This window comes from Henckelia pumila, chromosome 4, assembly GCF_033568475.1.
Source record: "Henckelia pumila isolate YLH828 chromosome 4, ASM3356847v2, whole genome shotgun sequence".
Classification (NCBI taxonomy): domain Eukaryota; kingdom Viridiplantae; phylum Streptophyta; class Magnoliopsida; order Lamiales; family Gesneriaceae; genus Henckelia; species Henckelia pumila.
This window is the reverse complement of record NC_133123.1, coordinates 23,425,952-23,498,040: the sequence shown is the minus strand read 5'-3', so window position 1 is coordinate 23,498,040 and position 72,089 is coordinate 23,425,952. Positions and strand designations below refer to the sequence as shown.

Sequence of the window (72,089 nt, the reverse complement as noted above, 5' to 3'; positions counted from 1 at the left end):
TATGGAAATTAATTGGTTTTGATCGCGTAGACGGGACCGTGGACGGACGAGATACCAAAATATTTAGCCAAAAATATTTTATGAGTTTTATGAGCCTTAAAATAATATTTTAAGGTATTTTGTCAAGAAAATTTTAGTATTTAGTTATATATTTATTTAAGGGGCTATTTTTAGCCAAAAATTAGTCTCTTTATTGACTTTTATTAATTTTTAAAATTTGCCTATTTAATAATTTCGAGATTAGGAGATATTTTATCAGATTTTTATTATTATTAGAGAGTTTTAAATTATATTTTTCTATGGTATATTATCTATATTATTTAGTTAATATTTATTATACAAAAAAAATTATCCTAAACCAAACCCTACACTCTAAACTCACGTCTAAGCCGCCTCCATCCTCTCCCTCACCTTCTCCTTCATCGGCTTCAACAGAAACAACAGCCCCATAGCCGAAAGCTTCGAGTTCTTTGAGTTATTTTGGAGGTTCGTCGTCCCGGAGTCCCGTAAACGCATCGTTCGTTGTCAAATAATTACGAAAGACATGTTTAATTCTTTTCTCAACACCATATAAGCTATTATTTTGGTTTTTACAGCAGAAAGTTTGTGGTATATATGTTTGTTGTTCAGAAGTATATGCAGATGGTATTTTCCTTTCCTTTTTCTCACGTTTTGCTTGATTTTTCATGAGTATGATCACGTTTTTTATGCATGGTAAAGGTCCAGGCGGCTAATCCACATCTGAGGGCATGTCTTAGGGTCCTTGTGGTCGTGTGGTCCTGTTGGTTTTGTCCATGGTTGGTCTGAAACGAAGCACTTCTCCTCTAGTGCACCAGATCGCGCAGATTTGTGTTCTGAGGGAGAAGGCTTCGTTCTCCCTCCTCAGGCCACTATTTTGGGTGAGGTTTGTTGGGTTGGAACCTACTAGATGTTGGCTGAGTTTTGCAATTGGTTTCGCGATTTTAGGTGGTCGGAATCTCGAGAACGAAGCAAAACGCCACAGCTGCTCCTGTCTGCGCGCGAGCTGCGGGTAGGCAGTTTTGCAGAGCTTCGTTCTCCCTCTATACTTGATGGTTTGGGCTGGTTCTTACATGGTTGGAAACTTCTTGAAGAGGGCTAGAGGTAGGTGGTGGTGCTCCGGCCAGTGGACGGCCGGAGCACGGCGGCAACTGCCCCGGAAGGCTGTTGCTCGCGCAGCCGAGGGCAAGGAGAGGGGGCGTCGGGTAAGGGGGGTTCTGGGTGGTTCCGGGTCGGGTCAGGGTAGTGGGTCGGGTCAGTAGGGTCTAGGGTCGGGTCAGGCAGGTCCGGGTCCGGGCTAGGTGGGCCGGGCTCGAGTATTTTAATTTTAAAATGTTTAATGCTTTAATTGGATTTTTGGGCCATTTAATTAGAAATAAAATTATTTGGGCTTCCAAATAATTTTATTTGGGCTTTTTAAATTTATTTTAAGTTAACCCAATAATTTTATGGGCCCGTGGGCCCATCGGAATTTTTGGGCTAGTCAGTGATTTTATTGGGCCAGTCTAGGAATTTTTATGAATTAATTAGTTATTGGGCCTAAATATTTTTATTTAAGCCCAATAACATTTAAGTATTTTATTTTAGTAAAAATTATAATTTTTAAAATTAATTATTTAATTATGGGCTTTAAGTTAGTTAACAGGCTTTAAGTCAGTTAAGGGGTTAGTAGAGAGACCAGCAGTCTGGACCAATCCATGAAAATAAACTAAGTCCGGAATATATATTTAATTATTTTTATGCATGAAGTCTATTTTAAGTAAAAGTATATTTATTATTAAAATTAATTAAATATATATTACGGACATATTTTAAGTGCATGCATACATGAAATATTTTATGATGTGTTTATGATTAAGATTTGAGCATGAAAAATATTTTTATGGAAATTGAAGTGATGTGACAGCATAGAAGTGGGTTTTACCACTGACACAGAGGTAGTTCTACTACCGGCATAGAAGTGGGTTTTACCACTGGCACAGAGGTAGTTTACTACCAGCATAGAGGTGGATTTATCCACCGCCACGTACGATGGTTCTTTAGACTGATCAGTCGGCACAGTTATCAGTCACATTCATGGATATGACCATACACAGTTTTTATGTTTATGACATGCTCAATTATGTTATGTATGATGAAGAAAGTTATGTTATGTATAAGATTTATGATTAAGCATTTATGTTATGAAAAATGTTTCCACGCATGCTCATGTACATGTATATGTATTAGTATTTACGTGATGCATTATTTTTAACCTTGTTATAAAGGATTAGACATGTTGAGCCTCTAGGCTCACTACGCTTATATGGTGCAGGTGAGTATGATGTAGCTCCTACCGGTGGCGAGGACGTATGAGCGAGCATGGCAGTGGTCCCGTGACCGTCTCGCTAGAATTTTATTTATGCATGAGTTATTTATTCAGGATATTTTTATGTTTTCAGTGGTTATGATTACTTATTGATTTTTCATGATTTTAGTAGACATAAGTTATAAATTTTCATTATAGACATTATTTTATCTATTGCATGACTCAAGATTTTATCAAATAAATGTTTATGATTTTATTAAGCGAGTTATTATTTGTAATATTATTTTTAAAGTTTATACATATATGTATGGGCGTATATGTATATAGTATAGTATAAAAAAAAAAAAAAAAGTTTTTCCGCATTTTATTAGTAGTAGGCGTTTCAACAGGGCCGGCTAAGGGCCCGAATCAGCAGCAGAGGCCGCAGCAGTAGAGGGGCGGGGCCCCTAATGCCATAGCTTATCCCACTTGCCCGAAGTATCAGAAGATGCATTCGGGACCTTGTGTATTGGGAGCAGGAGTTTGCTACCACTGTAGGGAGCCAGGGCATCAGATAGCTAACTGCCCGAGGAAGAAGAACACCGCTGGTAGGGTGTTTGTGATGCAGGCCGAGGAGGTAGATCCAGACACCTCCTTGATCACCGGTATATCTTACCCCTAACTTTTAATAATTTTCCTTTGGTTAAAAATTTAGTCTTTAATTTGAAATTATTGTTATTTGGGTTATTTAATTGCATGTTAGAATAGGAAGCATGTTTTACTTATGATTAGAATTAAGAATTAGTAGTGACTTGTTGGGGAAAATTTAGTAGTGGTATGAAACTGTTGGGAATTTTCTGCGTGCAGGGAGAATTCTAGTTGGAGGCAACTCCACGTTTGCGTTGCTAGATTCAGGGGCTACGCATTCGTTTATCTCCCTGGAGTTTATCAGGCGGGTAGGCATCACGCCTGAGAGTATTGACAGTGGGTATGATGTTACTATGCCGTCAGGGAAGATTATTTCTACCTCGAAGGTTATTCGAGGACTGGAGTTGGAGCTGCAGGGACACTCCATTCGAGCAGATGTGGTGGTTTTGTCATTGAGTGGATTCGATTTGATTTTGGGCATGGACTGGTTGACAGTCAATGGAGCTTCGATTGATTTTCGTCGGAGATCAGTGTCAGTGAGACCTACAGTAGGCGACCCGTTCACTTTTCATGCATCTCAGAGCAGTGATAAGCCTCAGGTGATATCTCATATTCAGGCGAAGAAGTTATTGAGACGGGGTTGCCAGGGGGTTTCTAGCGAGTATTGTCACGACTTCAGAGCCATCTAGCAGATCATTATCAGAGATAGAGGTGGTTCGTGACTTTCCGGATGTCTTTCCGGAGGATGTTGCAGGAATTCCACAAGTGAGAGATATGGAGTTCAACATCGACTTAGTGCCAGACACCGTGCCTATCTCTAAGGCACCGTACAGACTTGCTCCTACCGAGATGAAAGAGTTGAAGGAGCAGATTCAGGAGTTGTTAGAGAAAGTCTTTGTTCGTCCTAGCTTTTTTCCGTGGGGAGCTCCGGTGTTATTTGTGAAGAAGAAGGATGGCAGTATGAGACTGTGCATCGATTACCGAGAGCTCAATAGGGTCACAGTGAAGAACAAGTATCCATTGCCGAGGATAGAGGATTTATTTGACCAGTTGCAGGGAGCTTCGGTGTTCTCCAAGATCGACCTGCGATCTGGTTATCATCAGTTGCGTGTTAGAGATGCAGATGTGTCCAAGACTGCTTTCAGGACACGATATGGGCATTACGAGTTCTTAGTGATGCCATTTGGGATGACCAATGCTCCAACGGTTTTCATGGATCTCATGAACCGAGTCTTTCAGCCGTATTTAGATCAGTTCATCATAGTCTTTATTGATGATATTTTGATCTATTCTAGGAGCATCGAGGAGCATAGACAGCATCTTCAGACAGCCTTGCAGACTTTGAGGGAGCATCGGTTGTATGCCAAGTTCAGCAAGTGCGAGTTTTGGCTTGAGCAGGTGGCATTTCTTGGCCACATTATTTCGAGAGATGGGATTGCAGTTGATCAGTCTAAGGTTGAGGCAGTGCAGAATTGGGGTATTCCGAAGAATGCTTCAGAGATTCGCAGTTTCTTGGGTTTGGCAGGATATTATAGGAAGTTCATCAAGGGTTTTTCCTCTATTGCAGTACCCTTGACTTCCTTGAACAAGAAGAATGCGAAGTTTATCTGGAGTTCAGACTGTCAGAGGAGCTTCGATCAGCTGAAGGAAGCACTCACTACTGCACCAGTGTTAGCGATGACAGTACCACACGAGGAGTTAGTGATGTACACCGATGCGTCTAAACTGGGTTTAGGCGCAGTACTTATGCAGTGTGGTAAGGTTATTGCGTATGCGTCGAGGCAGCCAAAGATTCATGAGCAAAACTACCCGACGCATGACTTGGAGTTGGCAGCAGTGGTCTTCACTTTGAAAATCTGGAGGCACTATCTGTATGGAGAGAAGTGCAAGATTTTCACAGACCACAAGAGTCTCAAGTACTTCTTCACACAGAAGGAGTTGAACATGAGACAGCGCAGATGGTTGGAGTTGGTGAAGGACTATGACTGTGACATTAGCTACCATCCGGGTAAAGCTAATGTAGTGGCCGATGCTTTGAGTCGAAAGTCGTCAGTGGTATCATGTTTGACCGTACAGTTACCACTACAGAGCGAGATTCAGAGATTTGGCTTGGAGTGTTATCCGAGTGGCCATGCACCGATCTTGTCAGTGTTGACGGTGCAGCCAGTACTGCGAGATCGGATTAGGGAGGGACAGTCTACTGATGAGGAGTTGCAGCGATGGAGACAGAGAGATGAGGCTAGAGGTAACCTCTTGTATACAGTGGAGGATGGTATCGTTCAGTACCGTGGTAGGATGTGGGTACCGAACGTCGATCAGTTGAGAGTTGAGATTTTAGCAGAGGCTCACACATCTCCGTACTCCATTCACCCCGGAAGTACGAAGATGTACAAAGATTTGCAGCTATTGTATTGGTGGCCCGGGATGAAGAGTGACATCGGGAGAGTGGTGTCAGAGTGCTTGACTTGTCAGCAAGTCAAGGCAGAGCATCAGCGTCCAGCAGGACTTCTTAGACCTCTTCCTATTCCGGAATGGAAATGGGAGAATATTACGATGGACTTTGTGGTTGGCTTACCGAGGAGTGCCAGAGGTTGCACAGCGATTTGGGTGATTGTGGATAGACTCACCAAGTCAGCTCATTTCTTGCCGGTGAAGACTACTTATTCTTTGACACAGTATGCAGAGCTTTACATCAGAGAGATTGTTAGACTGCATGGCATACCAGTGTCTATTGTGTCAGACAGAGATCCGAGATTCACATCTGCATTTTGGAAGAGTCTGCACACAGCTTTGGGGACTAGGCTTTTGTTCAGTACAACATTTCATCCCCAGACAGATGGTCAGTCTGAGAGGGTGATCCAGGTTCTCGAGGATCTTCTGAGAGCTTGTGTCATTGATTTTCGGGGCTCTTGGGAGACTAGACTGCCATTAGTGGAGTTTACCTATAACAACAGTTTTCAGTCATCTATAGGTATGGCTCCTTATGCAGCATTGTATGAGAGGAGATGCAGATCTCCTGTGCATTGGGATGAGGTTGGTGAGCGGATTTTACTGGGTCCTGAGATTGTGCAGCAGACAGCTGACATTGTGACTCAGATTCGAGATCGGATGAGGACTTCTCAGAGCCGGCAGAAGAGTTATGCAGATGCCAGACGACGAGATTTGGAGTTCGCTGTAGGTGATCACGTATTCCTGAAGGTGTCACCTATGAAGGGAGTAGTGTGTTTTGGCCGGAGAGGCAAGCTTAATCTGAGGTATATAGGGCCATTCGAGATCTTGGAGAGAGTTGGCACGTTGGCCTACCGTTTAGCTCTACCACCAGGGCTAGCGGCAGTGCACAACGTTTTTCATGTATCCATGCTTCGGAGATATGTCTCCAACCCGTCGCATGTGTTGGATTTCGAGCCCTTACAGTTACCACCAGATCTAGTGTATGAGGAGAGGCCAGTGCGGATCTTGGCAAGGGAGGAGCGGAGGCTTAGGACGCGGGTCATACCGATGGTCAGAGTCCAGTGGCTGAATCACTCAGAGGAGGAAGCTACTTGAGAGACCGAGGCAGACATGAGGACTCGCTACCCGGAGTTGTTCGGGTAAGTACTTTAATTTCGAGGACGAAATTCAATTTAAGGGGGGGAGAATTGTAACACCCGGTATTTTTAAATACGTAAATCCGCATGCATAATTAGGATATTTAATTATGTAAATTTTAGATTTATGGGTTAAATAATTATGTGAATTATTTGTGCATGATTTAAATTTATTTTTAAGCATTTAACCCATAATTAGTGATTTTTATGATTTTTAGTATTTTAATTATTTTATCGCGTAGACGGGACCGTGGACGGGCGAGATGACAACTTTCTAGCCAATTAATTTCATGAGCCTTTTTAGAGCCCTAAAATATTATTTTGAGTTTTATTATCTCAAAATTTTTAGTATTTAATTTTATATAATTTTAAGAGTCCATTTTTATTCAAAATAAGCCAAAATATTGACTTTTTAGTATTTTTAAAATTCCCTTAATTATGTATTTCGGGATTGTTAAATTTATTATCAGATTTTAATTGTTAGTTAGAGTTTTAAGTTATATATTTTGAATTTAAAAACCCTTATTTATATATTTTAATTATCCTAAAAACCTATTTTTATTAAAATAAAAACTCTAACCTAATCTACCCCAAACCCTTAACCGATTACCCCTCTTAGCCGCCTCCCTCCCCTCCATTCATCATCTTCATCGGCTTCCCACAAGAAAGAACACCATAGCCTCGGTTTTTGAAGGTCCAAGTCGGTTGTCATCGCCCCCGTCGTCCCGGAATCGTCTCACGCTCGTTTTCTCTTCGTTTTTACGGTGAAAGGCATGATCCCTTCTTTATTTCTTTGTATTATATCAGTGTATAACGGTGTGTGTGTGTGAATGCATTGGATTCTTTCAAGAATTTTCAGAAGAACAAGTGTGTTATGGTTTGAGGAGTTCGAATTTTCCCATTCTTATTTCATGTTCACTTCTTTTGGGCATGGATCGGTCAAGGGCTGTTGGCTGATGGTTCTTAGGTCTGGTAGGGTCCATAGGGTCGAGCCATGGCTGGGCTAGCGGCTGGATTGGGCTCGGCCGAACAGGTGAGGGCTGGAAGGGCAGATAGAGGCGCAGCTAGGGTTTCGAGGAAGAGGGCCACGGCTCGGTGCGTGGGACTGCATGGGGGCTGGGGCTGGGTCAGGTCAGGTCAGGTCCGCCCAGACGTGGGCTACGTTTGGGCGGTGGCGCTCCGGCCAGGGGCGGCCGGAGCAGGCCGGCAGCCGAGAAGAGACAAGGGGGATCGGGTTTAGGGTTTTAGGTGTGGTCCGGGTCGGGTCAGTGTGGTAGTGGGTTGGGTTAAGTGGGTTCGGGTCCGGGTTTGGTGGGCCGGGCTCGAGTCTTTTTAATTTTAAAGTATTTTATGATTTAATGGGTTTTTGGGCCAATTAATTAGAAATAAAATTATTTGGACTTCCAAATAATTTTATTTGGGTTTTTAAAATTTTAATTAAATTAGTCCATTAATTTTATGGGCTTTTGAGCCCATAAAAGTTATTGGGTCAGTCTTTGGGCTTTTGGGCCCATTGGGCCAGTTTAAGTTGTTATTGGGCCTAGAATGCTTTAATGAGATTTAATTATTTAATTGGGTTTAGAATAATTTTTATTGGGCTTAAGTATGTTATTGGGCCAGTCTCAGTGTTTATGAGCCATATTTAAGTAAATGGGCTTGAGTGTTAGGGCCTGCAGTCCAGGACCATCCATGAGAAAATTGCATGTGCCCTGATTATATATTTAATTATTTTTATGCATTGAAGTTATTTTAATATTTATATGTTAGTAAGAAATTTAAATTAAATATATATGAAGGACACACATTTTAATTAAGTACATGCATTCATGAAATAATTTTATGCATAATTAAATGTTTAAGGTTGAACAATAATAAAATATTTTATGTTGGAAGTTGAAGTAGTGTGACAATTTAAGGGGGATTCGTCCCCATATGTGAACTATTGAAGGGCAGTTTACTGCCAATTTAAGAGGTGATTCGTCACCGCCACGTACGTTGGTTTCCACGCTGATCAGTATTTAATGTATGATTTAAGGTTACACTACGGATACAACCATGCGATGTTAGAAAATAAATTGCTCAACAATGTTTATGTATTATGTTATTTAAGTTAAGTTATGTTATGTTATGAAATTTTCAAGCATGCTCATTCATGTATATGTATGTATTAGTATTTAATTGTTTTAAATTATTTTAAACCCTTGTTATGTTAGCATGTTGGGCCTCTAGGCTCACTACACTGGTATGGTGCAGGTGAGTATGTTGAGGATGAGGTTGTACCCACCGGAGGCGAGGATGTATGAGCGGGCATGCAGTGACCCCGTGACCGCGATAGATGTCTGAGTCACATGCATGTTTTTGATTATGTCAGCACATTACACATTTTATATTATTTTTCAGTGGTTGTGAGTTTTGAATATTTTATTGAATATTGTCAGTGCATGAAAAATTTTAATCATTTTATTTATGCAGTATTTTTAATTAAATGTTTGACTCAGATATTTATTTTATTTTAAAGAATGCATTTTTATTTAAGTATTTAATTAATTATTTATTTATTTATTTTTTTAAATCTTTTTATTCTGTGCATATATGTATGGGCATATATGTACATATTTTATTTAGTAAGTATAAAAAAAAAATTTTCCGCATATTTATTTATTAATTATAGAGTTAGGGTCGTTTCAGTATGACTCATTTGAAATGAATAGATATGACTCATATGAACAATGAAAAGTAATACTTTAAAATAAAAATATTTATTTGTTCATGGAATTGAATAAGATAAATATTTCATACAACTAATACGCGATACAGTCTCATGAGTGTTTTTGAGCATAACTTAATACATAAATTCTTTTAAATATAAATATATCTAATTTTAAATGAAATCTAAATGCATTTTTATGATAAAATTCATCGAAAGTGACTCAAATCTAACTGAGATGTATCAATATATAGGTTATTTGTGTAGTATTTTCAAAAGCAATTAAAACAAAATATTGCAAACATTATCTTAATCCAACTCTCACATATATATTTTTTTGAGTCAGTCTTTTGTGAAGCGGTTTCATAGATTTATATACAAAAATAGATCTAATCCATATTTGTAGTGAAAGTAATACTTTTAACATAAAAATTAATATGTTTTTAAGAGTTGAGTTAAATCAGAGGTTTGTCTCACCTAATTGATTTGAGAAATTGTCTGATAGAAGTTTTGTTGGTTGTTCTTATAGCATTAAGCAAACCAAATCTAATAAATCAAGATTTTTTTCATAAAGATGACAACGAGACGTAATGTTTGCATAAAGATCTTTTTCATAATGGATATGATAATTGAGATTTGATTTGATTTTATTAAGATAGTTCGAGATTTGAGATAAAGTAGAGATAAGTTTGAGAGAGATGCTAAAATTTACAAATGAACCCATAATGTTAAAGTTACGTAACAATATCATGAATGGATAAAATTGTAAATAAACATTGGCCATTGTCGCATTGATGAGACATACCAAGTTTTTTAGTACTAGGTGCTCAAGTATTATAAAATACTAGCAAAAAAAGCACACACGTTTGTGTGTGAAAAAGACATAAAATAAAATAATTGAAAAAAAAATTTAAGTGAAAAAAAGATAAAAAAAAACATGAAATGTTTTATGTTTTTATAATAGTGATGATGAACGTGAGAAAGATGTTGAGAAAATGGGATAGTGATAATGAAATATTATTTTTTTTATCCTTTTTGTTTTCGTTTTTTTTTACATTTCAATTAGTATAATTAGGGATATTTTAGGATATTTACATTAAAATATCAAATACAGTTACTATGAGCCCCTCTTCCTTTATTAAATAGTAAAAGATAGTAAGAGATATATATAATAATATATAATATATAGTAAAGATAATACTAATGTTCCTTAGCACACGATGTGCGCTGCATATTAATTTTTTTTGTGTTTAATAATTTGTGTGTAAAAAAATATTTTATTTTACTAGGATATGATCCTTATAGATCAAATACGAATTTATTGAGATATTTTGAATTTTGAGATATGCTAAACAAAAGTGGGATAAAAAACAGGAAAAAGGGTATGCACTGGAGAGTTGGGAATGGAGCTCAGATTCGGACATTTCATGACCGCTGGATTTTGGGATCCAAATCACTGGCTCAGAACCGATTTGGTCATGACAATCTTGAGACAGTGAATGTTAGGAAGCCAATTCGAGATGGCCGGTCTCCTAGAGAAGAACAGAGAAGATAAAGAGAGAATTTAAAGAAGAATGAGAAGTTTATTCATATTCATCTTGTAAATGAGTTACATTGGTATACTTGTATTTATACATTTTTTCTACCCACTTTACTAACTACTAAACTAACTACTAACTCCATCTAACTTCTTTCTAACTTCCACAATCGTCTAGTTATATTTGGTTTCTCTTCTTGTATGCCGGTTTCTCTTCTTTTATGTATCTTCTCTATTTCTTGTTGTATCATTACCCACCCCGTCAAGAAACACCTTGTCCTCAAGGTGGAAGTCGAGCTTCTTCTTGTCCTTTTTTTCATATCCTCATAACAATGTTTCATGGCATCCACATAACATTGTGTCCATTATATGAGCAATATGCGACTTCATAAATACATTGATATCTTCAAAATAACTTCCAATAATTTATTTTTCAATAAATCTAATCTGCAAAATCTCACTTTAAATGGTTAGTAACAATTAACCGAGTTTTGTAATCATCAAAACATAATATTATGAGACTTGTTAATGCATTAAAAACATTAATCTCATAACACGAGATTTGTATGCGTTTAAGGCGTAACAATATATTTAATATATATATATATATATGTATGTATATTTTTATAAATAAGTATGATTTTTGAAAAATAAGTTAAATACATATTTACGGGCAATATTTTAAGGAAAATGATATTTTTATAAGTTCATGATTCATGCATTTATTTCATGAAAGATTAAGGGCATGTAAAGAAAGTATTTTTGGGAAATTGATGTGATTGTGTCAACTCAAGGGATTGGAAGCCGGGATACCGGGCCCAATGAACTCTCCACTCAATTTCAAGGCCTATGGATCCCCAAAGGTTGGGTGAAGTGGCATAGGAGGTGTAGGGAATCCCCAAAGGTTCTGTGAACCTCGCCGTCACGTACGTAAGTTTTATAGATTCGACTAAATTCAATGGCATCAGCTGAAACAAGAAAAACTTGTCCCAGTAATGGTACACCACAATCTGACTCTGGAAATGCTGTAGGAGTTGCACATTTTTTGAACTGGTTGATTGCTTTATGATTAGTGGAATCTGTATTCTCGAAAAACATTTCAACAGCCACAAGCATTGCAATATTGTCAAAACTCTCTGCAACAATAGGAGAAAACGGTGCAAGCAACATTGGAAGGGACAACATGCGTGAATTTCTCATCGCTTCGTCCCCTTTCGGCGCTTCGGCCATCACCTCATTGAGCAAGAATCCTTGTTTCTCGTCACCATTAACATTTTTTGGTTTTCTAATAGGACTGCCCAACATATTTTCTTGTTTCCCTTCAATGACATGCACTTGCTCGTCGACACATTTCTCATTATCTTCATACTCAAGAATTTCAATCACCTTCTTGGACAAGAACCCTCGTGTGTCATCACCCTTATTATTGTCCTGTTGGCCTATAGAACTTCCAAAAAAACTTTCTTGTCGATCGGGTATCGAGAAGGTCCGAAACAAAAGTTCCTTCACTTAATTTGGAACCAATTGCAGGCAAAGAATGTCCCTTTTGTTCCTCGGTGTCTTCATGACATTCCAATTCATAAATCTCTCCTTTTAATTCAATATCTGGAACATCCTAGAATTCTTTTCCTTCTTTCACTCGCTCAAAATCTTGACAGCCTTGTGCAGCAACTGTTTCTTTAGGTGACTGAAATTTCGAAGGAAATGAATGGAATTGTGGTGCAAGGGCAGAGAGGTTGAGGTGCCCTGGCTCCTCATCAATAATCTTGTCAGATAATTGATCAAACACATAGTGGGATTCTAATGAACCAGCTGCCGAAAAGTTACTTGATTGTTCAAAAACTTCCTCAATTTCTCTATGACCAAATCGTGTCTCAATGGCCAAACAAAATTCATTCCAACTAAAAAATAATCGCTTGTCGTGCATCCCTTCGTACCAATCTAATGCATTTCCATCCAAATAAAATGAGAAAATTATCAACCGTTGATGATCCGGGGTATCATAATATGTGAAATACCTGTGCATTTGTGAAATCCATACCGAAGGATTGTCGCTCGAGAATCGTTGTGCTTCTGGTCGCCTTGATTCGAGTGATTTGAGAGAAATCGATGGATTGGAAGGAAGCTTGATTTTCAATCTCGCTTGATTTTCTTGTAGTGCCGTGAGTTTGACAAGAATTTCATCCAATTTTGCAAGACCCATGTCTGCTTCCATAGGATTGAATGATGGAATCAACGCCTCACTATTGAGAAATCCCCACCAAAAACAGCACAATTGCAAAAATGGATGGATGAAAAATCAACGAGAGCACCAATGTTAGGAAGTCAATTCGAGATGGCTGGTCTCCTAGAGAAGTAGAGAAGAACAGAGAAGATAAAGAGAGAATTTAGAGAAGAATGAGAAGTTTATTCATATTCATCTTGTAAATGAGTTACATTGGTATACTTGTATTTATACATTTTCTCTATCCACTTTCCTAACTACTAAACTAATTACTAACTCCATCTAACTTCTTTCTAACTTCCACAATCGTCTAGTTATATTTGGTTTCTCTTCTTGTATGCCGGTTTCTCTTCTTTTATGTATCTTCTCTATTTCTTGTCGTATTAGTGAACGGGTTGATTACTGATGGAAACTAGAACAGCTCTCTTGTGCGATCACAGTTTGCAACTTTGCACCTCATTTGGCAGAAAAAATATTAGTTATTCCTCTCCATTCTGTGCCGCAAGAAGATACCAGGTTTGGGTATTTGGATCCAAAAGACAAATACTCAGTCCGGTATGGATATGGAATGGAAATATGATGTTATGAACCACCAGATAACTGCTAAGAGACATACATAACTAGGTGGTGGAACTACGAGCCCGTTTGAATTTGATAGATATTTTTTTAAAAAAAGTGTTTTTTTAAGCTACAATTTTTAGCTTTTGAAAAAGCTCTAATTGACTTAAAAAAGTGTTTTTTAAGCACTTAAATGGCCACCCAAACACCATGTTAACCAAAAAGCACTTTTTTTAAAAAATAAAAGTGCGTTTTTGATCATGCTTTTGAAACCAAACGGGGCCGTAACATCTGAAATTTATCTGTGCCTCCGAAAGTTTGAATTTTTCCGTGGAGAGTGCTGAATAATATTATTCAATTTGATTTATATTCAAATAAGAATAATATCATAGTTGTAAAAATTATTGAGAGACTAAACTGTAATTTGAAATATCAAAATAAAAAAAATGTAATATTTATATCACATAAAGATAATTTTGATAAAAAAAAAAAACGATGTCCAAAGGACATATTTTTATATAGAGAGAAAGATTTAGTGTCTATATATTAAAATTTTCGTATGATTATGTCTAGGGAACGTAGAGAGAAAGATTTAGTGTCTATATATTAAAATCTTCGTATGATTATGTCTAGGGAACGTTGGCAACAAGTGGCATTGCTGATCAGTTGATATATATATATATATATATATATATATATATATATATATATATATATATGAGTTTTGTTATTCTGCCCACCTCCGATGTCCACCTCCATGCTCACCTATTAGGTGTCAATCATCCAATGGATGAGATAAATCATATACAAATGGTTCATCCAATGGATGAGTGTCACCTCATAGGTGGGCATGGAGGTGGGCAACATAGCAAAACTCTATATATATATATATATATATATAACAATTTTCAGCTGACCAACCATGTTTCCCCACTTTGTCCGCGACCACTAAAATCCGGTAGTGAGTTTTAGTGATGCGAAAAAAAAAACAAAAACCACTAAAACCCACTACCGGATTTTAGTGATCGCGGACCAAGTGGGGAAACATGGTTGTGCAGCTGAAAATTGCTCTCTCTATATATATATATATGTATATGTATATATATAAATCTTCACCTTTGTACGAAAGACACGCGAGCAACAAGCGACATTGCTCACTATATGCTTTGATGAAATGCCTTCAAGAGAAGTTGATCGACTTGCTTCTTAATTAGAAGCTCTTCAATATACTGCCTAAACGTTCAAATTTCACAACTTGAAGAAAAAAATTATCTCTCAAATTAAAGTATTCCGTTTGATAAGCAACCAATTAATGTTGGACGTGCAAGATTGCCTTTTTAATGACTTTTGATTTGTGTTTATTTAATTATTTGGTCTATTTTGCAAGTATGATCGCCTCAATTTTATAGTGAAACATGGATTTCTTGGTATTTCCTATCAATATTATGTATCATAGTATCAGCTTCAAAACCTAGACCGTGCAAATGAACAATGCTACTACACTCCGGAAATAAATTTGGATAAGGTGTGCAAAAAGGTGGTTAATTATATATCTCTTTAAAAAAAAAAATCAGTATCAACTTTCTAGGACCATTAATCAAGGCGTCCGTATAGAGTATTTTGTAACACAGATGACTTCTATAAAGCTCGCACCTCTACGTTAGCTGCGTTCATTTCCTGAACCGGAGGCGGGCTCAACATGATCATCGGTATATCGGCATCACCTGCTGCTAAGCGAGCCTTCAACTCTCTGTGCTCCTGGCAGATGGCACACCAATGCGCATAGCTATGCACCACGCAAGCGTCGCAAGGCCATCTCTGCAACACAACACATAAGTTAATTAAATGAGCCATGCATATTCATTAATTATATATATATATAGAAACAAGAAGTTTCATGAGTGTTTGGCAGCAAATTAAATAGACTATAAACAAAAACCAAAAGTCATGAGTTTCACCTCGAGAAGGTATCTTTCCTCTAACGAATCTCTTACGGTGCTTGTGCATAGTCCAGACATCATCCAACCAAAAACCAAGACCTCCAAAATGCAGCCGGAAGTCCGCGGGGCAAGGACACTTTGTAGACCGGCTAAGAATGCTGCAGCAAGTGCTACGCCACCCTCCACATACACCGCGTGAAAAATGCAGGGCGCGATCCACGTACAGTTGTCCCTCACTTGTGCAACGTTGCGACCGAACAAAACACAGGGACAAAATAGTCCCATCATGCCTAATATTGCATTCATCAAGATATATGTAGTTAGCATCGGAAAAGTCTATGCTAAAATTGAACAGTACTTGAAACATTAGCAATAGCTGAAGAACTACAATTCGTTTTGAGATGAGAAGAATACAACTTACAACTTTCTGTATCTTGAGCACATTCAAAGATCCCAGTGGTCCAAGGTTCGCCTTCAGGATCTGGAAACCTTTCTGGTGAAGGCTGTCGATACATTCATTGCAGGCAAATGATTTAATTTGATTATAACAAGTTAAGCACAAAACACAAAAAAATTTAATGAAACTAAATCCACATATTGGAAAGTAGTGATATTTAAAACGATTCAAGAACTAAATACTAGCACATTGGTTCCGTTTGGACATGTACTTATAAAACCTTTTTATAAAAGTAATTTTTAAAAACTTTTTATAAAATGTTTTTAAAATTGTTTTAAGAATAAATATATGTTTGGACAACTATTCTATAAAAAAATATTTAACATTTCAAAAGTCATGTTGTTTATCTTTGTCTTCCATTGTTTCATGCTAAAAACATTTAAAAATACCTTTCAAATGTTATTCAAAACTATATTTGAAGAACATTTTTTAAAAAATAGTTTCAAAAACATTTTACAAAACTTTTATCCAAAAACATATTTTAAATTTTTTTTTTCACTTATATAACACTAAAAATATTTTTAAAGTATATGTACAAACGGATAATCTTCAATGAAATATTATAAGAGCTTATATATATGTGGCATATATATCCTTGACTTAAACTTATATGTATAGAGAAACTAGAATTAAATTAAACAATACGCAGGAAAACACCAATAGCTTTGAGAAATTTAAAGAATCGAGACAAGAACTCGGAATATAATAACTAGGATGACTCATTGCGACGTGAGTGTTTATTCTTTCATGTGGGGTCTATGATATATATATATATATATATATATATATATATATATATATATATATATATATATATATATAGTATAAATTGCTCAAAAATCCCCAATGCAAACATGTTTTGCTCTATACTTTCTAGCCACTTTTTTGTACCATGTTTTTTGTTAATTTGTACCACATCTTGTATGATTTTGTACCACATATTGTATTATTTTGTACCATATTTTATGACTAGGGACCCCAAAACAAAATATGTTTGTATTTGGAAATTTTTGAGCAAATTGTCCACATATATATATATATATATATTTTGACCCATATATTTTTATGAAAATTGACATATGTCTTGATGATCCAATGATTGATATTTGACCACATCATTGGGGGAGAAGTACTCCAGATGTAGCATAGAATAATCCGTCAACCCCCGGCCCAAAAATAACAATCCGAAAAACGAAAACATCATACACAAATCTATTTATATACATACCTGAGGAACGTCTACAGACTGATAACGCTCACCGGGAGCAGTAATCTTTTCAAGAGGCGCTTGATTTTCCTTCAACTTCACATACTTCACTCCATCCGCCATTTTTCGCTCTTCGAGAACTGATGAACTAAAAAAAAAAAAATCCTTTAAAAATGAAAACCCACAGTATTTGTACTATTTATTTGATGAAAATCCCATAGAGGTATGAATGCTTTGCATGCATGTATATATATATTTGTGTTTTCACTACATAGAAACGATATATATATAAATCGCAGACGCAGTCACCATATATATGATTTATAGTAACATATTGGGACTGAATTCCATTCACGATGACAAACAAATTTGTAAAGAGATCCTATGAAACCCAAACAAAAAAAATAACAAAAGGTGCTATGTACGTACGTAGTGTTGGAGGAAAAATTGTTAGGATATATCCTCTGAAATATTGTTCAAAACTTGTAAAACCTGTGGAATAAAATTTTGGGACGAGGAAGAAATTGAGCGAGTTTGCGGCTGAGAGGGAGGGCTACATAGACTTAAACACTTGGAAACGTACGACTTTTAAAAAGATAGAACAGTTGTACGAGGAAACAAAATTAACCTCGTGATAAGATTTTTTTTTAAAAAAAAATAAACCGAATTTGTGTTCGGTTATTGATATAAAAATATGTGACAACCGAGATTAACATATTTGTTCCAATCTTATCTAAATTTATTTGCAAGAGTAATTTGTTCCAATCTTATCTAGTTTAAATTATTAACCTAGATTTTTAAAATAATAACTATATAACACAAAAATATCTTACTTTCTTATTAAGGGGCACCATACATTATTAGAGAATTCTGGTGATATATGTAATTTTTTTTGAAATGAAAGTTGTGAAATTTTTTTCTATTAATTACTTTATATACATAAGAATTTTTAGGGAAAACTGCAAATTTGGTCTTGTATATTTGTCACTTTGCGATTTTGGTCTTCTATGTTTTTATATTTCAGTTTTAGTCCTGCATGTTTTGATTTTTGACAATTTCTGTCCTTTTTATTCAAAAATGCTTACGTGGCAATGTACACGTCAGCTCCACATCAGCACTGAATTGGTGCCACGTCAGCGCCACGTCAGAAAATGACTAAAATTGCCAAAAAGACTGAAATCGCAAAGTAACAAACATACAGGACCAAAAACGCAATTTTTCCTAATTTTCATGTGTAATAAGATTAATAAAGAGTGGATTTTATAATTTTGCAACCCAAATTGCAGTGTTTAAATTTTGAAATTAATATATGTATCTTTATATTTTACTTTATCATAAGGTGCTTTTGCACACGTCACAAGTTTATCCAGCCGAAATATTTTTGAAACATGATGGCTTTAAAATATAGATAAAAACATGATTGAATTTTAAAATATAAATAAAATTATGTCTGAAATTTAAAAAGAAAGATTATTTTAGGAAAATAAAAAAAATATTTTCATCAATAAAATTATATAATGAGACATGATTGTAATTTGTACGTTTTAAATAAAACTTCACTCAGAGGCCTTAATTTTAATTACGACATGGTTTTACAATATCACGATAATATTTTTTTTTATATTTTATTTATTTTTCCTCCGTAAGTCCTATCGTTTCAATTTTGAAACACACGAATTCTATGTGCCAACAATTCGCTAGTTATTTTTTCCTCCGTAAGTCCTATCATTTTTTTTATATCTTATTGTTTTTTTTTTAAAACAAACAAAACTTATAATTTTATTAATATATATCGTTCATTACAAATGTTACAAGCCAACTAAAAAAATTCCCGGACACCCATAAGAAAGGTGCAGGGAAAGAACAAGTGTTAAAAGCCTGTATTGTTAATAATAAGAATAAATAAATAACAATAGATAAATCGAGTTTTTTAAGAGTTATGTTATATGTAAAAACTGGGCAAAATCCCGGTTCAATCCTAAATGTTTGGACACATTCCCGGTTCAGTCCTAAATATTTGGACGTTCCCGGTTTGGTCCTAAATGTTTCTCAAAAGTTCCCGGTTCAGTCCTAAATGTTTATACGTTCCCGGTTTGGTCCTAAATATTTCTCAAAAGTTCCCGGTTCAGTCCTAAAAATTTTTACATTGCCGATTTCATGCCAAAGATTTCTCAAAAGTTTTCGGTTTGATCATTCCATCTACTTGTGTGTTAAAACTAACACCGCGTAGTGTTATATAATTTATGATTGAGTTTTATATTATTTATTATATATTTAACATTAAACAAGTTATAAATAAAATACAAATTTATTAGAGTTTTTATCCAAATTTAAATCAATTTTACACAATATTCAAAATAAAAATATTAAATTCATGATGCTAAAAAATAAAAACTTAAATAAAATAAACAAAACTTGAGAAATTAAAATTTAATGATGTTATTTCACATTTTTATTAATTTTGTTATATTCTCTTCATGATGGTTGCACATTTAAAAAAAAAAAATTGGAGGTTGGAAAAAGATATACATCTTTTTAAAACTCTTTTTATAATTTAAAAAATTAGTATATGAGAAAAATTTACTATTAAATAAAGGGCAAATTATTTTAAAATCCCCAAACCCAAACATTTCTTTCTCTTAACTCCCTACACTCCAATTTCTTTGTTTCAACTCCCTAGTGGTCCCCAAATTTGTTTTAATAAAGTGTTTAACATTTAATCCTTTGTACGTGGCATTGTTTTACCTATCGAACCAGTTCAGGCTAATCCGAACTATCGGTTACGCAAGGTTTCCAGCCGATATACTCTGGATTAGGGTCCAACATGCTTCCGTAAGATGAATTAAATTCAAAAACCTCTTTGACCATAGTGTCGTCGGGTCATACCTGCCGAGTTTTACGAAGCGCTCCTCACACTCCAACCACGCAGTCGCAACAGATGGTTTCTGCACAAGCTCCTTCAACGACACCCAGCACAGCCTTAATTCGTTTTCTACCTTAAGGCGTATGATATATGAATTTAATTATAAAATATGAGCATGAAAGAACAAGAGACTTTAGAAAAATTATTCAGACATAATATTATTACATAAATCAACTCCTTTGAAGAGGAGAAGACAACTTGTTTAGCTACTTATAGTAGCCTTGTTCTTGAAATACATAAACGAAAACTTATATCAATAGAAAGAGAAATATTACAATAATTTATTTGTAAGAAAACTGAAGGGAATGATCGATATCTTCAGCTTCCTTGAACGCTTGTATTTATAGCTGAGGTTCCACTCGTTTCACCGAGAAACTTCAGGGAATCTTACAGCTGTTTGTCTTGTCCTTTTATGCCATTATTAATGGCATCTTTAGCTAGTGGATGAGTCACCTGTTATTCACTTTGTCCTGTTATGCCATTATTGATGGCATCGTTTGTTGGTGGAGGAGTCACATGTCATCCTTTTTCTTTTGGATTTATGCTCCTCACATGTCTTCTTTATTGTTGTCGGGGTATCTTCTGCTTTTGCAGTGGTCCCCTGAAAAAATGCATCTTTGGTGGTCCCTGTCCACCTTTGCTTGTCTCGAAAAAATCTTTTCGATCCGTTCGGGGTTTGAATGTTTTTCCGAACTCTTACTCCTTCTGATCAGGACATTCTGGGCAGATAACCTCAGACCATCTTCTATGTGAGCCATGTTACAAAATTTTCGACGAGTTTCTTTACTCCCCGGCAGCTTGTTGTTCCACAAAAAGTTTCTCTTCTTTTCGAAGTGTTCTTCCGTGAAAGCTGTAGTTTTTCCTGTCATTGTATTTAACAGGAACGATCCATTTACAGAATTCTGGTAGAATTTGAACGGAAATTTGACTTTGTCCATCTCAGTGAGACAGACCCAAATACCCCATGCCCTTCTGGTTGAGATTTCATTTTCTCCAAAATTGGACACCAAAGGTATTTCTTCAGCTTTAGGATCCTTGATAAATTTATGGCCTGTCATATCAGGTCTCCTTAGCTTGATGAAATGAAAGGGTTCATGTGATCCTTTCCCTGTTGGCTCTGGAGCTGCACTGAAAAAATATAGTTCTAGCACATCTCCTCTGGACAAATGATCATTATTTGTCCATGTTTCTTGGACTGCTTCCTGGATCCATTTTGGTTACTGTGATATTTCCGAGAAGCTTGGTGACGTTGTATAAACTGAGGCCAAAACCCCAAATTCATACCAGAGTTTTACATCCTTAGGATTGACATTGTTTTTTAGCCAAACCCTTGGATATATTCCTGCAACATCAACCCTACAAGTGTTTGGGTTGATTTCACTCATTGTCTTTAATTTCTCCCACTTCTGTTGATAAACCTGGAATGGAGAAATAATAGCTGGATTAGTATCAATCTTAGATTTACTCTTGTCAGTGTTGGGCCTAAGATTGATCTCTTCCTCTTTTACCCCAAAGGCGGAGGGTTGACTTGATGAATTATTCTCATCAATTGTTGCTTCATCCAATTCATCAAAAGCTGATGATAGATTAGCACTTGTTTTTCTTGGGTTTTGGAATCTTCAACCCTTTGTTCTACAACCAGTGGCTGTGTTTTTTCTTCTTGTAAAACCAATGATTTTAACTTTTCCTGTTTATGAGAAACCAATGATTTCTCTATAGCCTTAACAATTGGCCCTTGAATAGCAGCCCATAGTTGAGTTTGAGCTTGCATACATCCAGTAATTCGATTAGATACTTTGATCCGACCAGCTTGTTGTAACCTGCCAGCCATTTTAGCATTAATGACTAACTGGTTGAACTCGGTTTGAAGCAACCCAAGGTGTTCCCTGAGATGCCTCTGCATTTTCATGATGGAATGCACGTCACTGCCTTCCATCTCTTGTTAAGAAATCTGCAAGAATATTTTCATGAGATTTAATAATAACAATATCAAAAATATAATTTTGACATAATGTTTGCCATCTTAATAACCTAGCTTTCTCAGGTTTAGATTATATCTTATTTCTTAAGAAAGCTTTTACCTGGGTGTTATCAACCTTCAGCGTGAATTTTTTAGCAAGTAAAAATAATGACCATTTTTCAAAAGCCCTTTTAACTGCATAAAATTCCTTCTCGTTGATATGTCATCTGATGGCCTCTGATTCTGAAAAAAGACCGCTACAGTATCTGCATGGTATTTCTCTATCTGGAGTGATCTTGGTAAGGACAGCTGCCCACCAATCATCACTGGCATCTGTGAATAATATCAGATCATCTTCATCTACGGGTATAACCATTTTTGGGATATTCTTACATATCTCCTTTAATTGGTTTACCCCTTTAGTATGGTCATCTGTCCATATAAACCTGGCATCCTTTTTTAACAAAGGACTGAACACCTTTCTGTACATTGCTAGGTTGTTTATGAACATCCCTGCAAAATTAACTACTCCTAGAAAACTCTGGAGTTGTTTTACATCTTTGAGTTTATCTGAAAAATTCTTTACCTTTTCCACAATATGGGGTTGTAAAATTATTCCAGTTTCATCAATCTCAATACCAAGGAATTCAATTTTCCTTGTTGCTATGACTGCTTTCTTTTCAGATAAAACCAGTCCTTCTTTTTTACAAATCTTAGAGAAAATCTCTAAGTGTTTAACATGTTCGTCTATGTTTTTTGATGCTATAAGAATATCATCAATATAAACAAAAATAAAGTTGAAATAATCTTTAAAAAGATTATCCATCTTTCTTTGAAATATTTGGGGTGCATTGGCCAATCTCATAAGCATAACTTCCCAAATATAGTGTCCTTGTGGAGTAGAGAAGGCTGTGAATTTCTTACTGCCTTCTTCCATTCTTATCTGGTAGAATCCAGACTTACAATCAAATTTTGAGAACACTCTAGCATTTCGTACACAACTAATTAGATGTTCTCTACTGGGTATGAAGTACCCATCAAACTCCAGGATTTTATTAATACCTTGGTAATTAATAACTAACCTGGGTTTTCCTCTTTTTATTTTACCATGATTTCTGACCAGAAATCCTGGGCTGCTATATGGTGAAACTCCTTCTTTGATTAGACCAAGGTCCAAATGTTCCTTGATAATCATTCTCATATCCCTTTGATCTGTTATGTTCATCGGGATAGACTTATATCTGACGAATTCATACTCTTTGCCTTCCTTTAGAGTAAGACTGGCTTTGAGTTGATTTCTATCCCACCATGCCAAAGGGTGCTCGTTGTAACTTTCTTTGAGCCTCTTTTTGACATCTTCAAGGGATACCTTATTTTCTAACTCTATATCTCTGTGATGTAGAGTTACCTTGAGAAACTCCATATCCTCTGTTTAGAGTTCTTGTTCTGTTGTTATTTTCAACATGGTGTCTCCAAACCTCCTTGGATCTTTCATTTTTGGGTGAAAAAGTTGTCCTTTATCACCACGCTGGCTGCGAAATATTATCGGCAATTGTCGATAAAAAGCAACTTTGAGTCTTTGAACGATAATTTTATGATCACAAATTGTAGTGAACATAAGTCTTCTTGACTTATTGTCTTGTGTGTACTTCTTAAACATTTGTAAGAAGTTATTTCCTAACAGGATATCAGCTCATGTATCATGGAAATAGATTGGTGGTGTCTTTACCTTGTACCAAGGTGTCTGCCCTGCTCCTCCCATAAGGATCTCTACTTTTTTTATTCCTTTGCAAAGAATTAAAATTCTTCGAGAGAAATCTCGTCCAGTAATTTTTGGCAAATCTTCTTCACATTCTTCAGGGAAGACTCCTCTTTTTGCTGTACAAATTTCTGCTCCCGAATCGATATAAGCTGCAAAGTATTCAGCCTTATATTGTTCATAAAACATCCCTATCGGAATGTATATGGAGAAAAGACTTGTTGTCATTTTTTAAAGGGATTACTAAATGGCCCTGTCATTTTTAACAGACTATGCTGTAACTCAGTAATTCGATTAAGACTATTCACCTCTAGTCTTCCTAAGGCTTCAGAAGGTAGAGTATGGTTACTCCTTTCTACCTCTTCAATGCGTTCTAGTAAATCATGTTCATGACTTACTAATTTCAACAGTTGCTTACTAATTTCAACAGTTGCTTCTTCCTCTGTTTGTAAACAGAGTTCTCGAATCTGATCAAGGGATTGTCCCTTATCCAATTCTCTTGGTTTTCCATTTCGTAGAATTCTTATTGAATCCTCCAAGTCTTTTCTTTTGCCATGAACTCTATTCCTTTTTCAAGGCGTTTCCATGGTTTATGGTCCTCCAGAAACTCTAGGCCAAGAATGAGCTGATCCACTACTTTTCCTGGAATTCCACAGATTTGAACTTCCAATTCTCCAATATTTATCAATCCTTGGTAAGTTCATTTTTCATGTTGTTCCAAATAGTAAATCGAGTTACAAGGGAACTGGTTCCGATGACTTGTAATATCGAATACTATTTTCATTTCTTTCCATCCTTATGGAGATCTAAGTTTTCCTATTATAGAAAACTCTTTTTCTTCTGGTGGAATTTCTTGAATAGGAGATTTGTCCCATCTCCTACTTGTCATTCGGTTTCCTTGAAAAGATAACCTTCGAGGTTCTATTTTAAGGTCTCTGTATAGAACCGGTCTGTCTTGAATTTGAATGTCTGTTTCCTGAATTAAAGGAAACTCGATTCTTTCTGGGTATATTGCATGAGCAACTTTCCCAAAGATCTCTGGAATTTCAATGAACTCATTTCTAATAAATAATTCAGAATGATGAGTATTAGAAAGAGCATATGAAATTTGATATGTAATAGAATATGGTCTATTACCTTCCTTCATCAGTCTCTTTTCTTTGAAGTTTTGATGCAATGTCAAGGCTCGACTAAAGTCCCTGTCAGCTAAATTGTAGGCTATTATTGGATAGATAACTCCTACAATTTTTCCTGCACAAAGATTTCCTGAGATAGTATCCAGGACAGCATCTTGAATATTCCCCATTCTTTTATCGCATACTACTATATCTATGGGTGAATCTATTCCTTCTTTAAAAGTTGCCTTGATCATTATTTGGATTGCTCCAATATGAATCCAAGACATCGTCCTTGCTACCTCACCTTTCAACTTTTGCAATTCCTCTCTTATTTCTTCAAAAGGAATTAACTGCATCTCTATTTGATTACTTGTTAACTCCATGGGGATTGCCATTTCCCTTCTGGATACTTTGTAAATTAAATTATGTCTTCTTTTTCTAAGCCCTAGATTGCCTAAGACTCTTTCTACTTGTCCTGCCGAAAATCCCTGGTACTTTTGTAACGTTGGATTTTCTCTCATAATCCTTTGGATCATATTATGAGATATCGTGGTTTGGTTAAAGAATCCAGCCAAACTTTCATGTGTTTCATGCCGAAACACTTCTTCTTTATTCTGATTCTGATTCTGATCCATCCTCAAAATCTTCTTGCCTAAACAATATCTCTTCTTCGTATATGCTTTCATCTGAGGGGATATCCTCAAATTGATATACTTGGACTAGAGCATGAAAAAAGACCGCATCATCCATATCTGGTGTTGCTTCAAAGAGTTTAACTCCTTTTTTCTCGTTTTCTGGACAATTTGTAGATATATGTCCTCTTGCTCCACATGTCCAGCAGTTGCAATCCTTGAAACTTTCACTTGCTCTTGTATGAGTTCTTCTAAAAGTTCTTCTTGATGGTGTTCTTCCCCTGCTTTGTGATGAGCTTGTTACTGGGGATGTTCTTGTAGGTCCACTTCTTTTTCCTGACCTATAAGATCTGGCCTTTTGTTTGGACCAAATTGTTCTTGGTTTCCAAGAACTTCTCATTCTTTTATTGTAGGGATTACTTCTGAATTTCTTCCTTTTAAATCCCTGTGATCTGTTTCCAATGATCGTTGGAAGATCATTATCTTTACAACATAAAGGTACGTTTATTTATACCCCTTATTTTCTTGTAGTTCTTCTGTAATGCTGCCATATGGCACCATTCTGCCAATTTTCCTTTCAAAAAGGACGCGCGTCTTGACAAAGTGTCAAGATGACCTGGAACGTATTCTTTAATCAGCATTTCTCTCCAGGGACTTGGCATTTTTGCGAAAAATAGCTGAATAGCTACATTTTCCTCGACTCCTGAATTCCATCTGTATTTAGTGAATAACATAATGTATTCATCAACTAAACAGATATCATGTAACTCGAGGCTATACAGAGCTTGAGTATATCTTCTCTTTTTCTCTGTATCTTGATTGTTGAAATAGTCTACCCCTATGAATTGTGCTTTAAATAGGGTGGCCATTCTTTCTCCAATTTCGCTGAGGGATTCTCCTGCTAAGATTGATTCCTTCGTATTTGGCATAGTCATCTCCCAAGCAATCTTGACAGATCCCATTAGACTCATTTCTAGAAGTTTAATGAATCCTTCTTTATTGAGATCTAATGTCCCTGCTGCAATTCTCATAGCTGACGTCCAATCATCTATAAGATCTTCTCTGTTTTTGAAGTCCAAAACATCAAGGTTTAACATAACACCGTAAGGATGTATTTGATCTAAAACAGTTTTTTCGTAAGGAGTTTGATGGAGTGGGATTTTACTCCTTCTTGATCTGGTTCCTGCTGGATGTGAATTTTCTCCAACCTGAAACTCACTATGTGGTTCTTCTGTTTTAACCACATATCTTGGGGGATTCCCTATGGGTTGTTCACCCTCAGGGGAGTTCATTTTTAGATCTACTACTTTGAGATTCGCAAAAGAATCCGCGAGATCTTGTAGATCCTCGAGATTTAATCTCTCTAAAGTAGTCATCAGATAGTGTTTTTCTCTGATACTGCTTTTATAAGATTAATCATCCTTTCATCATCAGTTAAATGTTTTTGAACCATTTTGGTTTTACCTTTCTGATGTAACAACGGTTCGGTACCAAACGAGAGTGGTAACCTTCCTCCTGTATTTCCTTTTCTAGAACCTGAAGTTTGTTCTAGATTTGTGATTTTAGTTTGAAGATCCTTTAGGGTTACAAGAATTTCTTCTTGTTTCTTAAGGATTCCTTCAATCTTTTTAGGTATTTCATACAGCTGATTGCTGTAATATTGTACCGTCTATTGAATTTCTCTAAGATCTCTGGAGAATTTAGAGGAATCTGGGGTAATTTCTAAAAATTGAGAGTTAGAAATCATCTTTCTGTCGTAAGTAATCTATTGTGAACATATTAACTTGTTTATAGAATTTCATATAAATAAAATCCTCTTGATTCAAACCTTCGTTTGAAGTCATCTTTTGTAAAAAATCTTCTCCTCAACAAAGAAAAGTATGAGTTAACGAATAATATTAAGTCTGAATATTTAACCTAAAGCTCTGATACCATTTTTGCGGATGATTCAAGTACCATAATTGAGCACAAACATTACATAAATGGAGTACATAAATGCATAAATTGGGTACAAGAATTAAACATTGGATTTGACCAAGTTTGGTGGTCCTAGGGAGTTTTAAGAAAGAATTTTTATTGTAGGGATTTATAAAAAAGTTAGGTTTGAGTTTAGGAATTTATTCACAATTGACTCTTAAATAAAACTTAATTTCATATCACTACTTCAACGGTGGTCAAATAATTTATTATATTTTCTCAATTGTTAAGCATAAATATTCTTCTCTTGAAAAATTTGTTGAAATTTTCAAATATTTTGTGAAATAAGTAATACTAGTTATTTGCTAAAATATTTGTTTATTTGTTTGTGATTGATAATGTTTTTAACTATAAAATTGCACGGTTCAATTATTTTTTTATTCTATAATTTTATTTTATATAATTTATATTATATTTTCATTTGAAAGAAATTTTTGTTCATTTATTATTATTATTATTATTATTATTATTATTATTATTATTATCTTTTATTTTATTTAACTTTGTCTTTTGTTTGTAAGTATTTTTTTATTACGCTTTATTTGTAGATGAAAGGACCAAATCGAGAACTTTTGGAAAATATTTAGGACGAAATCTTGAACGTAAAACATTTAGGATTGAACTTGTAACTTTTTAAAATATTTGGGACCAAATCGGGAACATAAAAACATTTAGGACTGAACCGGAAATTTTTGGAAAACATTTGGGACCAAACCGAGAACATTGAAATATTTAGAACTGAACCGGGAATGTGTCCAAACATTTAGGACTGAACCGGAATTTTTTCCGTAAAATCTATTTTAAATATTTTTTAATTGAAATAATTCTTTTAAAAATGTATTCGTGTTTCTATAAAAAAAAATAAAAAAAATTCGGTTAATTGAACATGAATCCGTTGAGTTTCCATTTCAGAATCTCAGTTCAGAAAATTTATTATTTATGTATATAATAAAGACAAAAACTCCTATGAGACGGTCTCAAGGATCATTTTTATGAGACGAATTTCTTGTATGAGTTATCCATTAAAAAATATTACAATTTATGCCAAAAATATTACTTATTATTATAAATATGGGTAAGGTTTGTTACTCCATAATAAATGGATCCGAATCTGTATTCAAGATTTCTAATTCCCCCTTTGAATCCCTTTGATCCCTCAACTTCTTATCTTCCATCTAAATACGTTTCATTTTCTTCCGATTTTCCCATCTCTGTTCCCAAATTAAATTGTGTATTTCCATCTTGTTGATGTTAATTACGAGAATGTGGGTCAGTGGGTATACATTTTTGGTGAAATTTGAACAGCTGGTGTAGGTTTGGATGAGCTTTCCAATATATTGTGTATGGCTGATTGATAAATGATGCTTCTATGGAATATAATTTCATGTGATTTGAGAAGAAAATATCTATTACTGAAATAATTGATCGGCTGAATGTAAAGGTTAGAATTTCTACTTTGATTCGATTACTTGTTGTTTGATACAATGGAAAATGCTCATATTTTATTATTAATTATTGTTTGCATTACTTTTCCTCATTATCTTTGCTGAATTTGTTGGTTTTCTCCTTTCAAAATCATGTCTTTTTGCATATATTAATTGTTAGATAGTGAAAAACATATGTTAAAATACAGAATCATCAATATACACATTTATTTAGTCTATGTTATAAAACAGTCCTTTTTTGTATGATACAGTATTTATGAATTATTATTGAAGTATCATTGTAACTAAATATATATCATTCACCTGATTATTTATTGTTAGCTGAAATGTCTCAATGAATAATCTGGTTAAATAAATGATAGAAACATTTGAGTCGACTACAAATGCAACTCTGGTTTTCATTACCCACATTTTAATTGTAACGTGGTCAAAGAAGAGGGGGATAACTACCCAGCTTAGTTTTCTTGTCTGAAAGTAAAAATAGTTTTCTCTCTATTACAATTTCCTCATGTCAGTTCTTGATACTATAATAAGCCAGATTGTCATAATTATCCAGATTAATTGAGAAAAGAAGAGTTGTGACCCTTTGAGGGATTTATGTTATGTTTGGAAACTTCTTATGCTTAACCATACAATTTCTTGACCATATAATTTCTTGACGCTGTTCCAAAAGTCAGACCCATAGATAGATTTTGGTGTGAGTGATCTTTTTTGGTTTTCACTCAGAAAAACTAATTTCTCATATGCACTGCTAACTTACATTGAGTTCTGCTTAGCCCATGTCAACGTTTCTCAGATCTTCCTTGCTTTATGTTTCTCGAAACTTGCTTACTTTGATACAAAGGCATGATAAACTTTTTACTGAAGTTATGTTGATTGTGTCTGCCTATTTGAATTCCTTGAAATTTTTAAATTTGAGATTGGTATTTATTACATATAAACAGTTTTATTACCCTGCACACTTCGTGTGTGTGCAAGCTAACATTGGTGCAAGCCGAGTTGGCGCCCAACTTGCAGCGCTTGTTTTTTTTTTTTTTTTAAAAAAAATTAAAAAATTAGCTGAACATCTCAAAGATGTTCACCTCAACATCTTAAAGCATTAAATGCTGATAAGACATGGATGTGACATTCAACGAGATGTTTAGCTAAACATCTTAATATTTTTTTTTTCAAAAAAATAAAAATAAACAAACGTTGCAAGTAGCTAGCACCCATGTCAGGTTAACAAAACTATATATATGTGGGTGTATGTATGTATGTATTTCACATTAAAATTTTATCGTTCTTCAAGATTTAGTTGAAAAGAAAATAAAATCGAAAGAACTGGTGTACCTCTTAATAATGTTTAAACCAATGCATATGGACTATGGTCTCATTTTTTTTGGGTTAGTTATAGTTTGGCTATTTCTCCTATTTCAAAATTTGAGGTCAATATTCTCAAGTTTTACATCTTTGGTTAGGTTTCAAATGTGAAATGCCAACACATGTAAGAAAATAGGTTGCCCTTTTCATGATGGTATATTGAAAATCAAATTTGTTGTTCTTTTAAGCTATTCATCTTTCAGATTAACATGACGTAATGCATTAACTTTCTGTGAGTGGTTTTTTTAGAATAACTTTCTTTGGTTTCTGTCTTTTTGACTTTAGTAAATGTTAGAACTTAAGAAATGTGCCTGAAATCTTTCAAGTTCACTACAGGTTTCATATGTGTCCTAAAAATTATTTAATTGCTCCATTGAATTTAAAAATTATTTAATTGTTCAATTGAATTGTAGCGCACAGATTTAAAGAAACACTTAAAGATGCTCAATACTTGAAAATATAATTAAAGGAGATAGAGATTACTAATAGATGCGAAACAACTATTTCTACAATTTCAACAGGTATAATAATGTTGTTGGTTTCCAAACTTTGTAGGGATAGAGATCTTGATGGATCATACCAATTGGTGTTGGAAATTGGTAAGCCACATGGATCTTTGTTGTTTATTTGGGTTAAAGATAGTTGGTAAAGCTATGTATTTTCCAACAAACTATGAGTAAAATAATCGAAAAGACACTCAAGGTTGAATCCCTCCTATTCCAACTTTCTTTTTCTTTCCTTCTATGGCACCTAGGTTCGAATCCCTCCTATTCTCTTCTATGATTCCCAGTTTGAATCCCACTCATCCAATCTTTTGTCCGTCTTTTGTAAGCATCCCCGGAGCCAAAATCCTAAATCCGCCCCTGGCCCTAAGGTGATGGGAATAGTACAGGACTAATCATCAATAAATATTTATTATTGTTATTGTATTACCTTCAGATCCATCAAAACTGGAAAATGCATCAATTTGCAATTCAAATGTTATAAATCCCCATCAATTACATGGAAATTAGAGGAATTTCAGGATTACACTTGATTTTTGGGGAGAATGGAGCTTATTTTTGCAGTTGAGGTAAGATTTTTTATTTTTTTTTGTTTACATTGTTGCCATGGACTTGTTTTATTTATTTATTTATTTTTAATGGAATGATGTGGATTTCGAATCTTGTTGTTGTGTAATCTTAACAATATATTCTATGTTTCCTGTGTGATGTGTTTGTTGATGGCATTTGTGAGTTGACACAATTTTGTTTTTTTGTTCAGTGCTTGTTTTTTTATTATTATTTTTTTATATATATACTTTTCAGTGTTTGATCAAAATGGAGGAGTATTGGGATAAATACCTGCAGATTTTACTGATTGATTACTTTGTGTACGAGGTTTGTATGCAAAAGTGAGCGTAGTTTCAGAGGAATAACAATCTGTTTGTGTCTTAAAATCTGATTTGTGTAGTTTTGAATAGAATTCCATGACAGAAAGGGCTAGACCTACCTATCCAAGGACCTTTTTATCGATTGTTAGTTTAGTGGGAGGCCTTGCTATGTTCTTAGTTCTTGCCTCCTCCGTCTTGATCCAACAACCGATCAGGTCAACAGTTCGTCGGTATTTCTATGCTGTTGATAGCTCCATAGACATTCATTCAGATTCCTCCGGTGGTCCAGTTTCTAATTCCAAGTACAACAATGGTTCTCCAGAAGATGCACTGGGATCAAGTTCATCCGTTTTGGGCTACGGAAATGGAGGTGTTTCTCTTCGTGAGAACAATAAGCATGTAGAAAAAGGTGGAGGCGATGAGGGCAGACCTGAGACTGAAGAATTGACTCCCGGAACTCTAGATAAGAATGGCTTGTCAAGTTCAGTACATGTAGAATCTAAGAATTCAAAGAACATGCATCTGTCTTCTGAGGATAGACAAGAAGAGGATGGCATTGCAAATCCACCATCTTCAGGTACTGCTGCCAAAAAAGTGTCACCAGTCTACAACAATTTCACACAAACTGAACCGCATAAGAGTTTGGAGCCTTCTGCTGCTACCACCAACTTGAAAGCTGATGATGTTCCTGGTATAATCAGTAATCTTGTTGTCTTTTGAATTGAAGTTGTCCGTCCTTTTCCACTGCCTGCTACCTCTCTTTTGATGCATTGTTTTTGTCTAAGTTTATGTAATTGTTTTGTCCCTCTTTCTGATATTTATTATGGTTTCCTCATATGTTAGCACTTTTAACCTGCTAGCATATACCTAATTGCTAAGATGAACATAAAGTTTGTCTGTCCAGCAATTGCATATTTATCATTCTTTGTTGGTTTCATAGGTCGTCTATTTAATGTTTTTATTTATTGTATTTGTACATAGCTAACAAATATTACACTTGCCTAAAAAAATTCAGTTCCTTGAGTACTTCCACACCAAATGACTATCACGATGGATTCTACTAGTATTGAAGTAGTCATTGTAAGTATTTAAATATTCATTCACCAACTAGTATTTATTATTTAATCATCATTCAGCCAATCAATGAAGTTAGTTTTTACTGGTTGCACATAGGCCAATGGTGTTTTTCTTCAGCTTTATTTTTTGGGGGTGTTACTCTTACTGACTGATTGCGACCTACTGTACGGCTGTACCTTTGACTTGGCATGAATGTAATCAACTTTTCATCCCAACTACTTGACTACGTCTAATTATTGTTTTAAGAATGTATCAATTAGAAATTAGTATGATATCAACACTCTTGATGTCAGTTTTAACTAAAACATAACTGCAGGAGGTGTTGGTGTCTGCAACCTATTTCTTTGCATTATATTCTCCTATTAGAATGCTATACCATGGGCTGAAGTTAAAATCAATTAACGTTGTTGTGTATCACATCATGGTTCATGTTCTTGATATTGAGAGTTTATACTTGTCATGTTCAGGTTGTGATCTTTACAATGGCAAATGGGTTTATGATGCTTCTGGACCATTGTACACAAATAACTCATGTCCTGTGATTACTCAGATGCAGAATTGTCAGGGAAATGGGAGGCCAGATAAGGAATATGAGAATTGGAGGTGGAAACCTTCCAAGTGTGACCTCCCTAGGTTTGACGCGAAGATGTTCTTGGAGTTGATGAGAGGAAAAACACTAGCTTTTATTGGTGACTCTGTAGCAAGAAATCAAATGGAATCAATGTTGTGTATCTTGTGGCAGGTTAGAAGAGATTTCTTCTTTTACTTTTGTCAACTTCTTGCATTCTTCCTTTCCTTCCATAATTTTTGTTCATCGCTGTTTAGCAATTAATGGTTCTGAATGGGAAAAGATTTTTTTGGCTGTTGTAAGTGGATCCTTGAAGGTCTTTTTAAAAAACAAAAAACAAAAAACTTGAATCTCGAGGTTCCCTCTCTATTTTGATTACTCAAATGTATTTTGGAGTAACTCTAGTTATGCAAAATAAACTAGAAATAAAAGTTTTTTCATTGATGTAATCTATTTAAAAGAGCGTCACATCACAGGATAATTAGAATGTAGGAGTTTCTTGCAGTGCAGAAAATACTCTAAAACCTGTCAATCTGTCATTTGCACTCTTTCAGGTTGAGGTTCCCAAAAACAGAGGCAACCGGAAAATGCAACGGTACTATTTTGGATCTATGTCTACAATGATTGTTCGCATATGGTCTTCCTGGCTTGTGCACCAAACACCCGAACCATTTGACTTTGCCCCAGATGGCATGGTTAAGGTCCACCTTGACTTACCAGATGAGGTTTTCATGGACTATGTCTCAGGTTTTGACGTGGTCGTCCTCTCCTCAGGACACTGGTTTGCCAAACAGTCTGTGTATATTCTGAACAATGAGATTGTAGGAGGACATCTATGGTGGCCTGATAATTCCAGGCAAAAGAAGGTTGATAATATTGAAGCTTTTAAAATATCAGTCGAGACAATTCTTACTGCTATAGGCACTCATCCAAATTACAGTGGTCTTACACTTGTTCGAACCTTTTCACCCGATCATTACGAGGTTGGAGAATGGAATACTGGAGGATGATGCATTGGAAAAGACCGGCCTATCTTGAAAGGTGAATTAGTTGAAAATCGCTTTACTGATGTAATGTATGAGAAACAGGTGACAAGTTTTAACCGCGCGATGAATAAAAAGACTAACAAATCAAAAATGAAACTGATGGATATCACAGAAGCCTTTTCATATCGCCACATTGGGCATCTGGGTCCATATCGAAGCCCTGACCCAAATAAGATCACTCAGAGAGGACCAGATAGCAGGCCTCCACCACAGGATTGCTTGCACTGGCGCATGCCGGGTCCAGTTGATGCTTGGAATGAACTGGTACTTGAAAATATAAGAAGAGTATTCCATTACGTATAGAGATAATTATCCTGAGAGTTGTTCAGTTTCTTTGTTAGCCCTAATGTATTCTTGTTTTTTTGTTATAATTCTTTTGTTTTTTCCGCCCCATACAATGCTGTGCGAAAGAAAGATGTCATAAGCTTCATAGACTCTTACTGATGCAAATGTTTGTAGTTTACTCTTGTAGCTCCTGCACCAGAAAAATATTACTGTAAAGCCCAACAGGCCAGCTTAATTTGTTTGTTGTAATGTAACAAACCGTTAGCACCCATTACTTCTGAACCTCTTTGTTCATCTGATAACAGTCTCTACTTCATGTGGTATAGAAGGATGTATGATATTAATTGTTTTTCAACTAATTTTGTAGTTAGACTCGCATGATTACCAAGAGCATCCCTGATCAAATAACCATCAAAGATCCGTCGCAAGGTAAATCACAACTTTCTCGAAAGCTTGTCACAGAACCAGGTGTGTCCATATACTTGCATAACATTTATATTAGAGGATATCCGGTGTCTCCATAACATCACTTTGCTTGCTACCTTGTTTTGTTGATACTTGTATAATCATCAAAATTTATACAAGTCAAATTTAATAGGTGAAACAGTTTCACTATTTCTCCTCGCTCAATAACACGTCAAACTAGACTGCAGATATAAGGTACTGTTTGGTGGTGTTGATACGATAAGTGTAGATTGTTCAACCAACCATCAACCTACATATCATGCACTATGTGATAAGTAATCACATAACAAAAATCATGTATCACAAACTTATTATATTTGCAGTTTTTATTACTCATATTAAACATTCACTTTGTTTATCATCTCATCTCACGAGTCAAACGATACCTATTGTTCAGAAATAGCTCTCGTGCAGATCACTAACACTCGACTAAAGCTCTAACTCAAGCTTGAACACACAGCTCGAGTAGTGGATGCTTTTACTTTTAAATATTAATTAATCAAAATATTATTTTATCTAATTTAATTGTATTATGAATTATATACTTTTGCAATCAGCTTTATATATACTTTCAATATTTTTTCTGTCAATAAATATCAAACTCGAGCTTGAATTTTCCAAAAATCATCGAGCCAAAATTTTAGCTTGACAAAGTTCAATCTCAAATAGTTTATTAAAACGCTAAACGATCAAAGTGGAGCATGAGCAAAGCAAAAAATAGAGTCTACACATAAAATTGGTCTACTCGAATTATGAAATTTTAATTTCTCACGTATTTTAAAGATTTACTTAAATATCTATCAAATATATAAAAATAATTTTGTGATATGACAACATACCCTCGATTCTAATGGCCCCCAAAATCATAAAATTTGGCTTTAAAAAGTCAAATTTCTATGGCCAATTCCTATACCAACCAGCCCATGCTGAAATCAACCCACTAATCCCTAATGTAAAAACATGATTACAAAGAGGATTTGGTTCAATATCAGCTATTGCAATAACCAAATCAGCCAAATTAGCTGCCACAGCCATGAATCTCATCACCCTCTCAACCCTGATTTTCTTGATTCTTCCCTTGGAAAATTCTTCCACCCCTAATTTCACAATCTTTCTTTCTTCCTTCATCCCTTCTTGGATCAATATGATATCAGATATAATGAAAAATACATAGCCAAATGACTCACCAAATGCTGAAATGAAGCTCATTTTCCTAGCCAACTTTGCATCCAGCACCCCAATTCTTGATAACCAAAGTAAATGGTCAAACAAGAAGTAGACCATTTCGCCGGAGTTCGAAAGTACAGCTAGCAATCGGAGGACCGTTGTGGGCCCCGGGTTTTGCAGTAGGGTGTTGAATCCTGAGAGGAACCGGCCGGTGCGGAAGGCTTTCCGGCTAAGGCCCGTGGCCACCTCCCATTTCTTGGCCCTATTGGCAACACTAGGGTGCGTACTTTGTGCATGCCAATGGACTAATTTGGATACATATTGGAAGGTCTTGAAAAGTTTGTCTATGCCATCTCTTTTTGCTAGAAAGATTACAAGTTTGTCTACCTTTTCACTAATGGGGAAGGACATTTTACTTGATTCATGTGATGATCAAATTTTTGAAAATGGGGAAATATTGAGATTTGTTGCAAGAGATTGTGTGGGGTATTTTTTTAATTTTTTTTTTTCAATATGATTTTAAAATCCAGTGGTTGGTCAACATTGTTTGCTCAATCTAGTCTAACATTTATTATATTTTTATCCGCCAAGTGAGACTACTGATTGCCGAATGTAAAACAATTTCTTGAGAGATATTAATAATGATTGTTGCTTTTGCGTTGTATATTTATAGGCTTATGGCCTGTCATGGTTCTAAAATTAAGTTATTTACAATTTACAATCTATAAATTTCTAAGGAGTGCTGTTATGCATTATTATTATTTTCATTATAAGAAACCCAAGTTGATTGAAGACCCCAAAATCATTTCCAAATACTTTCCTCCACGGTTTTCTAAGTTCGGGCTTTGAATATTAAAAAGGGAAGTAACTCAATTTTTTTTTAAAAAAAAACGGAATAAATATGTTGGAGCACTACCTTGTCTTATTTTAAGTTTTGATCTATATGTTTTAAAAGTTTGATCTCAGACACTAATGCTTTAATCTTATGTAAGGGTCATTTTCATATATTTTTTTTGAATTTTTTTCTGGATGCTGATGCAATTAATCTCATGTAACATTATGTGTCACAATCTGTGTATGAAACCAATAGAAATTTATCACATGGATTGATTATGAAAAGTTTAAATACAGAGAATGTTGAAGAATATTTTTCCCTCGTCCGAACAAGCTAAGCTATACGAATTTTCAGATAGCTGCTCCGGCAGCCCGCTCTTGCTCTTGCTCTTGCTCTCGCTCTCTGTGTTGTGTGAAGTCCATCCAGATGCGATCCATCATCTCCGCCACATGTTTCATCTTGGGTCTGTGCTTGGGGTTCTCATCCACACAACGTAACTCATCGATACCTGCAACATTTTTTCCATTTCTTCCTCATGACTTCGACGATCACTCGCGGGCACATTCAGAAACACGACATAAGGTAAATCATCATCATTGAGCAACCAACTAACCCAGCTCACCAAGTGTTGTTCATAGTAGCCAATTTTACGCAAGGGGCATCTCCCCGTAAGAAGTTCTAGCAGGAGCACTCAGAAGCTGTACACATCGGATTCTTGACTAAATTTCTTGGTCTCTGTCACTTCTGGTGCTTAGTATCCACCAGACAAGGCAACAGAGCTTGATCCGAGGCCAGAGATGCAGCCATGCCCTTGTTGATTCAAGAAAATGTTGGACGATTTTATGTTTCCATGGACAAGATTGTGCGAGTGGATGTGACAAATACCCCTAGCTATGCCCATTCCAAATCTTAGTCTAGTCTCCCAGTTCAACCGTAGATTCTCCCTCGTTGCCCCTTCTCCTGATCGTTAAATAGAAAACACATACACATGAAGCAAGAGAATGTTCACAATCAACTTTTTTCCAGAGGAGTAATATTGATTCATTACAGCAGAACAACAAAATTCAAGTCAATTTCAAGAGCTATCTATCTATCTATCTATGATATTGTTTGCAAACTCTATGAAAGAGTTGTTAGAGATAGCAAATATATATCAAGTCGAACCAATTTCAATACTTCTGTATTGATCAAACTCGTTCCTCCAAATCAAATCCATTGATTCAAGTTCAGACTCGAAAGTATTTAGAAATGAATTCAACAACATATATACCATGTAACAAGGAAACATCACTACTCCCGCCATGATAATACTCATAAAGCACCAATCTTTCTTCCTCCAAACAACAGTAGCCCCTCAAGAAACACACATTTTCATGGCTGATCGCCGCGTAAACTCCTCCCCCGATAAGCCATGATTCCAACCTCTTCACCAGCACGTACGGCATCGGAATCTTTGCCAACTACTGCATGCCTTAATTGTACCAAGTCCCATGCATCCCTTTCCCGATCAATTCACCATCAAATCCTCGAATCCCAATGAATATCCCCTGTGCCGAGGAAACAAAACTACTAGTGTGTATTCGGGCTGTTGCAGGATGTATTGAAATAAATCACCCGAAGTTGAAATTTCGAATCGAAAGATTGGACTGGAGCATGATTCTGTTTCAGCTGGGGCTGTGAAAGAGCTGCCAAAGCTGCTCTCTCCGCAGAACAGCTGCCACAACCCGCCGACATGCCGAAAATTTACAATAAATCCCTAGCATTTGGATCAGTTGGTATATTCCGCCGTCTGGGCTTTTCCATTTCCCCGAATGGGACTTCAATTTCTTGCCCCGTTTTATGGGGGAAATAATAAATTAATCATAAAACAAATGGGCAGGATATATTAGAATCTAGTAGCAATTAGTAAATCTTAGCCCAGTATTAAAAATATCGATTCAATTTTGTGGATTGGATAATTTAAAATTGGAAAAAACTACAAATTTGGTCCTATATGCTTGTCACTTTACGATTTTGATCATCTATGTTTTCATATGTTAGTTTTAGTCCTGCTTGTTTTGATTTTTGGCGATTACGGTCCTTTTTATTTGAAAATGCTTACGTGGCATTGTACACGTCAGCTCCACATCAGCACTGAATTGGTTCCACGTCACCGCCACGCCGAAAAAAAGGACTAAAATTGCCAAAAAAAAAATAAAGATAGCGGACTAAAACTGAAATCTGAAAATATAAAAGATTGAAACATACATGACCAAAAAAATAATTTTGCCTTTAAAATTTTATGGAGGCACCGTTTTTCATTCACAAGAGGACTCTTAACTGAAATTTACATTATATATACACATACACGTAATAACTACTAAAATCATTTTAAAGTAGTGTTTGCAAAAGATTATGCTTTTGTGCAAGTGATTAAATTTTTAGATTATAAAAAAATTAAGAAAAATCAAAATTTGGTAGTGTTTGAAAACAAATATGAAAATCTAAAAATCAAAGTTTGATAGTGTTTGATAAATAAGTGATTAATATAAAGTGATTTTAACATTTACCTTTTCATTAGAATCACTTTTGGAGAATCATAATCACCATATGACTAGCTTTTGACTTTCAATTAATTTAAACATAAGTTAGCTAACACAAAATTTGAGTTTAAGAAACATACAAAAATGATTTTTTTAAAGCCAAAATCTAACAATCATTTTTTTTAGTGATTGCAAACACTCCCAAAATTTCTAAAAAACTTCAGCAATCGTGAACTTCTCCAGCCAAACGATCGGAGTCATGAATCTACCGACAGGATTTAGATTTTGTCCCATTGATGAATACTGATATCATATTATTTGATGCTCAGCGTTAACGGTTTCCCACTTCTGGACGAAATGGACGATATTATTACTTCGCTCAACTTCTACGAGCACAACCCTGAAGAACTAATTGGCATGTATATATATGTTCTTTTTAACCAATTAACTATTATTGTTATTTATATTCGCACCAAAATTTTATATATTGATTAGATTTTTCTGTCATAATTGTCGCATAATGATCCCCGATTATTGTGTTATTGTTCATGAAATAATTGAAAGAGTGGATCGTGGTTGATCATGAATCATTAAGGGTGTTTTTCAAATTATTTTTTTTTAAAAAAGTTACAAAATCGATTTATATATAGTTTTTTTTAAAGAAAAAGATTTTGACGCCATCTTGGGATCACCACCCATGCATGCAATTTTAATACTAATTAGAACCAATTATACATCTATATATGCACCGATTAGTTCGTGCAATAGACGTATATATATTGCACTCACGTACTTAATTAAATTATAATTCTATAGTTTTATTCATAATATTGCTTTACATTCTTTTTTTGTTGATCCACGCAAGAGATGCCAAAAATGGAGGAATCGGACGAATTATGGGTACTTCTTTAATGAGATGGAGGGCAGTGGCCAAGGTCGGGTTTTGGAAAGCGACGGCTAAGAATAAACCCCCTTGTCATATATATATATATATATATATAAACACATGCAAGAATGCATATCAAACTTTTTGCAACATTTTTGCAGATGAGATATTGGGTTGTCAATAAAATATACAAAAGTGTATAGATGTTGAGTGTTATTAACATTTTTTGGAATATGAATAATACTTTATATATATATATATATATATATAATATATATATCAACCAAATATTTTGGTAATCGAGTTTTAAAATTATATTTTAGTATTTGAATATTAGGCAATGATGAATAGTTGTGCGTGTTTCGAAACGCAAAAGCTCATATATATATATATATATATATATGTATAAGAATTAATTAATACTCAATGTCGCCTAGCATTCTCGATATTCCCATCCCTTGCCTATATATGTTTAATTAAGAAGTTCCAACTTCCAATGTTGTTCAGGTTTGGGATTAGTTTCACCTCTCACACTTTATTAAATAGTAGTATAAAATATATATGCATGTTGGTTGTATGATTTTATATTAATTAACATGCATTTCATTATAGAAACTAATTAAGACAAATTGAGAAAACTGATTAGTACCCAGTTTAGTCGCCCATAAAAGATTAGTAACTTAATTTTTTTTATCCAATCTCATCAAACGTTAACTCGAAAATTTATTTATTCATCAAGTTTTAATTATATCATTTAGATAACAATGATAAAACTATTTTAAATATATAAATTCTTGAGAAAACATTATTTAATTACTCCATCTGTCTTATATGATGCTCCTAATTTCATAATCTTTTGAGGAAAAAAAAAGCATCTACATTACGACGGTAAATTTCAACATATTTTACGAGTATTATTCTAATCGTTGATCTAATAATTCATGATTTATCACATGCATCAACATTGTAACATTAAACATACTCATGTATTGAGATATCAATCATCGGATACATGCATGATTTAAGTACTAAATCACACCGTGATTATCTCTGACTATGTTATTTGTAGATAGGGTCGAGTTTACTGTTTCATTCACAATTTCAAAATTAAAATCCAAATCAATAAATTGGTTAGACTTGCTACTTATTAAAACCTGTCTGTCTCTTTGTTCAAACAAATATGTATATTTTTTTAACTCGAGCACACTTAATTTAATTTTAAGTAAATTTAAATATCATTGCTTATTCTTAGCACGAAAGATGATAAAATAATATTCTCATTCATATTATGAAAGAACAAAAGATACAGAATATATAGGACTATTTCCATCAATTAGCTCCTAAACATCCGTCTATTAAATCTTCTATATTTGAATAATAATATGCACATCCTTTTAACTAGGAAAGAAGATCAATTATTAATTATGTTGAATCTCAACACTCCCTCTCAAGTTGGTGCATAGATGTCACGCATGCCCAACTTGACTAGAAACTTTGAGAAGACCCGATTCGAGACTTCTTTGGTTAGAATATCAGCTACTTGATCTTCTGATCGAACATTGGGTAGCTTTATAATTAATCTTCTCATCAAATTTTTCTTTAATAAAGAATCTATATACCTCAACATGTTTTGTACGATCATGTTGGACTGGATTATGAGCTGTATCACAAGCTTCTTTGTTGTCCATCGATACCCAACTATTTTTTTTTCCAGCAGAACACTCTACAAGTTCCCAAGTTTTGTTTTGTTTTTTTTTTGCAAAGAGACCATTTCTTCATTCATTGTTGCTTTCCATCTTGGATCAGTTAATGCTTCCTACACACTGTTAGGTATAGATACAGTAGATAATTGATTTGCAAAAGACTGATTTGTTTTTGACAAGCGATTAACAGACATATAATGGTTCATGGGATATCTTACTTTGTTAGCCAATAGGAGTTCATATGTGAGTTTTGGAATACCTCTTGTAGACCGAGGTGGTAATTTTCTTGTAGATAATTCAAGTACAGTGTGAGGAACCTCATTGTCCTCGTGATGGTTTGGTGTTTCACTTGATAGAGAGTTGAGATCAGATGTCACATTGATTTCTGGGTTGTGCCGACACTCACTTACTTCTTTGTTTTGAGCATTGGATTCCATATCACAAACTTCTGCTCTTGTTGTATCATTATTTAAATACTACTACTGAAATAAAAAAATACTTACATGTGTATCGGGAACTTCGACTATGTTTTCATCGAGGTTATGTATGAGAGTCTGAATTTCTTCAAGAGACTCCCCCTGAAAGTTAGACTCAAGAAAATAAATTATTTCTTCATGAAATACGACATCTTTAGTAATGTACATCCGTTTAGTTGGGGATGATAAAATTGGTACCCTTTTTTATGCGTAGCATATCCAACAAAGACGCATTTTAAGGCTCGAGGCATGAGCTTACTGCATTGGTGTGTGTGAAGATGAACATAAGCGACACAACCAAAAACATGTGGAGGTAAGTTAGGAACTACAAGTGTGACAACACCTTCTGTAAGTGCCTGAAAAGGTGTTAGAAAGTTGAGAGATTGATATAGAACACGATTAATAAGATATGTGGCAGATAGAAGAGCTTCTCCCCAATAACATAATGACATGTGGGCATTGATCAGTGAAGCACGAACAACCTCCAACAAATGTCGATTTTTTCGTTCGGCCATGGCCACACCATTTTGTTGAGGCATGTTCGGCCAACTGGTTTGATGAATGGAACCACGACTCTCCAAGAATTGGCAAACTTCAGAGCAAGTGTATTCTCTGCCATTGTCACTTTGTAACACTTGGATTCGAGCATTGTATTGAGTATGAATTGTTGTATAAAATTTTTGAAACAACAAATTTACCTCAGATTTTGTTTTCATCAAGCACACCCAAGTCATTCGAGTACAATCATCTATAAAAGTAACAAACCAACGAGATCCGCCTAATGTAGGGATTTTGGATGGTCCCCAAATATCAGAATGAATAATCATAAAAGGAACTGGACTTTTATTTAAAATGAGAGGAAAAGAAGTGCAATGACTTTTTGCAAGTTCACAAACATCGCATTTAAAAGAAGAAATATCCAAAGTCTTAGATAAACTAGGAAATAATTTTTTCAAATAGCCAAAGGAGGCATGCCCCAACCGTCGATGCCAAAGCCAATCTCTTTCATGTTCCTTGTTATAGTAGAGCTTTCTACGACTAAAGCCTGTTGTAATCTGGTTGAAGTATTGGTCTTCAAATCCAAATAGTAAAGTTTCCCCTTTTTAACACCATAACCAATAGTTTGTCGAGTCTGAATATCCTTAAACACACAATAATTAGGCCAAAAAATTACAACACACGATAGAGCTGTCGTGATTTGAGATACAGATAAAATATTATAATCTAAAGAAGAAACAACTAACACAGAATCAAGATGCAAGTTTTTTGTGAGATGTAATGAACCTTCACTGACAACTTTGGTAGTATTGTCGTTGGCAGTGGACACACATGTTTGTGAGGATGTTTGAATGTGTGGGACTTGTTTAACATCAAATTTCATGTGGTCCGTAACACCAGAATCAATTATCCAAGAATTTTTCAACATATGGGAAGAGATATTTACGACCTTACCAGTTGTGTTCACAGTTGTGACCAAGGCCGATGTTGTTGGAGTGACATCATATTTTGTAGGTTGAGCCATCGCTGCCGTTGAAAGCCTCTTAGAATTTTTATGTCGAGTGGGGTCCCACCAATCTGGATATCCAATGATTTCAAAGCAATTAATTTTGGAATGTCCCGTTTGGTTGCAATGAGAGCAACTGGATGTTTATTTGTTTGCTCTTTTGAAATTCTTAGGATAAGAAGATTTTGGTATAGCATTTGATGATTGATGGGATTGGTTTCTTGTTATCATAGCGGAAGCTTCAAGTTTCTCTTCATCATCATTCAGGGTTGCAGTGCGCAAGACCTCACAACGAACTAAGGAGTAACATTCTTCTAAACTTGAGAGAGGTTCATGACGTAAAATTTCTCGACGGATTGGATAAAAATTTTTATCCAACCCCGCTAGAAAGATATGAACTCGTAATCATTCTATGGATTGCTTGTATGCTTTAACATCATCAGGATCTTTTATGATCACTTTATCACGATGGTAAAGTTCCTAAAATATTTCTGTTAGTTGTCCATAAAACAAAGAGAGAGTTGTGTCACCTTTCTTGGGTGAAAAAGCCTTCTGGTGCAAAGAAAGAACTTGCATCTCATCGTTTCCATCATAAAATACTTTGGACAGTGTACTCCATATTTCACGAGCAGTAGGTATACGTAAATAGCGTTTCATAATGTCTGGAGACATGGACATCAAAAGCCATCGTTTAACCTTCTGATTGTCGGCATACCATTTGTCATACCCTTTTTCTGATGCTGTAGGTGGAGGTGTTTGTCGTGTTATATAGGAGAGTTTTTCTCGCTCGGAAATATGCATCTCCATCAATTGGGACCATACAAAATAATTTGTTTCTGTAAGGATAATGCCTGCATTAAAGGCACCCTCTGATTGAACAATAACAGGGATAAATTTGGGCTCAGAAGACCCACTTTTCTCTGCCATGAATTTATTTGCGTGATTCTTTGTTTGTGGCCTTGGTGGATTTCAGCAACATGGATCTGCTTGGTTCAAAGAAAAAAAAAATGAATGCTTGGCAGAAAACAAACGGTGGATGACAAGTGGTGAAGCGGTGACATAGGAGAATTGGATTTGGGAGTTTTGTTTATTTGTGGAGTTTTTTTTCCGATGGTTGTGGCTGTATTTTTATCCTGATACTGATACCATCTTAGCACGAGAGATTATAAAATAATATTCTCATTCATATTATGAAAGAACAAAATATACAAAATATATAGGACTATTTCCATCAATTAGCTCCTAAACATCCGTTTATTAAATCTTCTTTATTTGAATAATAATATGCGCATCCTTTTAACTAGGAAAGGAGATCAATTATTAATTATGTTGAATCTCAACACTTTAATATAATAACTTAAGATTTTTATTACTCTAAAAAAAACTTAAGATTTTTATCCACCAATCAAACATTCTCGCTACGAATTAAATATATATTTTTATTTGATAAATGAAAAATAAATGTGACAAAACAAAAAATATGATTCGAGATTCGCTGTACGTACACTGTACGTACATAGTGGGGGCGCGGAAGGAGTGCATACCTTCTTATGCAAAAAACGCCCTCATGTGCTACTGTTATATATATATATGTATATAATATGAAAATTGAAGACTAAAATAGACACCAAGATTTACGTGAAAAACCCCCAAAAATTATTAGGGTAAATCCATGGAAAAAATGAAAAGATTCCACTATAATATTTGAAGAATTACAACCTCTCTGTGTTTCCAAAGAGACACTCACTCTCTTAATATAGGAAAAAACTTATCTCACAAATATAATAGAAATACACTCAAATCAATTGAATGCTTTAGACTGAAAGAGAACTGGATGTTGGGATAATTACTTCTGATGAATGAGAGCTCTATTTATAGAGCTCCCTCTCCTCGTAAAAATGAGAAGAAAATTTTTCAATTGAATTTTTCATATATCTTTGTTGAACATTTAGCCTCCATGTGTTCCATTTAAATATTGTAATGTGTGCCATAATAAATTTTTCAAAGATCACCTACAATTGACCAATTCTTCCAATATGCGACATTACATAGATATTAAACTACATATATATATATATATATATATATATATATATATATAGACTTGATCCCCCGCACCCTAGGGTGCGGGGAATCCGTGCACATCCGTGTTCAAAATAATTTCGATTGACTTGAAATTTTATATATATATATATATATATAGACTTGATCCCCCGCACCCTAGGGTGCGGGGAATCCGTGCACATCCGTGTTCAAAATAATTTCGATTGACTTGAAATTTTTATAGTAGGATCGTTTTAAAAATACGAATCCAACGATATATCTTATGCTACAAATTTCAATCTCGGTAAACGGAATCGTGAAAATGGCCGGAAATAGGGTTAAATGTGAAATTTTTGGTCATTTTCACGATTTCGGCCATCGAGATTGAAATTTGTAGCATATGATATATCGTTAGATTCGTATTTTTGAAACGATCCTACCGTAAAAATTTCAAGTCAATCGAAATTATTTTGTGCACGGGTGTGCACGGATTCTCCGCACCCTAGGGTGCGGGGGATAAAGTCTATATATATATATATATATATATATATATATATATATATATATATACTTTCAGGTTCTCAGTGTGTCTCACCAAAACCAAGCTTGCGACGATGATGGATGTAGAAAAAACCAACACTCTCAGTGTCTCACTTATATATATAAATATTAAACCAATGTTTTCATAACCGGAACGATAATCGAACCGGTCTATCTAAAAAAAACGATCCAACCGGTTAGACCGTTTTAATCTGACGGTCGAACCGGAAAACCGTTTATATAATATAATATAATTAATAATATCTTTAAAATTTTAAAAATCTAAAAGATGTATATAAATAAACAAAAATATATTTATAATAGTTTAAAAAATAAATAACTATATATATTCAAATAATCATGTGTATATATATAATAAAATATTAAATTAAGATTTTAAAATTAAAAAAAATTTAAAAAAATAAAAAAAATTCAAAAACCGGTTCAACCGGTTTTCTCGCCAGTTCTTGGGACCGGTTCTTGGTCGGTTCGACCGGTTTTGACCGGTTCTTGACCGATTCTGAGCGGTTGAACCGTTTTTAGGGGTATTCCGAACCGGACCAGTGACCGGTTCCCGGTCGAACCGGCCGGTCCGGTTTTTTAAACACTGTATTAAACTAACTTGTGTTTCTTTCATGAGAAGATCAGGAACCCAATGATGGTATAAGGACGACTGAAGAGTTCAAGGGTGGATTTAAGCATGGTCGTGGCTGTTATCATTTCAGGTAATTGTGAATTTGATTGAACTTTGGTGTCCAAGTAAAGATGACAATTTTCCCACGGGTTCGGGGACCGGTGGGAAAATCCGAAACGAGGCGGATATGGTGGAGGTTTTTCAGGTATGGTTTGGGTTTGGGGATTTTTAAAAATCCCCGAATCATATTGGGCGGGTATGTGGATGATATCTCCATTCCCAAACCCGCCCCGATAATAATAATAATAATAATAATAATAATAATAATAATAATAATAATAACAATTAACAATGGCCGAACAACCTGAAAATCAAAGGATTGGACGATATTTTGACGGCCTCTCTGATGACACTATCCTGAGCATTCCGAACAGAGTTGGTGATATGGAACCCCTATTTAGTTTTTTTTTTGTCCTGCCATCGTTTTGCAAATCTTGTATTTGGAGTGACCAGTCCCATTTCAGTCCAACTCCCATCTACCCAAATCTCATCAATTTTTCTTGTTGTCCCCTCTCTCCCTGTTTGGCCAGATGGCAAACTGAGATTTTTTCAGAGATTTACTATGGTTGACCCGATAACCATTCTGTTTTCTCGTGTCAATTGTGACTCATATTGTATGTCACCCTTCCTCGTGTGGAAATATGAGTCCTTGAGATTTATTATATTTTATGTGCACAAACGCATTCTTTCACCTGCTCAAGAGAACATTTTCAATGTGCGTCAAGAACAAGAATTGACAATTGATGAAATTCGCTTTCACCAAAGTCTGAAAGGATTCCCCTATCAGACTCTATACTAAGAATAAGTTACATAATACAGGTTCTGAGTGATCTTCCAATAAGACCTCTGAGTAATCTTCCAAATTGAAAAGACTTTTTGGCAGCAGATGTTGTGAAACAGGGGAAGCTTGTTCTGGATGAAGAGGGGTTTGTTTTTGCCGATAATACAATAAAATGGTAGAGTTTGATGCGTATCAAAAAGACATTTCTGTAGATATATTACAATAGAAAAATTCCTCCTGGATCAAAAGTTATGGTCATTTGAAGTTTGAGCTACAAACACCTCCACTTTCATAGTTGCCAAACTGATCTTCCAGACTGATATATCTACTAAACTGACATACCAGACTGATCTTATATCATTTGTCTACCTGCAATCAGTTTACTTGGTACTAAACTGATCATGTACCATCAGTCTAGTTATTCACTATCAGCAAACACCAAACTCCTCTTACAATATTAGTTTACCTGATACTAAACTGATCGGATACCTTCAGTTTACCTGGTACCAAACTGAATTTGCGTCATCAGTTTACCTCTCATAAGCTGATCATACACCATCGTTTACCTCTCGTAAACTGATCCTGCGTCTTCATTTTACCACTCGTAAATTGATATTATGACATCAGTTTACCTCACCTAAACTGATCTTATGGAATCAGTTTTACCTCACCTAAACTGATATTTTGCCATCAGTTTGCCTAATTTTTTTCCAACAAAAATTCATGCAACTATCTCAGTTTTCTAAACCCTAAAATATATATTTCTATATATTCAGGTATGGGGACGGAGATGAGAATTAAGTCCCCGCACGTGTGGCGATGGGAATCCCCGATAAAAAATAACTGGGAATGAGGCCGGTATGGGGATGAGTTTTGTATCCAGGGACGGGGATGGGGGGAGGCATCTCCATCCCCGACCCGCCCCATTTTCGTCGTCATTTCCAAGTTATATTTTTTTAAAGTTTTTTTTTCATTTTTTTACCAAAATTTCTATTTTTTTAGTCTTGCTGTGTATTTCTTGCGCGAATTCTTTTGCATTTGATGTGATTTTGTTCTTGTTTGTAAATTTTTTAAGGTGATATATACACAAGCGCACACTCACATATTTATTTTCTCGAAACCATTGTGGTAAGCTAAGTTTTTGGCATGTCATCTGGTTCTTGTTATATATCAATAGTTTATTGTTCAACTTAATTCAAAGATGGTGACTTTATTACTTTGTTGTGATGAGGTCTTAAACTTGAGCGTGAAGATTTTGTTAAAAGAAAGTTTTACAGATCATTAAGGTTTAGTGTAATAGCTTTGCGTGGCCATGTTGAAAATTTGAAACTTGGAATCAAAATTGTTGATTAAGCTACACAGATTATAGAATATGTAATGCCCGGAATTATTTAATTTTAATCCGAGAATAATTAATTTGGGAATATTTGGAGTTTTGATTTAAATTCTAATATTCTTAAATTATTTAGGATTTAAATTGAATGAATTGAGAAATTGAAGGCTGAATTGCAATTATTGAAGTCTTGAGGGGCTAAAGTGCAAAATCTGGAACTTGAGTTGGACACTTGTTGATTTTCTTAGCATGCACGTGTGATTCAACCTTATTCCATCAGATTTCATCAGAATTGAGAAGGCAAGAACCGAGAGAAAAGCACAAAGATATTCTAAGTGTTTTCTTTATCTTGTAATTGCAATATCTTGAGTTTCGGATATCCGATTTCGATTCCGAAAATCCTTGCAACGAGACCTTCAATTTGATGTAAGTTTTATTTCAGTTCATCAGGGTTTGAGAATTCGAAAATGGTAGTTATCAGATTTGTGTTGTGAATTGAGGTTGATGAGCTTCTATACTTTGTTATATTGAAATTGGGTTGAGGAATGATTGTTGTATCATATTCTTATGATTTCTCAGCCACTATTCAATGTATATGTTGCTGATATGTTGAGGAATTATGATGGTTTTGAATCCTATACAGCTGATATGATTGTTAGAATGACTTAGTTGAGTTCGGGATCGCCGAATGATACCGATATGCTGTCGAAACTTTTGATTTGAGGCTGTTTACTATCTTATGCTTGAGCTGCTATTGAGATAAGTTTAAGCTGATGTTCTTTGGCCATTATGTTGTGGTTTCAGCTTGTAAACAAGGGATATTGAGCTCGAGAACGTCGACTTCGAAACCAATAAAAAAAAACACAAGGTTTGTAACTTTTTGCCTTGAAGTTTGGTTGAAGCTTGAGCAGCTTTTGAGATGGTTTTGGTGGTTGTGTTGGTTCAGATTTGATAGCTTGAAGTTGCCTTGAAACCTCACATTTGAAAGGTAAAAGTGAACTATTATTCGATTGGGATTATAACTCGAGATGGTTTGTATCGAGTTCCCTAAATCACATACTTTTGTGTTTATTTGCTTTTATATGCTCTTCTATTAATTGTTGAATGAGTCTTTGATGTTAATGAATGCTTTTATGATGATATATGTTGCATTCATCTTGTAAGACTTATTCTTTGATTTTGAAATGAACGGAAACGTTCAAATAGACGATTTGAGGGATTATATATGTACGGCCTGGGTGGTTGACTTAGCCTAACATCTGATTTACATATATAATGGCTTCAAAGTCTAGAGAAGCAAGATAAGTAGCCCCACCTCGATCGGGAGAGTCGGTGGTTAGTTATGATATCTTCTTCTTGGGATCCCAAACGATGAACTAGAGAACCTTGTTTTAAAACATGCATTGTAGTTACTTTTATATCATGAATTTGATATATGCTGTGTTATGCATGTTTAGTTACTTTTACTGGGAAATATATTTCTCACCGGAGTTATCCGGCTATTGTTGTGTTGTATGTGTCATGGCAATAGGTGGGAGTGGATCTGGGCAAAAGCGAACTTGAAGAACAAGGGATGAGGAGATTAGCGTGATGATCCGAGTTTAGATGGTTGTGTGAGCTGTCAATTATAATGTTGAGTGTCAAAAACATGATCATGTTATAGCTACTTATACCAAGACTTGTTGGTTATTAAGTTGTTGTCTTGTTAATGTATTTAGGATTTGAGTTGATGATGTTAATCCTTAAGACAACATGATGTAGCATGATGATTCTTGTATGATATGTAATTTTAGTATGAGACTTTATTCAAGAACATGGTGATCTTGTTTCTCTTTAACTATATCATGTTTAGGATGAATGTTAGTTGTGGTTATAAGATTGAACTGTTGGTATTCAATTATGCCATGAAGTACTTGATCATGCTAGGAAGATTGCATAGTTTGACAGCAAACGTTTTTGATTTTTTTCTTTTGAATATGTGCTCGCTCGATCGGGTAATATTTACCGATCGATCGAGGTCTTCTTTTCCTGAACAGAAACTTGAGCAATTGTGCTGCTCGATCGGCAGAAAATGACCGATCGAGCGAGGCCAAAACTTTGCAAACCAAGAGTTGAGCTGTATGGCTCGCTCGATCGGGTAATCTTTACCGATCGAGCGAGATTCTCATTTTCTATTTTTTATTTTATTTTATGTAGTCTTTGATTCTTTGGCTATTATTTACAATGATTTGATTAATGAGAGATTAGAACTCGGGTCGTCACAACAGGTGGTATCAGAGCGAGAAAATTCTGGATTGAGTTAGATAGCGAGTGGGGTAGATCGAGTAATCTTCCTTGATTATTTGTTTTATTATGCTATGATTTAATTACATGATTGAATTACATGTGGTAAATGCTAGCATGATTTACTTTCAAGTATTTTATTACATGATGTTGTATTTATTTTATTTGAAATTATGATTTATGATGATTAAAGACGCATGCTTACTGGAATATCTGGAATGATTAGAGGCATGTGTTCTGATAAATTATGATATGCTACCTGATTATCGGAATTGATTGGAAGCATGTCTTGTTTGAGTACTTCGATTATTTTTTTAAGATTGAATCAGAACCGAGTCTTGATCAGAGGTAAGATGATCAGAGGAGGACTGAGATAGATTTGATGATTGTGGTATCCTAACCCTTTTGATAATCAGATATGTCTCAAAGACCAGGACGACCTCCTCTTTGACCTCAGGTTCCTACTCCTCTGCCGGAACAAACAGTGGTAACACCGACAGTACCTCAAGCTACAGTCCCGAGTAATGAACAGGAAAGTACTTCAAGAGATATGACAGATATGACTGCCACTCCGATGGAAACATTGCTCAAACGTTTTCAATCATACCATCCGCCTACTCTGAACGGTACTGAAAATGCAGTTGTATGTGAAGGATGGCTTGATGATATGGAGATATTGTTTGATTCACTTGAGTATGGTGATGAGCGGAGAGTCAGACTTATTGGATATCAGTTGCATGAGGTTGCGAAGAGCTGGTGGTTCACGATTTAGAAAGCTTTAGAGCGTAGAGGAACTGTATTGACGTGGAATGTCTTCAAAACTGAGTTTTACCAACGCTTCTTTCCAGTGTCTTACCGCAAAGATAAAGGTGCAGAATTTGCGAACTTGAAGCAGGGCAACTTAAATATTGAAGATTATGTTGCAAAATTTACTACATTGCTACGTTTTGCTCCACATGTTGCTGATAGTGATGAGGCAATGGCTGATCAGTTCATTAATGGACTGACTCCGGAGGTCTTTACTTTGGTGAACACAAGGCAACCGAATAATTTTGCTGATGCTTTGAATAGTGCCAAAGGAGCAGAAGCTAGTTTGATACAACAGCGAGGAGCTTCGTATATCGCTCAGCCTCCGAGACAGTCACAACCCTCAGCTCCAATCTCACAACAACCTCCTCGATTTGAAAGTGGTGGCAGTAGCAGTGGCAAGAAAAGGTATTTGCAAGCTCGAGGAAAACAGTTTAAGAAGTCAGGAAGCAGTTCTTCGAGTTCCAGTGGCGCGAAACCAAAGTCAGGAGTGTTTTGTAACAGTTGTGATGGAGGTCATCCAACCAATCAGTGCCGAGGTGTATCTGGGAGGTGCCATATATGCCATCAGACTGGCCATTTTGCGAGGGTGCGTCCTCAGAGAGGTTCTGGACAGACACGAGGTGCAGAGTCATCATGATCAGTGGCTCAACCTGCGAGGAAAGCCTCTTCTGTGCATTCCTTTCAACCATCACATCCACAGCAACAGCCAAGGCCAGGGGGAAGTCAGACAGACAGTCAGCCACAGAGACAACAGGCTCATGTCTTTGCACTGACAGAGGAACAGGCACAGGGAGCACCCGATGACGTGATTGCAGGTAACTGTTCTCTTTATGGTTATCCCGCATATGTATTGATAGATACATGTGCATCCCATACGTTTATTTCTACACGATTTGCATCCTTACATGATTTGCCTGTTGAATCATTACCTGCTATAGTATCCGTTTCTTCTCCTTTGGGGAGAGGTCTTATATCTATTTAGACAGTTAAGAATTGTTTGTTACAGTATGACGGTAATGAGATCGAGATAGATTGTTTTGTGCTTGGTTTGTCTGATTTTGACTGCATTATCGGGATTGATATGCTAAACAAGTACAGAGCTACCGTAGATTGTTTCCAGAAGATAGTGAGATTCAAACCGAAGATGGCTGAAGAATGGAAATTCTATGGTAAGGGTTCTCGTGCTAAGATTCCTCTGATTTCTGTATTATCAATGACCCGATTTTTGCAGAAAGGAGCGGAGGGATTTATTGTATATGTAGTTGATGTTTTGAAAACTAGCCCGAACCTGGCTGATTTGCCAGTGGTTAGTGAATTTGCGGATGTTTTTCCCGATGAAATTCCAGGACTACCTCCGTATCATGAGATTGATTTCAACATAGAACTGATGCCAGGTACTGCACCGATTTCTAAAGCACCTTATCGAATGGCACCAGTGGAATTGAAAGAGTTGAAAGATCAGTTAGAAGATTTACTGGTCAAGGGATACATTCGACCCAGTGTTTCTCCTAGGGGTGCTCCAGTATTATTTGTACGCAAGAAAGACAGTTCAATGAGATTGTGCATCGACTACCGGCAACTGAATAAGGCAACGGTAAAGAACAAATACCCTTTGCCTCGTATTGATGATTTATTTGACCAGTTTCAGGGTTCTTCGGTGTATTTCAAGATCGATCTGAGATCTGGATACCATCAGCTGAGAGTTAGGGATTATGATATTCCAAAAACTGCGTTCAGAACCAGGTATGGCCATTATGAGTTTATAGTTATGCCGTTTGGTCTGACAAATGCTCCAGCTGTGTTTATGGCTTTGATGAATCGTGTATTTCAGAAATATCTCGATGATTTTGTGATAATATTTATTGATGATATTCTGATATATTCGAAGAATCTGATTGATCATTCTGAGCATCTGAGAACTGTGTTGAAGACTCTGAGATCTGAGAAACTGTATGCTAAACTGTCAAAAAGTGAGTTTTGGCTGAAACAGGTTGTATTTCTTGGACATATTATATCTGGAGATGGTATAGCTGTTGATCCAAGTAAAGTCGAGGCAGTGATCAGTTGGTTGAGACCAACATCTGTTCCTGAGATACGTAGTTTCATGGGTTTGGCTGGGTATTATCGCCGGTTCATTAAAGATTTTTCCAGTATTGCGAAGCCGATTACTCAGTTGACTCAGAAGAATGCTCCATTTATCTGGTCTACAGCTTGTGAATCCAGTTTTCTTGAGTTGAAGAAGCGACTGACCAGTGCACCAGTCTTGACGATCCCTTCAGGTATTGGTGGTTTCACTGTTTACTGTGATGCATCTCATCGAGGTTTGGGATGTGTATTGATGCAACGAGGGCATGTGATTGCTTATGCCTCGAGACAGTTGAAGCCTCACGAAACCAGATATCCGATTCATGATCTTGAATTGGCCGCCATCATATTTGCTTTGAAGATTTGGCGACATTATTTATACGGGGAACAGTTTGAGATTTATTCTGATCACAAGAGTCTGAAATATTTGTTTTCACATTCAGAATTAAATATGAGACAACGGAGATGGCTTGACTTGCTTAAAGATTTTGATTGTGAAATTAAATACTATCCGGGGAAATCGAATGCAGCAGCTGATGTATTGAGTCGAAAGGTATGTTCTTTATCCCTATCGACGATTGGTATATCCCATTTGATTGAAGACTGTTGTTGTTCTGGTTTAGTATTTGATATGAATTATCAGCCTTTGCGACTATCAAATTCAAGTTGAACCAGAGTTACTTTTGAGAATTAAAGATGCTCAGAAACTTGATCAGAATATGCAGAATTCAATTAAGAAAGTCCGATCAGGGCATGTATCTGAATACCAAGTTCGAGATGATCTTTTGTATGTAAACAATCGCCTTGTAGTGCCTGATATTTCTGATGTACGACAACAAATACTGAAAGAGGCGCATTGTATTCGTTATAGTATTCATCCTGGAGGTAGGAAGATGTATAACGATTTGAAGACCCGATATTGGTGGAAACCAATGAAGTCCGATATCACTGATTTTGTGTCTCGATGTCTTAATTGCCAACAGGTGAAGGCTGAAAGGAAGAAATCGTCTGGTTTGTTACAGAGTTTATCAGTGCCTGAATGGAAATGGGATCATATTTCCATGGACTTTGTGACGAAGTTACCTCGATCTTCTAGAGGTTGCGATGCTATCTGGGTGATTATCGATAGATTGACGAAATCAGCGTGTTTTATACCTTATCGTATGACATATAGACACGATCAGATGGCAGAGATTTACATCCGAGATGTTGTCAGATTACATGGAGTGCCGAAGTCTATTGTATCAGATCGTGATCCTCGATTTACATCTCACTTATGGCACAGTTTACAGAGTGCTTTGGGTACTCAGCTACACTTGAGCACAGCCTATCATCCACAGACTTACGGACAATCTGAACGTACCATTCAGATTTTGGAGGACATGTTGAGAGCTGTAGTGCTTGATTTTGGCACTAGTTGGCAAGAATCACTACCACTTTGTGAATTCTCGTACAACAACAGCTATCAATCGAGTATTGAAATGACTCCGTTTGAAGCTTTATATGGAAGAAAGTGTCGATCTCCTCTGTACTGGGATGATATTTCTGAAGTACCTGATACTGGACCTGACATGATTCGAGATATGACTGAACAAGTGAAGCTTATTCAGAAAAGAATGAAGACAGCTCAAGACAAACAAGCGAAGTATGCCAATGTTCGACGTCGACCTTTGTCTTTTGAACAGGGGGATATGGTGTTTCTGAAGATTTCTCCATTCAGAGGCACTGTCAGATTTGGCAAGCGAGGGAAGTTGTCTCCACGCTACATTGGTCCTTATGAAGTTCTTGAGAAGATAGGCAATCTCGCCTATCGATTAGCTCTTCCTCCGGCTTTATCTGGAATACATGATGTCTTTCATGTATCGATGCTTCGAAAATACCTTGCGGATGAATCTCATGTGCTTCAGTCTGATGAGGCTGAACTCGACGAAACCTTGAGTTATTTCGAAAAGCCAATTCAGATTCTTGATCGTAAAGAGAAGCAACTTCGAACGAAGACTATTCCGCTTGTGAAAATCAAGTGGAGTCGTCATGGTATTGAAGAAGCAACTTGGGAGATGGAATCAGATATGAGGCAACGTTTTCCAGAGATGTTTCAATGATGTGAGTTCTCCTTTAGTTTTCTGTTATCTGATATATCTTATATGCTGTTCGTAGTTGAGATTTCGAGGACGAAATCGAGTCTTAGTGGAGGAGAATTGTAACGCCCGGAATTATTTAATTTTAATCCGAGAATAATTAATTTGGGAATATTTGGAGTTTTGATTTAAATTCTAATATTCTTAAATTATTTAAGATTTAAATTGAATGAATTGAGAAATTGAAGGCTGAATTGCAATTATTGAAGTCTTGAGGGGCTAAAGTGCAAAATCTGGAATTTGAGTTGGACACTTGTTGATTTTCTTAGCATGCACGTGTGATTCAACCTTATTCCATCAGATTTCATCAGAATTGAGAAGGCAAGAACCGAGAGAAAAGCACAAAGATATTCTGTGTTTTCTTCATCTTGTAATTGCAATATCTTGAGTTCCGGATATCCGATTTTGATTCCGAAAGATGTTCTGGAATCCTTGCAACGAGACCTTTGATTTGATGTAAGTTTTATTTCAGTTCATCAGGGTTTGAGAATTCGAAAATGGTAGTTATCAGATTTGTGTTGTGAATTGAGGTTGATGAGCTTCTATACTTTGTTATATTGAAATTGGGTTGATGAATGATTGTTGTATCATGTTCTTATGATTTCTCAGCCACTATTCGATGTATATGTTGCTGATATGTTGAGGAATTATGATGGTTTTGAATCCTATTCAGCTGATATGATTGTTAGAATGACTTAGTTGAGTTCGGGATCGCCGAATGATACCGATATGCTGTCGAAACTTTTGATTTGAGGCTGTTTACTATCTTATGCTTGAGCTGCTATTGAGATAAGTTTAAGCTGATGTTCTTTGGCCATTATGTTGTGGTTTCAGCTTGTAAACAAGGGATATTGAGCTCGAGAACGTCGACTTCGAAACCAATAAAAGAAAACACAAGGTTTGTAACTTTTTGCCTTGAAGTTTGGTTGAAGCTTGAGCAGCTTTTGAGATGGTTTTGGTGGTTGTGTTGGTTCAGATTTGATAGCTTGAAGTTGCCTTGAAACCTCACATTTGAAAGGTAAAAGTGAACTATTATTCGATTGGGATTATAACTCGAGATGGTTTGTATCGAGTTCCCTAAATCACATACTTATGTGTTTATTTGCTTTTATATGCTCTTATATTAATTGTTGAATGAGTCTTTGATGTTAATGAATGCTTTTATGATGATATATGTTGCATTCATCTTGTAAGACTTATTCTTTGATTTTGAAATGAACGAAAAACGTTCAAATAGAAGATTTGAGGGATTATATATGTACGGCCTGGGTGGTTGACTTAGCCTAGAGTCTAATTTACATATATAATGGCTTCAAAGTCTAGAGAAGCAAGATAAGTAGCCCCACCTCGATCGGGATAGTCGGTGGTTAGTTATGATATATTCTTCTCGGGATCCCAAACGATGAACTAGAGAACCTTGTTTTAAAACATGCATTGTAGTTACTTTTATATCATGAATTTGATATATGCTGTGTTATGCATGTTTAGTTGCTTTTACTGGGAAATATATTTCTCACCGGAGTTATCCGGCTATTGTTGTGTTGTATGTGTCATGGCAATAGGCGGGAGTGGATCTGGGCAAAAGCGAACTTGAAGAACAAGGGATGAGGAGATTAGCATGATGATCCGAGTTTAGATGGTTGTGTGAACTGTCAATGATAATGTTGAGTGTCAAAAACATGATCATGTTATAGCTACTTGTACCAAGACTTGTTGGTTATTAAGTTGTTGTCTTGTTAATGTATTTAGGATTTGAGTTGATGATGTTAATCCTTAAGACAACATGATGTAGCATGATGATTCTTGTATGATATGTAATTCTAGCATGAGACTTTATTCAAGCACATGGTGATCTTGTTTCTCTTCAACTATATCATGTTTAGGATGAATGTTAGTTGTGGTTATAAGATTGAACTGTTGGTATTCAATTATGCCATGAAGTACTTGATCATGATAGGAAGATTGCATAGTTTGACAGCAAACGTTTCTGATTTTTTTCTTTTGGATATGTGCTCGCTCGATCGGGTAATCTTTACCGATCGAGCGAGGTCTTCTTTTCCTGAACAGAAACTTGAGCAATTGTGCTCGCACGATCGGCAGAAAATGACCGATCGAGCGAGGCCAAAACTTTGCAAACCGAGAGTTGAGCTGTATGGCTCGCTCGATCGGGTAATCTTTACCAATCGAGCGAGGTGCACATTTTCTAAAAAAAAAAAAAAAATTTATTTTATGTAGTCTTTGATTCTTTGGCTATTATTTACAATGATTTGATTAATGAGAAATTAAAACTCGGGTCGTCACAGAATAAATCTCCTCAATTGGGCTGCTCTCTGATCCATCTTCACCTCAATCAAATAATTTTACAGTAACCGAAAAATATGATGTTTTAAACTTATCTCACAAATATTATAGAAATACACTCAAATCAATTGAATGCTTTAGACTGAAAAGAGAACTGGATGTTGGGATGATTACTTCTGATGAAGGGGAGCTCTATTTATAGAGCTCCCTCTCCTCGTAAAAATGAGAAGAAAATTTTTCAATTGAATTTTCCATCAATCTTTGTTGCACATTTAGCCTCAACGTGTTCCATTTCAATATATATACTTTCAGGTTCTCAGTGTGTCTCACCAAAACCAAGCTTGCGACGGTGATGGAGGTAGAAAAAACCAACACTCTCAGTGTCTCACTTATATATATAAATATTAAACCAATGTTTTCATAACCGAACCGGTGATCGAAGTATCGAACCGGTCTACCTTAAAAAAACGGTCCAACCGATTCGACCATTTTAACCGGACGGTCGGACCGGAAAACCGTTTATATAATATAATATAATTAATAATATATTTTAAATTTTAAAAATCTAAAAGATGTATATAAATAAACAAAAATATATTTATCATAATTTAAAAAATAAATAACTATATAAATATATTCAAATAATCATGTATATATATAATAAAATATTAAATTAAGATTTTAAAATTAAAAAAAAATAAAAAAAATTCGAAAACCGGTTCAACCGGTTTTTTGACCGGTTTTTGAGACCAGTTCTTGGCCGGTTCGACCGATTTTGACCGGTTCTGAGCGGTTGAACCATTTTTTAGGAGTATTCCTAACCGGACCAGTGACCGGTTCTCGGTCGAACCGGTCGATCCGGTTTTTAAAACACTGTATTAAACTAACTTGTGTTTCTTTCATGAGAAGATCAGGAACCCAATGATGGTATAAGGACGACTGAAGAGTTCAAGGGTGGATTTAAGCATGGTCGTGGCTGTTATCATTTCAGGCTATTGTGAATTTGAATGAACTTTGGTTTCCAAGTAAAGATGGCAATTTTTCCCACGGGTTCGGGGACCGGTGGGAAAATCCGAAATGGGGTGGATATGGGGGAGGTTTTTCAGGTATGGTTTGGGTTTGGGGATTTTTAAAAATCCCTGAATCATATTGGGGCGGGTATGTGAATGCTATCTCCATACCCAAACCCGCCCCGATAATAATAATAATAATAATAATAATAATAATAATAATAATAATAATAATAATAATAATAATAATAATTAACAATGGCCGAACAACCTAAAAATTAAAGGATGGGACGGTATTTTGACGGCCTCTTTGATGACACTATCCTGAGCATTCTGAACAGAGTCGGTGATATGGAACCCCTATTTAGTTTTTTTTTTGTCCTGCCATCGTTTTGCAAATCTTGTATTTGGAGTGACCAGTCCCATTTCAGTCCAACTCCCATCTACCCAAATCCCATCAATTTTTCTTGTTGTCCCCTCTCTCCCTATTTGGCCAGATGGAAAATTGAGATTTCTTCAGAGATTTACTATGGTTGACCCGATAACCATTTTGTTTTCTCGTGTCAATGGTGACTCATGTTGTATGTCACCCTTCCTCGTGTGGAAATATGAGTCCTTGGGATTTATTATGTTTTATGTGAACAAACGCATTCCTTCACCTGCTCAAGAGAACATTTTCAACGTGCGTCAAGAACAAGAATTGACAATTGATGAAATTCGCTTCCACCAAAGTTTGAAAGGATTCCCCTATCAGACTCTAGACTAAGAATAAGTTACATAATACAGGTTCTGAGTGATCTTCCAATAAGACCTTTGAGTAATCTTCCAAATTTGAAAAGACGTTTTGGCAGCAGATGTTGTGAAACAGGGGAAGCTTGTTCTGGATGAAGAGGGGGTTTGTTTTTGCCGATAATACAATAAAATGGTAGAGGTTGATGCGTATCAAAAAGACATTTCAGTAGATATATTACAATTTCCTCCTGGATCAAAATTTATGGTCATTTGAAGTTTGAGCTACAAACACCTCCACTTTCATAGTTGCCAAACTGATCTTCCATCTTTACCTCAATCAAATAAATTTACAGTAACCGATAAATATGATGTTTTAAACTTATCTCACAAATATTATAGAAAAACACTCAAATCAATTGAATGCTTTAGACTGAAAAGAGAACTGGATGTTGGGATGATTATTTCTGATGAAGGGGAGCTCTATTTATAGAGCTCCCTCTCCTCGTAAAAATGAGAAGAAAATTTTTCAATTGAATTTTTCATCAATCTTTGTTGCACATTTAGCCTCAACGTATTCCATTTCAATATTGTAATGTATGTCATAATAAATTTTTCAAAGGCCACCTACCATTGACCAATTCTTCCAACATGTGTTGCCATCTTTTATGGCCAATTCTGCCGACATTACATAGGTATTAAACTATATATATATATAATATATATACTTTCAGGTTCTCAGTGTGTCTCACCAAAACCAAGCTTGCGACGATGATGGTGGTAGAAAAAACCAACACTCTCAGTGTCTCACTTATATATATAAATATTAAACCACTGTTTTCATAACCAGACCGCTGATCGAACCGGTCTACCTTAAAAAAATGGTCCAACCGGTTCGACCGTTTTAACCGGACGATCGGACCGGAAAACCGTTTATATAATATAATATAATTAATAATATATTTTAAATTTTAAAAATCTAAAATATGTATATAAATAAACAAAAATATATTTATCATAGTTTAAAAAATAAATAACTATATAAATATTCAAATAATCATGTTTATATATATAATAAAATATTAAATTAAGATTTTAAAATTATAAAAAAATTTAAAAAAATAAAAAATATTCGAAAACCGATTCGACCAGGTTTTCTGGCCGATTTTTGGGACCGGTTCTTGGCCGGTTCGACCGGTTTTGATCGGTTCTGAGTGGTTGAACCGTTTTTTAGGGGTATTCCGAACCGGACCAGTGATCGGTTCCCGATCGAACCGGTCAAATCGGCCGGTCCGGTTTTTAAAACACTGTATTAAACTAACTTGTGTTTCTTTCATGAGAAGATCAGGAACCCAATGATGGTATAAGGACGACTGGAGAGTTCAAGGGTGGATTTAAGCATGGTCGTGGCTGTTATCATTTCAGGTTATTGTGAATTTGATTGAACTTTGGTTTTCAAGTAAAGATGGCAATTTTTCCCACGGGTTCGGGGACCGGTGGGAAAATCCGATACGGGGCGGATATGGGGGAGGTTTTTCAGGTATGGTTTGGGTTTGCGGATTTTTAAAAATTCCCGAATCATATTGGAGTTGGTATATGGATGCTATCTCCATCCGCAAACCCGCCCCGATAATAATAATAATAATAATAATAATAATAATAATAATAATAATAATAATAATAATAATAATAATAATAAACAATGGCCGAATAACCTGAAAATCAAAGGATGAGACGGTATTTTGACGGCCTCTCTGATGACACTATCCTGAAAATTCTGAACGGAGTCGGTGATATGGAACCCCTATTTAGTTTTTTTTTTTTGTCCTGCCATCGTTTTGCAAATCTTGTATCTGGAGTAACCAGTCCCATTTCAGTCCAACTCCCATCTACCCAAATCCCATCAATTTTTCTTGTTGTCCCCTCTCTCCCTGTTTGGCCAGATGGCAAATTGAGATTTATTCAGAGATTTACTATGGTTGACCCGATAACCATTTTGTTTTCTCGTGTCAATGGTGACTCATATTATATGTTACCCTTCCTCGTGTGGAAATATGAGTCCTTGGGATTTATTATGTTTTATGTGCACAAACGCATTCCTTCACCTGCTCAAGAGAACATTTTCAACGTGCGTCAAGAACAAGAATTGACAATTGGTGAAATTCGCTTCCACCAAAGTCTGAAATGATTCCCCTATCAGACTCTAGACTAAGAATAAGTTACATAATACAGGTTTTGAGTGATCTTCCAATAAGACCTCTGAGTAATCTTCCAAATTTGAAAAGACTTTTTGGCAGCAGATGTTGTGAAACAGAGGAAGCTTGTTCTGGATGAAGAGGAGGTTTGTTTTTGTCGATAATACAATAAAATAGTAGAGGTTGATGCGTATCAAAAAGGCATTTCCGTAGATATATTACAATAGAAAAATTCCTCCTGGATCAAAAGTTATGGTCATTTGAAGTTTGAGCTACAAACACCTCCACTTTCATAGTTGCAAAACTGATCTTCCAAACTGATATATATACTAAACTGACATACCAGAATGATCTTATATCATTTGCCTACCTGCAATCAGTTTACTTGGTACTAAACTGATCATGTACCATCAGTCTAGTTATTCACTATCAGCAAACACCAAACTCCTCTTACGCCATTAGTTTACCTGATACTAAACTGATCGGATACCTTCAGTTTACCTCGTACCAAACTGAATTTGTGTCATAAGTTTACCTCTCATAAACTGATCATATGCCATCAGTTTACCTCTCGTAAACTGATCTTGCATCATCATTTTACCACTCGTAAATTGATATTATGACATCAGTTTTACCTCACCTAAACTGATCTTTTGCCATCAGTTTGCCTAATTTTTTTCCAACAAAAATTTATGCAACTATCTCAGTTTTCTAAACCCTAAAATATATATTTATATATATTCAGGTATGGAGACGGAGATGAGATTTAAGTCTCCGCACGTGTGGAGATGGGAATCCCCGATAAAAAATAACTGGGAATGAGGCCGGTATGGGGACGAGTTTTTTATTCGGGGACGGGGATGGGGGGAGGCATCTCCATCCCCGACCCGCCCCATTTTCGTCGTCATTTCCAAGTTATATTTTTTTAAGTTTTTTTCAATTTTCTACCAAAATTTTTATTTTTTTAGTCTTGCTGTGTATTTCTTGCGCGAATTCTTTTGCATTTGATGTGATTTTGTTCTTGTTTGTAAATTTTTTAAGGTGATATATACACAAGCGCACGCACATATTTATTTCTCGAAACCATTGTGGTAAGCTAAGTTTTTGGCATGTCATCTGGTTCTTGTTATATATCAACGGTTTATTGTTCAACTTAATTCAAAGATGGTGACTTTATTACTTTGCTGTGATGCGGTCTTAAACTTGAGCGTGAAGATTTTGTTAAAAGAAAGTTTTACAGATCAATAAGGTTTAGTATAATAGCTTTGCATGGTCATGTTGAAAATTTGAAACTTGGAATCAAAATTGTTGATTAAGCTACACAAATTATAGAATAAATCTCCCCTGTTGAGCTGCTCTCTGATCCATCTTCATCTCAATCAAATAAATTTACAGTAACCGATAAATATGATGTTTTATGCACCAGTTATTGAGAAATCATGGAACATTTTGCAACATTCTCCACGATTATTGATATTATATAGATTTTTTTGTTTAATTGGCATTTCATCTGGTTCTTGTTATTTATCAACTGTTTATTATTCAACTTAATTCAAAGATGGTGACTTTATTTCTTTGCTGTGATGAGTTCTTAAGCTTGAGACAGAAGATTTTGTTAAAATAAAGTTTTACAGATCAATAAGGTTTAGTATAATAGCTTTGCGTGGCCATGTTGAAAATTTGAAACTTGGAATCAAAATTGTCGATTAAGCCACACAGATAACAGAATAAACCTCCTCTGTTGGGCTGCTCTCTGATCCTTCTTCACCTTAATAAAATAAATATATAGTAGCCGATAAATATGATGTTGTATGCACCAGTTATTGTGAAATCATGAAACATTCTGCAACATTGTCCACGAGTATTGATATTATTTAGATTTTTTGTTTAATTGGCATTTCATCTGGTTCTTGTTATATATCAACTGTTTATTGTTCAACTTAATTCATAGATGGTGACTTTATTCCTTTGCTGCGATGAGGTCTTAAACTTGAGCATGAAGATTTTGTTAAAAGAAAGTTTTATAGATCAATAAGGTTTATTGTAATAGCTTTGCATGGCCATGCTGAAAATTTGAAACTTGAAATCAAAATTGTTGATTAAGTCACACAGATTACAGAATAAACCTCACTTGTTGGGATGCTCTTTGATCCTTCTTCACCTCAATCAAATACATATATAGTAGCCGATAAATATAATGTTGGCACCAGTTATTGTGAAATCATGGAACATTCTGCAACATTGTCTACGAGTATTGATATTATATAGATTTTTTTGTTTAATTGGCATTTCATCTAGTTCTTGTTATATATCAACTGTTTATTTTTCAACTTCAAAGATGGTGACTTCATTCTGTTGTTGTGATGAGGTCCTAAACTTGAGCCTGAAGATTTTGTTAAAAGAAAGTTTTACAGATCAATAAGGTTTAGTGTAATATCTTTGTGTGACCATGTTGAAAATTTGAAACTTGGAATCAAAATTGTTGATTAAGTCACACAGATTACAGAATAAACCTCCCCTGTTGGGCTTCTCTCTGATTCTTCTTCACCTCAATCAAATAAATATATAGTAGCCAACGAATATGATGTTGTAAGCACCAGTTATTGTGAAATCATGAAGATTCTGCAACATTGTCCACGAGTATTCTTTCATTTATTATAAAACTGCACCAATACACGTTGTATTGATATTATATAGAATTTTTTTGTTTGATTGTCATGTTTAAATGTGTCAATGTTAATGAAAAGTAATTGTTATTTCGATTAAGTAAATAAATAAACTGATGACAGTTCTTAATTTGTTTTTTTTGCAGATAAACACCAACTGATGATATAGGTACTACTGACATTACCCTTTCAGACGAAAGGTAGAACGAACCATATGTATATAGTCTCACTTCAAATTATACACACCAGCTTGCATGCATTTACTCTTCTCCTTCATTGTTACCTACATATGCATGTGTCTTAAGAAACAATTAACAATGACCGAACAACCTGAAAATCAAAGGATGAGACGGTATTTTGACGGTCTCTCTGATGACACTATCCTGAGCATTCTGAATAAATTCGGTGATATGGAACCCCTGTTTAGTTCCTTTTTGTCCTGCCATCATTTTGCAGATCTTGTATTTGGAGTGAACAGTCCCATTTCAGTCCAACTTGAAAGAGTGGGTGCCCAGTGAGCCAACTTGTGGCTATGGGCTTTGATGACTCTTTGTACAAACGATCTTTTGTTTAATGTAATTTACACTTTTATTAATGGCAATGACTTTATCTTTCTTCATATTGTTATATTATGATATACTATTGTTGTTTTGATAAAGACCTTGAATATACTATAGTGTATGTAAGATGTGGTAGAACATGGGGATGTCTATCATGAAATACATCTTATAGTCACTGTATATTCTAAACTGTTCCTAGTCGATTGAGCCGTCCGATAATAAGGATAAGGATCGCTCGAGTTTGAGACTAGCATTTGCGATGCGGAGTACCACGTTTCATTGGTAGGGAACATGGAGATGTTCGAAGCATGCAAATGGATATTCATAGGATGAATAATCGAACTACCCTATCCGGACTTTCCAAGTGGTTATCACTTATCGAGTGGATAAAGTCCGCGGTTTTGGTTGTACACCATTAGTCCTTACTACTTGAAACATCATGGAGACTCTATATGCTAGTACTGTGCTTTGACTCGTTTACCGACTCTATGGGGGTCATCAGGTGTCGGGATTGGGTACAGTTACAACACATATAGGAGTCGATGCATTGTTGTCAAGGATTCACCACATACTTGCGAGTGTGGATATCCTATGCGATCTGAGGAGATATTAGTGTGACGAATCTCTGGCCAGAGTACTTGATGTGATTTAAGAAATGGTTTCTTAGTAGCACATGCGATGTCACTAATTTGATCTTCAAGATGTATTGCATAGTTATCGAATCTTGAGCGACTCTCGATATACCAATGGTTGTTGATTCGATCGGGATATATGGATGAAGGGACCGTACTGTACGCTAACCAAAATCTACTGGTTCTTGTAGGCACTATCAGTGATACCTAGGGAATCATGGGGCGATGTTGCTAGGCGCTTTACCATGATTCGTTGGGCAAGTCGGAAATCGTTGTTCCGAGTCACAAGGAGTTGTGAGCCCACGGCTAGCTGTATCCCTGAACCATTGAGGGTCACACAGTGTAATGGAGTTTTAATCCCCGTTGAGATAGTTAAATTTAAAGAGTTAAATTTAATGAATAAAGAAGTTGGACTTCTTAAATAAGAGTAAGGGAGTAGGATTTCCTAAAATGACATAGGGATGTACATTTTTGGAAACCACTGAATTCGGATTCAGGAAAATTTATCTTGACTTTAAAATGTGCAGAAATGGTTTCTGTGCACATTGGTAAAATCGGTTTATCAATCGGAGTCACGATGAATTTTATATTAATTTCTGAACATGCGGGCTTTGCTTGTCGGGCCTCAACTTATGACTAATGGGCCCTAAGGTGTTAGTGGCCTGCATTATAAATAAGTTATTGCAGTACAGAAATTACACACAACAGGTCATAATTTTGAGAGAAAAATTTCGAAACCCTAGCCTCTCTCTCAAATATTTCGGCCGAACACCCTCCCTCTCTCTGTCTGAGAAATTCCGGTCTGTGATTTTGAATTGCAGTCTGGAATAGCGAATCAAATTCGTTTACTCTCTTCGCAGAAAACTTCTGATAGATTTTCTAGTGCAATCTATCAGAGGGATTAAACCTCCATTCGTGGACCTGATTGAAGGAGTTCATCAGTTCCTGGGAGAGACAACAAGAGCAGAGAAATCTGTTGGAGTCCAATAATCTCGCTTCGAGATTGAAGGTAAAATTTAATAATTGTTATTTAATTTTACACACACTTATAATTTAATCGTTAAACGGTTGATACCCACACTATGGAATTGTTCCATAATAAAATTTTTAAACTTCCGCTGCACCGGGTATCAATCGTGATTGATCTGAACGCCAGTTTTCCAACACAACTCCCATCTACCCAAATCCCATCAATTTTTCTTGTTGTCCCCTCTCTCCCTGTTTGGCCAGACAGCAAACTGAGATTTCTTCAGAGATTCACTATGGTTGAATCGATAACCATTCTGTTTTCTCGTGTCAATGGGGACTCAGATTGTATGTCACCCTTCCTCATGTGGAAATATGAGTCCCTGGGATTTATTATGTTTTATGTGCAAAAATGCATTCCTTCACCTGCTCAAGAGAAAATTTTCAACATGCATCAAGAACAAGAATTGAAAATTGATGAAATTCGCTTCCCCCAAAGTCTGAAAGGATTCCCCAATCAGAATCTAGACTAAGAATAAGTTAAATAAGACTGCAGGTTCTGAGTGATCTTCCAATAAGACCTCTGAGTAATCTTCCAAACTGATCTTGCGTCATCATTTTACCACTCGTAAATTGATATTATGACATCAGTTTACCTCACCCAAACTGATCTTATGACATCAGTTTTACCTCACCTAAACTGATATTTTGCCATCAGTTTACCTAATTTTTTTCTACCGAAATTCATGCAACTATCTCAGTATTCTAAACCAACTGGTTTAAGTTTTCTCCTGGATTCACATACTCAGTTTACTCTTAGTTCTTCTACTGAGTTCAAAAGTTTGTTCCATCCAAGTTTATGAAACCTGGCTCTGATACCACTTCAATTTTATGCCATAAAAAATGGGCCTAGTTGACATTGACGTTATTTAACGTTTTCACATCTAATAACAAGCCTCGAGATACAAATTTCTAGAAAATACCAGTCTTTGATTCATAAAGTGAAATTGGAAGGTTTTCATAAACTAGAATATAAGATTTTCTTTAAATTACTTAACTGAAATACAACAGAATACATACACAGCAGCTAATTATAATTGATCGAAACATAAACTAGATAGAAACTAAGCATCAATAGTTTGTTGGTCTTCTTCACTAACCACAAAACTGAATTTGGTTATCATCCTCGAGCTCATTCTCGTTTTTTATTTGAGATGAGTGATTCGGGTGGGTGAGTGATATGGTGTCACTAAGTAAATGGGGGAATATCCTGCATAAAAAACATTTCCAGACTTATGCATTTATACATAACTGAATTGAACATTGTTATGTTTCCAGAAAACATAATTCATGACATGCACAGATTTAACTTATTGAATTTTGTGTCTTAGTAGTACTATCCCCTCATATGTTTATCCTCTAAAGTGTGAGGAGTCAGAACAAAACAGAAACAGAAATAGGAGTTTAGAATATATATTTCTACCACTAATTCACAAGTATCAGTGCAGTAAAAAATCAGATATTTTAGAAGTTCAGACAATTATCATACATTTAAACTTGCTGAAATAGAATATTATTCATGGAATTTGCTTAAAAACCGAAAGTCCACTTAACGTAGGTTGATAAAATGAATTCGGTTGGTCTTGCAAACTGATCAGCCTTTGTCCAACTGAACCCTCGATTGTTGCTCAACTGATTTCTTTCATTCTAATTTCGTGTGGTTTGCTCAATATTTCATGCAGGGGAAAACTGTAATTTTGGTCCTTTATATTTGTCACTTTGCGATTTCAGTACTCTATGTTTTCATATTTCAGTTTTAGTCCTGCATGTTTTGACTTTTGGCAATTTCAGTCCTTTTTATTCAAAAATGCTCACATGGCACTATATACGTCAGCTCCACATCAGTACTGAATTGGTGTCATGCACATCAGCGCCACATCAAAAAAAGACTAAAATTGCCAAAAAATAAAAACCCTTAATTGCCATCATTCTGCTTTAATGTCGTCAGTTACGAGTTTGAAGCTGATGGATATCAGTCTAGCTTACTAGACTAATCTTGGTCACTTGGTCAAATCAGTTGACCTTGGTTCAGTTGACCTCAACTTTAGTTTACTTCAAATTCAGTTTATCATGATTTCAGTCTACCTCCAATCAGTATACCTCAAGTTTCGTCTACTAAAATTGAATCTTGAACACATACGTCCCCATGTTTTCAAAATTTGAGCACACAACCCCTTGTCCGTACATGTTTTCAGGGGTATGTGTGCTCAAAATTTGAAAAATCAAGGGGTTTATAGTTATAGGAGTTTTTCAACAATCTCATGATTTCACAGAGTTAGAGTATGCAATTATGCCATGTTTTTTTTTTTTCATTTTTGATAGAATGCTATTTATCGATCACAGGGTTCAAAATTTATAAAATATAGCCTGGTCTTTTTGTGCATTTGTGATACAATGATGTTCATCCAGATGCCCATAGTATTGCTTGATATCCATATGTTTATGTATATGAATAGAGACGATCTTTAAAGTAGTTATCGATGGATCAAAACACACCAAAACAATCACATTTTTTGTCATGTAATTTGCACATTATCTATTTTTAATCTTGTGAATAGTAAATTTTAAATTTTATTCTTGTAACTTGTATGTTTTTTTTAACTCAGTCTTGTTATACGATGGATTTTTATTTTTAATCAAGCAACTCGGATATTTTTTTTTAAATTTTTAGTCATTTAACTTGTATTTTTTTTTTCTTTCTAAATTTGATCTTTTTTTGAGCGACAAATATGATGAACTCCGATCAAAATAAGACCAAACTTCATCTTTTTTATTTTCTTTAAAAAAAATTGATAACAATATTATTCCTGATCAAAAAACTACTTATAATATAAATAGCAAAATTGTAGTATTAATAATAATAATAATAATAATAATAATAATAATAATAATAATAATAATAATAATAATAATAATAATAATATCATTACTAATACGAAATAATTAAAATCCAGTATTGTTAATAATAAGAATAAGTTAATAGCATTTTTACGGTTAAAAATAATAATGACGATAGATATTAATCGAGTATTTTAAAGAGATATGTTGTTATAAGTACAATGTTAATTAAATATACCATTATAAATTATTTTTGAAATTACAAAATTATATTAAATATAAAATAATTCTTTTAAAAATGTATTGGAGTTTTTATATTAAAAAAATATTAAAAATCCGGTAAATTGAACATGAATCCGTTGAGTTTCCATTTCAGAATCTCAGGTTCAGAAAATTTATTATTTATGTATATAATTAATTGATTTTGAAACAGGATCCGAATCTGTATTCTTTTTTCACAATTACAATATGACCCTTTGAAATATTTTGTAGGATGATGACATAATTTTTAATATATTAATGACGTTACCCTTTATTTGAATATAAATCAAATTAATAATAAAAAATTATATAAATACGCAATGCATGTCAAGGGTCACTAGTTTTAATATATGTGTATGCACATGACACATATTCATAGAGCCACTAGCTACAAGTATACATTATGATTTTCATAGGTAATAAGATTATAAATTAAGATCAGTGAATCTTATAACTTTGCAACCCCAATCACCGTGTTTAAATTTTGAAAGATAAATATGTACATTTTACTTTATAATATATTAATAATGCACTTAATTTTGCACGTGTTACATGATTATATAGTTGAAATATTTATTAAGCATGATAATTTTAAAATATAGATCATAAGATATAATTGAATTTAAAAAATATAAATAAAATTGTGCTTGAAAAATTAATTCAAAAGAAAGAACGGTGTAGCTGTTATTAATAATGAATGATTATATGATCAACCAATTAGGCATGCATGTAAGAAAATAGATAGGTTGCACTTTTCATGATAGTATATAAGATTGAAATCAAAGTTGTTGTTCCTGAAATTAACTCAAAGCTATGTGCATGGATGTTGTATCTAACCTTGATATATGTTCTACTAAAAATAAAATAATATGTATTTTTAAATTAAAAATCAAAAGATAATTAGATAACTAA

General features: G+C 35.2%; 4 protein-coding genes across 7 annotated transcripts; 1 reads left to right on the top strand and 3 right to left on the bottom strand.

Moving 5' to 3' along the window:
* Positions 1-15,094: 15,094 nt before the first annotated feature.
* LOC140864721 (cell number regulator 6-like) lies at positions 15,095-30,090 on the bottom strand. Of its 3 annotated transcripts, none has more exons than XM_073269051.1 (5): positions 29,745-30,090; positions 17,192-17,318; positions 15,928-16,009; positions 15,525-15,796; positions 15,095-15,384 (listed from the first exon to the last, which is right to left on the bottom strand). In XM_073269051.1, the coding sequence occupies exons 2-5, from the start codon at positions 17,291-17,293 to the stop codon at positions 15,205-15,207; spliced, it is 636 nt and encodes a 211-aa protein (XP_073125152.1). In that variant the 5' UTR covers positions 17,294-17,318; positions 29,745-30,090; the 3' UTR covers positions 15,095-15,204. The 3 variants fall into 3 exon arrangements, with proteins under 3 accessions (XP_073125152.1, XP_073125150.1, XP_073125151.1); XM_073269049.1 differs by lacking the exon at positions 29,745-30,090 and adding an exon at positions 17,600-17,721; XM_073269050.1 differs by lacking the exon at positions 29,745-30,090 and adding an exon at positions 17,600-17,715 and having other exon boundaries at positions 17,192-17,335.
* LOC140864720 (protein YLS7-like) lies at positions 28,657-34,645 on the top strand. The gene is made up of 7 exons (XM_073269048.1): positions 28,657-28,980; positions 30,902-30,945; positions 31,286-31,418; positions 31,654-31,725; positions 31,809-32,409; positions 33,263-33,537; positions 33,918-34,645. The coding sequence occupies exons 3-7, from the start codon at positions 31,395-31,397 to the stop codon at positions 34,371-34,373; spliced, it is 1,428 nt and encodes a 475-aa protein (XP_073125149.1). The 5' UTR covers positions 28,657-28,980; positions 30,902-30,945; positions 31,286-31,394; the 3' UTR covers positions 34,374-34,645.
* Positions 34,646-35,943: 1,298 nt separating this feature from the next.
* On the bottom strand, positions 35,944-36,769 carry LOC140867407 (peroxisomal membrane protein 11-4-like). The gene has a single exon (XM_073272472.1). The coding sequence runs from the start codon at positions 36,735-36,737 to the stop codon at positions 36,054-36,056; it is 684 nt and encodes a 227-aa protein (XP_073128573.1). The 5' UTR covers positions 36,738-36,769; the 3' UTR covers positions 35,944-36,053.
* A 6,825-nt stretch (positions 36,770-43,594) lies between these two features.
* Positions 43,595-45,056, bottom strand: LOC140867688 (uncharacterized). 2 transcript variants are annotated; one of them, XM_073272731.1, is made up of 3 exons: positions 44,783-45,056; positions 44,201-44,323; positions 43,595-43,889 (listed from the first exon to the last, which is right to left on the bottom strand). In XM_073272731.1, the coding sequence occupies exons 1-3, from the start codon at positions 45,051-45,053 to the stop codon at positions 43,852-43,854; spliced, it is 432 nt and encodes a 143-aa protein (XP_073128832.1). In that variant the 5' UTR covers positions 45,054-45,056; the 3' UTR covers positions 43,595-43,851. The 2 variants fall into 2 exon arrangements, 1 of the variants encoding a protein (XP_073128832.1); XR_012145237.1 differs by having other exon boundaries at positions 43,595-43,880; positions 44,201-45,056.
* Between the last annotated feature and the right edge of the window lie 27,033 nt (positions 45,057-72,089).

What these genes read in the sequence shown, in the direction of transcription:
- LOC140864721 (XM_073269051.1), bottom strand. Translation starts at nt 17,293, where the DNA reads ATGGCGGATGGAGTGAAGTATGTGAAGTTGAAGGAAAATCAAGCGCCT. An exon ending in TGCTCAAGATACAGAAAGTT is followed by an intron (nt 15,797 to 15,927) that starts GTAAGTTGTATT and finishes ATGCAATATTAG; the next exon opens with GCATGATGGGACTATTTTGT. An exon ending in AGGAAAGATACCTTCTCGAG is followed by an intron (nt 15,385 to 15,524) that starts GTGAAACTCATG and finishes GTTGTGTTGCAG; the next exon opens with AGATGGCCTTGCGACGCTTG.
- LOC140867688 (XM_073272731.1), bottom strand. Translation starts at nt 45,053, where the DNA reads ATGCATATTTCCGAGCGAGAAAAACTCTCCTATATAACACGACAAACA. An exon ending in GGCTTTTTCACCCAAGAAAG is followed by an intron (nt 44,324 to 44,782) that starts GTGACACAACTC and finishes TTGGATATCCAG; the next exon opens with ATTGGTGGGACCCCACTCGA. An exon ending in CACAACTGTGAACACAACTG is followed by an intron (nt 43,890 to 44,200) that starts GTAAGGTCGTAA and finishes TGTGTGTTTAAG; the next exon opens with GATATTCAGACTCGACAAAC.
- LOC140867407 (XM_073272472.1), bottom strand. Translation starts at nt 36,737, where the DNA reads ATGTCCTTCCCCATTAGTGAAAAGGTAGACAAACTTGTAATCTTTCTA.
- LOC140864720 (XM_073269048.1), top strand. Translation starts at nt 31,395, where the DNA reads ATGGAGCTTATTTTTGCAGTTGAG. An exon ending in AGCTTATTTTTGCAGTTGAG is followed by an intron (nt 31,419 to 31,653) that starts GTAAGATTTTTT and finishes TATACTTTTCAG; the next exon opens with TGTTTGATCAAAATGGAGGA. An exon ending in TTGATTACTTTGTGTACGAG is followed by an intron (nt 31,726 to 31,808) that starts GTTTGTATGCAA and finishes AGTTTTGAATAG; the next exon opens with AATTCCATGACAGAAAGGGC.